Raw genomic sequence first — 72089 nt, 5'->3', positions numbered from 1 at the left:
TCCTGACCGGGTGCAGACAAAATCGCACACGATTAACATAAATTATGTTGTTATGATGATCCTGAAACTACGCTTGACATTTGGTGGGAATGCCTGTCCAATTTTGGAATAAAATATTTTTTGAATTTTATTAAGTTTGTTTTAATTTAGAAATAGGATGAGTTAGGCTTCTTTCACATTAAGTTTTTTTAGCCATATGTTTAGCGTATATGCCGGTAAAAGCTCCTGACATATACGTTAAACGTAGGCTATGACAGATGTCTAACAATGGCATCCATCCACCAAAGGCTATGGAATCCGATTGACATATACGTTAAATGGATGCCTGTGATAGATGCCATACAGTCTTATCTATCAACCATAGGCTCCCACGTAAAAAAAAACATGTACTGCATGGTATACATGTTTTTACTAGATTTCGTTGAATGGAATAATGTAGTCAACAACGCTATTCCATACCTTATTTTGTGGTGTACTGACATATACCAGATCAAAATAGGCCAAAGGGACACACTTTTTGCCTTTGTCGGGCTAATGTAACCGTTTGGACACATTTAGCATGTACGCTGGGATGTGAACAGGGCCTTAGAAAGGGTAAAAGAAAAATTATCTGACTTAAAGTGGTTATCTGATTTGTGAATTTTTTTTCTAAAAACACCCGCAAATCGGATAAAACGAAAAAAGAATCATTACCTACCTCTTCTTTCCCCAGCGACTCAGCGCTGATGCTCCGGTGGTCCTCCCGGTCTTCGTTTGCAATCGGTCAACATGTGACCGCTGCAGCCAATCAGGGAGCTCAGCAGTCACGTGTCGTACAGCTGGATTGCCGGGGGAAAGAAGAGGTGAATACCAATTATTTTTGTGTTTTTATCACAAGTCAGATAACTCCTTTAAAACCTATAGTTTACTCAACAGCTATAAATTCAGGTGTGTCTGCACATAACAACAAAATCCCTCTCCCCATATGTCAGACACATACACTATATGGACAAAAGTATTATGACACCTACACATTATACCTGCAGGAGCTTTTATGACATCCCATTCTAAATCCATAGGCATTAATATGGAGTTGGTCCACCTTTTGCAACTAAGACAGCCTCCACTCTTCTGGGTAGGCTTTCTACAAGATTTTGGAGTGTGTCTGTGGAATATTTTTGCCCATTCATCCAAAAGAGCATTTGTGAGGTCAGACACTAATGTTGGACGATTCTAGTACATCCCAAAGGTGTTGAATGAGGTTGAGGTTATGTTAGGGATCTGCCAGGTACTTCATCTAGGTATACTCCTGGGATTAATCAATCCACACCTGAGGCCAGACCTGTTCGACTGACACCATCTCCCACCAACCAGGGTGGCAGGCTCAGGAGTGGGAGAGCCTATCGCGGCCTGGTCTGTCGGAGTTAGCTCCGCCCCCTGTCCTTTATTACCTGCCCTGTTCTCTCCCTCAGTGCTTGTAATTCTTTTGGATTCCTGGCCCCACTGCTGCTTGCTCCAGCCTGCTTCTGCCGTGCTTCTGCCTTGCTGCAGTTCTGCTTAAACCTGCTTTGCTTTGCCCCTGGCTTGCTTCTGTCTCCTTGCCCGCTTGGGTGTACTCACTTCGTCCTGGTCCTGACTGTCCGTTCGCCGCTCCGTTTCCTCGTGGCGTTCCGTGGCTACTGCCCCTTCCCTTGCATGTTCCCTGTTTGTTTTCCTGTGCACTTAGACAGCGTAGGGACCGCCGCCCAGTTGTACCTCGTCGCCTAGGGCGAGTCGTTGCAAGTAGGCAGGGACAGGGCGGTGGGTAGATTAGGGCTCACTTTCCCTTCACCTCCTTCCGGCCATTACATAATTACAAGCCCTTACCTAGTCTACCATTTCTCCTACGCTGACGCTATCATGGACCCCCTTGAGACCCTGGCCCAGCAGATGCAGGGCCTCTCCCTACAGGTCCAGGCCCTGGCCCAAAGGGTCAATCAGGGTGACGCTGCTTTAGTAGTACCCCTCACCTCACCTCTAGAACCCGACCTCAAGTTACCTGACCGGTTCTCAGGGGACCGTAAGACGTTTCTCTCCTTCCGGGAGAGTTGCAGACTGTATTTCCGCCTAAAGCCCCACTCCTCAGGTTCCGAGAACCAGCGGGTGGGTATCATCATATCCCGACTCCAGGAAGGGCCCCAAGAGTGGGCCTTCTCCTTGGCTCCTGACGCCCCTGAACTTTCCTCTGTTGATCGTTTTTTCTCTGCCCTCGGACTCATTTACGACGAGACTGACAGGACTGCCTTAGCCGAGAGTCAGCTGGTGACCTTACGTCAGGGTAGGAGACCGGTTGAGGAATACTGTTCTGATTTTAGGAAGTGGTGCGTAGCTTCTCAGTGGAACGATCCGGCCCTAAGGTGCCAGTTTAGGTTAGGATTATCTGACGCCCTGAAGGATCTGCTGGTTAGCTACCCCTCATCTGACTCCCTTGACCAGGTTATGGCCCTAGCAGTACGACTTGACCGACGTCTCAGGGAACGTCAGCTAGAACGCTTCAGTGTGCTCCCCTCTGACTTTTCTGCGATCCCCCCCGAGGTCCCGTCTCCTCGCCCCTCCACGGAGGACTCGGAGGTACCTATGCAACTCGGGGCCTCCATGTCCCCTCGACAACGTAGGGAGTTTCGCAGAATGAATGGTCTCTGCTTCTACTGTGGGGACGACAAGCATCTACTGAACACCTGTCCCAGGCGCAAGAATAAGAAGCCGGAAAACTTCCGCGCCTAAGTGATCATCGGGGAGGTCACTTGGGCGCACAGGTATTTCCCGTTAATGTGAAACGCAATAAAATTTTGCTTCCCTTTCAGGTCTCGTTTGCTGGCCGGGCTGCCACGGGCAGTGCTTTCGTGGATTCAGGGTCATCTGCTAATATCATGTCTGCGGAATTTGCTATGTCTCTAAAGATGCCTTGTATTGATTTACCTTATCCTATCCCTGTAGTAGGAATCGACTCAACTCCCCTTGCTAATGGTTATTTTACTCAGCATACTCCTGTTTTTGAACTCCTTGTTGGCTCCATGCATTTGGAGCAGTGCTCTGTACTGGTGATGCAGGGATTATCGTCTGATCTGGTTTTAGGCCTTCCCTGGTTGCAGTTGCATAATCCCACGTTTGATTGGAATACTGGGGATCTCACCAAATGGGGTAATGAATGTCTTATGTCATGTCTTTCTGTTAACTCTATTTCTCCCCGGGAGGAGGTAAACATGCTTCCTGAGTTTGTTCAGGACTTCGCCGATGTGTTTTCTAAGGAGGCCTCCGAGGTGTTGCCCCCCCATAGAGATTACGATTGCGCTATCGATTTGGTGCCTGGTGCCAAGCTTCCTAAGGGGAGGATATTTAATCTTTCATGTCCTGAACGTAAAGCTATGAGGGAATATATCCAAGAATGCCTGGCCAAGGGTTTCATTCGCCCCTCGACTTCTCCTGTAGGTGCTGGCTTCTTCTTCGTGGGGAAGAAGGATGGTGGTCTTAGGCCGTGCATTGATTATCGTAACCTGAATAAGGTCACCGTAAGGAACCAGTACCCACTTCCTTTGATTCCGGATCTTTTTAATCAGGTTCAGGGAGCCCAATGGTTTTCTAAGTTCGATCTACGGGGGGCATATAACCTTATCCGCATCAAAGAGGGGGATGAGTGGAAAACTGCATTCAACACACCCGAGGGTCATTTCGAATACCTGGTCATGCCCTTTGGGTTGTGTAATGCCCCTGCTGTCTTCCAGAATTTTATTAATGAAATCCTGAGAGAGTACCTGGGTAATTTTCTTGTTGTGTACCTTGATGACATACTGGTGTTTTCCAAGGACTGGTCCTCCCACGTGGAGCATGTCAGGAAGGTGCTCCAGGTCCTTCGGGAGAATAATCTGTTTGCTAAGACTGAAAAATGTGTCTTTGGGGTACAGGAGATACCATTTTTAGGGCAAATCCTCACTCCTCATGAATTCCGCATGGACCCTGCCAAGGTTCAGGCTGTGGCGGAATGGGTCCAACCTGCCTCCCTTAAGGCGTTACAGTGTTTTTTAGGGTTCGCCAACTATTACAGGAGATTTATTGCCAACTTCTCGGTCGTCGCTAAGCCTCTTACGGACCTTACCCGCAAGGGTGCTGATGTCCTCCATTGGCCCCCTGAGGCCGTCCAGGCCTTTGAGACCCTCAAGAAGTGCTTTATCTCGGCCCCCGTGCTGATTCAGCCCAACCAAGAGGAGCCATTTATTGTGGAGGTTGACGCTTCCGAGGTGGGAGTGGGGGCCGTCTTGTCCCAGGGTACCAGCTCCCTCACCCATCTCCGCCCCTGTGCTTACTTCTCTAGGAAGTTTTCGCCCACGGAGAGTAACTATGATATTGGCAACCGCGAACTTCTAGCCATTAAATGGGCTTTTGAGGAGTGGCGGCACTTCCTGGAGGGGGCCAGACACCAGGTAACGGTCCTTACGGATCACAAGAATCTGGTTTTCCTAGAATCGGCCCGGAGGCTTAATCCTAGACAAGCTCGGTGGGCACTATTCTTTACCAGATTTAATTTCTTGGTTACCTATAGGGCTGGGTCCAAGAATATGAAGGCTGATGCTCTGTCACGTAGTTTCATGGCCAATCCTCCTTCTGAGAAGGATCCTGCTTGTATTTTACCCCCTGGTATAATCGTCTCTGCCACGGATTCTGATTTAGCTTCTGATATCGCGGCTGATCAGGGTGCAGCTCCCGGGAACGTTCCTGGGGACAAACTGTTTGTTCCCCTGCAATACCGGCTGAGGGTACTCAGGGAAAACCATGACTCCGCTCTATCTGGTCATCCTGGCATCTTGGGCACCAAACACCTCATTACCAGAAACTATTGGTGGCCTGGGTTGCCTAAAGACGTTAGGGCTTACGTCGCCGCTTGTGAGGTTTGCGCTAGGTCCAAAACCCCTAGGTCCCGACCTGCGGGCCTACTACGTTCCTTGCCCATTCCCCAGAGACCTTGGACCCATATCTCCATGGATTTTATCACCGATTTGCCTCCATCTCAGGGCAAGTCGGTGGTGTGGGTGGTAGTCGACCGCTTCAGCAAGATGTGCCACTTTGTGCCCCTTAAGAAGCTACCTAACGCCAAGACGTTAGCTTCTCTGTTTGTGAAACACATCCTGCGTCTCCATGGGGCCCCAGTCAATATCGTTTCTGACAGAGGGGTACAATTTGTTTCCTTATTTTGGAGAGCTTTTTGTAAAAAGTTGGAGATTGATCTGTCCTTCTCCTCCGCCTTCCATCCCGAAACTAATGGCCAAACGGAAAGGACCAACCAATCCCTGGAACAATATTTAAGGTGTTTCATCTCTGACTGTCAATTCGATTGGGTCTCATTCCTTCCCCTTGCTGAATTTTCCTTGAATAACCGGGTCAGTAACTCGTCAGGGGTCTCCCCGTTTTTCTGTAATTTCGGGTTTAACCCAAGATTCTCCTCCGTCTCCCCTTGTTGTTCCAATAATCCTGAGGTAGAGGATGTTCATCGGGAACTGTGCACCGTCTGGGCCCAGGTTCAGAAGAACCTAGGAGGCGTCCCAGAGCGCACAAAAGATTCAGGCGGATAGTAGACGTTCTGCTAACCCCCGGTTTGTCGTCGGGGATTTGGTCTGGTTGTCGTCCAGGAACTTGCGCCTTAAGGTCCCGTCCAGGAAGTTTGCTCCCCGATTTATTGGACCTTATAAGATCATTGAAGTCCTCAACCCTGTATCCTTCCGTCTGGAGCTCCCCCCATCATTTCGCATACATGACGTCTTCCATGCCTCCCTCCTTAAACGCTGCTCCCCGTCCTGGTCCCCCTCGAGGATACCTCCTGTTCCCGTTCTCACCCCTGAGGGGGTGGAATTCGAGGTGGCCAAGATTATGGACAGTAGGATGGTCCAGGGCTCCCTCCAGTACCTGGTCCATTGGAGAGGATACGGGCCGGAGGAGAGGACTTGGGTACCTGCCCGTGATGTTCACGCTGGGGTATTGATCAGGAGGTTCCACCTTCTCTTCCCCACTAAACCGGGTCCCCTTAGTAAGGGTCCGGTGGCCCCTCATAAAAGGGGGAGTACTGTTAGGGATCTGCCAGGTACTTCATCTAGGTATACTCCTGGGATTAATCAATCCACACCTGAGGCCAGACCTGTTCGACTGACACCATCTCCCACCAACCAGGGTGGCAGGCTCAGGAGTGGGAGAGCCTATCGCGGCCTGGTCTGTCGGAGTTAGCTCCGCCCCCTGTCCTTTATTACCTGCCCTGTTCTCTCCCTCAGTGCTTGTAATTCTTTTGGATTCCTGGCCCCACTGCTGCTTGCTCCAGCCTGCTTCTGCCGTGCTTCTGCCTTGCTGCAGTTCTGCTTAAACCTGCTTTGCTTTGCCCCTGGCTTGCTTCTGTCTCCTTGCCCGCTTGGGTGTACTCACTTCGTCCTGGTCCTGACTGTCCGTTCGCCGCTCCGTTTCCTCGTGGCGTTCCGTGGCTACTGCCCCTTCCCTTGCATGTTCCCTGTTTGTTTTCCTGTGCACTTAGACAGCGTAGGGACCGCCGCCCAGTTGTACCTCGTCGCCTAGGGCGAGTCGTTGCAAGTAGGCAGGGACAGGGCGGTGGGTAGATTAGGGCTCACTTTCCCTTCACCTCCTTCCGGCCATTACAGGTTAGGGCTCTGTGCAGGACAGTCAAGTTCTTCCACACCACTGGGGTGCACTGGGGCACAGTCATGCTGGAGCAGAAAAGGGCCTTCCCCAAACTGTTCCCACAAAGTTGGAAGCATACAGTTGTCCAGAATGTCTTGGTCTTCTAAAGCATTCAGATTTCCTTCACTGGAACTAAGGGGCCTAGGCCAACCCCTGAAAAACAACCGCATAGCTTTATCCCTCCTCCACCAAATTTTCAGTTGGCACAATGCAATCAGGCAGGTAAAGTTCACCTGGCATTCGCCAAACCAAGACTCGTTCATCAAACTGCCAGATAGAGAAGCGAGATTCGTCACTGAACAGAATACATATCCACCATGGCGGTGTGCTTTACACCACTCTATTCGGCGCTTGGCATTGTGCTTGGTGATGTAAGGCTTGCATGCAGCTGCTCGGCCATAGAAACCCATGCCATGAAGCTCCCAGTGCACAGTTTTTGTGCTGATGTAAACGCCAGATGAGGTTTGGAACTCGACATTTATTGAGTCAGTAGAGCATTGGAGACTTTTATTCACTTTGCACCTCAGCACTTGGCGTCCCTGCTCTGTAACTTTATGTGGTCTGCCACCTCGTGACTGAGTTGCTGTGGTCCCTAAACGCTTCCACTTTGCAATATTACCACTCACAATTTGATCGTGGAATATCTAGAAGGGAGGAAATTTCACTAACTGACTTGCTGCAACGGTGGCATCCTATTACAGTACTACGCTCAAATTCAGTGAGGTCTTCAGAGTGACCCATTCTTTCACAAATGTTTGTAAACGCAGACTGCATGGCTAGTGCTTGTATTTATACACCTGTGGTAAAATGAAACACCTGAACTTAATGATTAAGAGGTGTGTCTCAATACTTTTGTCCATGTAGTGTTTGTCCAAGAACCTGAGGTATGAAAGTTGCTCGTAGAGGTTCTGACAATGTAGTTACTTTAGCTGTCCCTGTCTGTGACATGGAAAGAACTGTCTGTTCGGCATATTTACATACTTTCTGGCTATTTTGTGATTCTCCATACAAAGACGAACTCTGTTCATTTTTCATGCCCGCTATGAGTTTATTAGTAGGGTAAGTTTTTTAGCACTGAATAATTATACCCAAAACCTTCATACGGTAGCTGCTTGATATTTTGACTAGTACAGCACATACCTGGCTAAGAATGCCTCTAATGGGAATGTTCTTTCAAGATCATAAATGTTCACACTTCTCTTGACAATGTTACACTAAAATCTTGAGAAATATAGGATCCAATGCATAATTGACCCAGTTACATGTCACAACATGAATTTTGTTGTCTATTTTAACTTGCGAGTCAAGCAGGAAAAGCGCACTGCTACATATGCAAAGTTTCAAAGCCTGACTACAATGTCAAAACACTGTAAGATAAGCACATTGCAATACCTGACATGAAAACATAATATATCTGGATATTATCATCTTCATCAACCCCTAGGGTGCCAGTATTGACACAAATAGAATATTTCTCACATATATATATATACACACACACACACACACACACACACACACACACACACACACACACACACACACACACACACAGTTTTATGCAAACATTTGGGAAAAAAGTTAAAAATGGATATCTAAACCTTACTTCTTGCAATTTCCACTGCAATGTCCATAAAAAATAGAAGTTGGAGAAATATGTGAAGGCAAGACGGGTAAGACCAAGTAGAAATCTCTTAGACTATAGACTGGTTACATATATATATATATATATATATATATACAAGGCAAAAACCACCGCGTCACTACCATAAACCTCCCGTTCGCTGTGCACTGTTACTGTTGGGTGTCAGCTAGTGGCACTGGAAATATTGTGAGGAAATAGTGAAGAATGGGTTCTACTAAATATCAACAGATAACCTACAAAGGAAACGTCTGTAATTACACTGAGCATAATACAAAAAATACTTTATTTAGATATACAATACATAAATATAATAAAAATGGATCATACAGTGCAAGAATAATTTGTCATATACCCAAAGGAGGACATAGTAATAATGTGTCATGGGTGCTGATATGTAGAAAATATAGCGAATTCAATCTCAAACAGTTACTAGTTAAACCCACAGTGAAGCAGTGTACACTGAATAGGCTATCAGTAATAAAATAACCGTAAGAAAAACCACGCCTTATTCTTGCGCTGTATGATCCATTTTTAATATATTTATGTATTGTATATCTAAATAAAGTATTTTTTGTATTATGCTTGGTGTGATTACAGACGTTTCCTTTGTAGGTTATCTATTGCTAATGTCTGCATACCTCTAACGGATTTGCTATTGGTGTCTCCATCCACCAGTGAGTGATTACTCTGGGGACATTTGTCTGATGCAATTGCTTTGGTTGTTAAATATCAACAGAGACTAGTAGTCAATGTCCCACAGTCAGTGAAGAAGCTGAAACTGACAATAGGCTGGAAATTGGAACAAGACAATACTCCAAAACATACTTTAGCTGTATAATTTTTTTTTTTTAAGATTTTGGAATGGCCTTCCTTCAAGTCCAAGACTTGAATATTATTGAAAATTTGGGATTAGATCTAAAAATGACGCGTATGCAAGACAGCTACATATCTTCACTAGAAGCATTCTGCAAGAAGATTCCTAAAGCAAGAAAGCAAAGGCTTTTAGATGACTGAAATAAATTTTTGGAGGCTGTGTCAGTATGGACTGACAGGACCCCCCGTCTTCCCTTTTCAGAGAGATGTAAATGTATATGGAATTTTAATATATTACTTCTTAATGCAGATTTTGTTCAAATATATAACAAGTGCTAGGACCAAGCACTAATGTCAGGTGCCAGTGTCACTAACGTACAACTGCTGGAAAACATCTGCTGGCAAGAACAGTTTCCATGATGCGGCAGTTTATAATTCAGATGCTCCCAATATATTTTTGGAACTAAGCTGTTACAACACCCAGTTGTGTTCATATATAAATACTATGACTATCAGCTACATATTTATCTGGTCGAGCATGACTATTATAAAGAGAGGGATAGGGTAATACCAAGTTCCTATTTATAATGGAAATTAATAAATGTATTTTGCTTTATAAGGTAAATGATCACCATACATAATTACCGGAAGACAATACATAAAATAGAAAGAACATAATTGCCCCCTATTCCAGCTCTATGGGATAGTGGCCATTTACCGCTGCAAAATGAGAAGGTGGAAGTGTTGGTGGCATGTAAACAGTATGCTCCCAGCACTTCTGGAGAAAAGAATGTGACCACACTCAACTTTATCATAATTCAGCTATTCCCACAGTTTTTTGGCACTGATTTTGATGTGGAAACCGCCAAAAAAATACCCCAAATCTCCTCCCATTGATTTCAATGGGAGACAGAGATGTTTTTTTTCCTGAGCGGTTTTTGTCTATTCGCAGTAAAAAAAAAAAAGGCACATGGCCGTTCTTGAGGCGTTTTCCGCCTGAAAAATCCCATTGAAATAAATGGGAGATGGGAAAAAATGATGCAAACGGTCGTGGCCGTTTTTCGATGAGATTTTTGGCAAGAACCGCTCACAGTTTTTTCCTTGGCCTGTTGAAGGAAGAGGTAAAAACGCCTCAAAAAACGCCTAAACAAAAAAACGTGTGTGGTACAAAACCACTTAAAAAAAAACAGAGCTGAAAACTCAGTGTGAACTAACCCATACATATATCCTCAGGAGAGGAGACAGACAGGCTGGAGATCGAGCATGTGACTGCGGTACAAAATTATTAATAAAAACCTATTATAGAAATGTTTTGTTAAGCTAAACCACATACATTGCAATAATTAAAAAAATGTTTTCCTTAGTTATAAATAAACATGTGTATGCTTGACTAATGTTAAAAAATGGCAAAAGTAGCTAGAGAAATAATCTTATACAACATTTGCTGGTAGGTGCTTAGCTAATTCTCCCAGCCTTGTGGAGATCTACATCAAGCCCAACATTGCACACCAGAAAAATAAGGTAGACCAACTCATTAGAGTGGAAGAATAAGCAGCACTGAAGCGGAACACCTAGCTTAGCTTCCAAAGTACTTGTAAAACCTGGGCAAGTCTTCCATTGGTCTTTTACATACCTTACAACGTTAGCATCTGTACAACTGAATAACTCTCTATGTCTCACCCGATCTGCTGACAATCAAATTCTGGTTACCCATCTTTAGAAATTAGAGAACAAATATATAAATATATATATACACACACACGCACACACATATATGAATCATATTATTTATTTTTTAGTTGAAAAAAAAAAGTCTGAGGGAGCTCAGCAAGAGATATCACTTTCAGCAGTGGGCACATACTTCTCTTGATGCCTGTTGTAAAACCATATAGGTGTGCCCGTGTGTGCCCCTATAGGTGTGTGTCCCCTTCTAAGCTCCATATTGAACGCTAGAACAGGCTGATAGATAAATGTGCAGTAAGGATGTCCTGATTTTATCCCTCACACCTCCATAAATCTTAGGATATGATGTCACAAGTTGCAACAATTGTCTGGCCACATGCACTTGCCGCAATGCTGTGACACACCGCACCAGTAATGGGAAGCTGCTGTCCTTCAGCACCACGCCTCATCAGAGAGCACTGCCAGCTCCACAGAGCATTGCTTCACCCTCTCAGCTTGTGGGCAAGAGCCATACTAGGACCTTACCCTGGATGCCCCAACTCCTTCACACTGCCGACCTAACCACTGGCATGTTTTCTTCTGCAACACTGCCTTCAAAGCAACATGCAATTAACTCTTTCAGGACTGGAGGACTCCCACACATATAACTTACAAGTGAGCTACAGCATGCTGAGTATTGTGCAGTGCAGCTTCCTCAAGTGTCAGTAGCTCAACACGTTGTCCGATGATCCATGTAACCTCACTCATTCCTGTACTCTGTATTTATTGTTACCAATGCAACCAGAACAGATGTATTATACAGCCAGTTATCAGTATACAAACTGTACACGAATAGATCTGTAATAACTATACATTCATGGTTAAAGTTAAGTTTTCCAAACTGCTACAGCATTGTGACCTCCCAAACATTAAACCCAGAGTTTATTTTTCTTACATGAGTCTGTAATAATCTTCAAACTAAAGATGCACGTAATAAATTCAATTGCTCACAAATATTTTGTTTTTACAGAAATCTGGCTATGACATGCTTATAAAAAGAAACTAATGATAATAAGAATAATAATAATAATAACAACAATAACAAAAATCAGCAAGACAGCACCTGGCTGCAACATATGAAGCTAGAGAGTAGTTTGGTCAAATGTCCTGAGTGATCACAGTACTCCTGGTGGTGTATAGTATATTTGATAGCCACTCTATATATACTGCCGTTACCACAGTGCTATTGTTTTCTGACCTCTGTCGCCAATCAATTACCTCATTGATCCCTTGGTCATTGAGACCATATATATATATATAGATAGATAGATAGATAGATAGATAGATAGATAGATAGATAGATGTATAATTATATATATATATATATATATATATATATATATATATATATATAGATATAGATATATATATATAGCTGTATATATGTATATATATCTATATATAGACATATATAGATATATATCTATATAGATATATATATCTATACAGATATATATCTATATATATATATATATATATATATATATACACACACACACATATATATATATATTTATAAATGCAGTGTTTGATATAATATTTATCATTCAACCCATTATTTGAACTGACTTAAGGAAAACATTCAGACTACTCACAAAGAATTGACTAAATCGAATCTTCATAGGTACCCTTTGTCCAAATGCGTCAGAGACTGGTCCCTGTGTGGGGGAGGGGGAGGCATTCCACTCACTTATCCTATACATAGTATAATTTTTGTTCCCCTATTGATCGTTTTCATCCAGGGAGTTACTTTTTCCTCCTCTTCTATTCCAGCTTCACCAATAGGGAGGTGATGCTGCTTCCACAGCTGCTGTCCATAGGCTGAGCACACAGTATCTAGAAGGGGATTCACTGGGTTCAGTTAGTGCACAGTGTCTCAGGCAAGCGCTAAGACATAAGGGGATTCCCCTCTGTGTGCAGAAACTCTTCTTGGTGCTCAGTTTCTGCCTGGTACTCAGGATGCAGCTCTGCAAGGGACGTTTCCTGGGGATCTCTGTGGCTATAGCACATGGGGTGTTCTCTGGCTCCCTCAACATCCTGCTCAAGTTCCTAATAAGCAAGTACCACTTCTCCTTCCTAACCCTAGTGCAGTGCATGACCAGCTCCACTGCAGCTCTCACACTGGAGGTGCTCAGGCGCTGTGGGAAGATATCTGTTCCTCCATATGGGTTCCAGCTCGCACGGATCTTTGCAGGGGTAACAGTTCTCTCCACTCTGCAGTCCACCCTTACATTGTGGTCTCTTCGAGGACTTAGTCTTCCTATGTACGTTGTGTTCAAGCGATGTCTGCCCCTGGTGACCCTATTAATTGGAGTGCTGGTGCTTAGGAACGGGCTGCCCTCTGTAGGGGTGCTCACTGCTGTTATCATTACCACCTGTGGGGCTGCTCTGGCAGGTAAGTACATCATCAATTATCATACAATGCCTTCCAGTGCATGTACAGATGTGGAGCAGGGTCCCAAATTGCAGGAAACTTAAAGTCTGCTTTATCTACATTTATTATGCCTTTTAATGCAACCTACTGCTCCTGAAGCAGCCAGTTCAGGCTCTGGAGATGGTAACTGTAGTGTTCTGGCAGGAAAAAGTGTCCCCATGATCACTACCTTATCCCAGGACCTGTATATACATATAAATATGCATGTCACTTTTATAAGCTGCACACAGAAGCCTTAAATTCCTTGCTCCCTAGTTTTGCAGCACTTGTCCTGCTTGCTTTACCTTTACTTTATCTTTTCAATTATTAGATCTTTTTATCATTTCAGAATGACTGTGATGGGTTCATAAGCAGACACTGAGGACAGGGTGACAAAGTTATACATTAGCTTGCTCCAGATACTTGCAATGGCAACATTAAATCAATCACAGAAATCATGAAATCAACATGAATTATTAGTAAACACCCAACAATAGTATCTTTGCAATGTGCAAGAATATTTTACCATGTTATAAGATGGAATGATTGTCATTAGGTTGCTTTATGTGTGCAGTACACAATATCCTTGTCCCAAAAGTCCCATTGGGTACAAGTAAATGATTTACCTGTATAATCATGCCTTTGTCTCATAGACATATACTGTAAGCATACGCAGTATGCAGTATAAATGAATGAATGGGTCGGTGAGACCTGTTGACATCAGGTTTTTCACCTAATGCTATCATATAAAATATAATATTTCTTAAACAATATTGTCATATTTTGTAAGATAAATATAGTGGTACTAGACACAATACATCTTTCGTTAACCTTTAAATACAATTAAAAAGAAGAAAAAAATCTGGCATAATGAATTTGTGTCAAGTCTGATGTTTTTGTAGTCACCCCCGCAACTCTCGTGAAATCACCCATTAACCTGTCTTCTTATGAACTTATTCAGTTTAACATTGTATTTATTATGTCAGATTGTACTGTATTTAACATCCATGATTTTCTCCCATATTATCATGCTAATTTAAAAAGCATGAAGAAGAAATCTGCAGTCTTGTTTTGTGCAGATATCTAAAAATAAGTAGTATCCAAAGACACTGCTAGATACAATTACATTTCTTCAGTAGTTTCCGCTATATAAAGACAAAAAGGTGCACTCAGTAATATCAGTATTCTCCATACCAACCTTATTTGTGTGAGTTTTATTTCTCTTACACACTTGTCATTCAGTATAATTGCACTATATATGACCACAAGTTTAAAGAAACTTGATTTATCTTACATAACTCCGATCATGGCTTGAAGATTCAGTTAATAAAGTTTTCCATTGACACATATGTGGAATGGCTTGAAATGTGTAAAGCTTTCAAAATCAGCTTTAGGGCATGACCACACATGGCGGAATTCCTCCGCAACTGTCCGCATCAATGCCGCACCTAATCCGGGTTGCGGATTACGGCTGCGGATCTGCACAAAATGTGCAGAAAATTGATGCGGACTGGCCGCTGCGGACTGCAGGAAAAGTGCTTCCCTTCTCCCTATCAGTGCAGGATAGAGAGAAGGGACAGCACTTTCCCTAGTGAAAGTAAAAGAAATTCATACTTACCGCCCGTTGTCTTGATGACGCGTCCCTCCTTCGGCATCCAGCCCGACCTCCCTGGATGACGCGCCAGTCCATGTGACCGCTGCAGCCTGTGCTTGGCCTGTGATTGGCTGCAGCCGTCACTTCCACTGAAACGTCATCCTGGGAGGCCGGACTGGAGACAGAAACAGGGAGTTCTCGGTAAGTATGAACTTATATGTTTTTTTACAGATACATGTATACTGGGATCGGTAGTCACTGTCCCGGGTGCAGAAACAGTTACTGCCGATCGCTTAACTCTTTCAGCACCCTGGACAGTGACTATTTACTGACGTCTCCTAGCAACGCTCCCGTCATTACGGGAGCCCCATTGACTTCCTCAGTCTGGCTGTAGACCTAGAAATACATAGGTCCAGCCAGAATGAAGAAATGTCATGTTAAAAAACCAATACGCTCCGCACCACACATAACATGTGCATGACAGCTGCGGACTTCATTGCGGAACTTAGAATCTCCATTGAAGTCAATGGAGAAATTCCGCCATGAGTCCGCAACCAGTCCGCCACTGCTCCGCAACAGACAGAGCATGCTGCGGACACCACATTCCGCTCCGCAGCCTATGCTCCGCAGCGGAATTGTACGCATCGTGTAAACGAACACTGCGAAATTAAAGTGAAAGTCAATGGAGAAACGGCTCCGCTGCGGATTAACGCTGCGGAGTGTCCGCAGCGGAATTTAAGTGAAAATCCGCCATGTGTGAACCCGCCCTTAGGGTATGTTCACACCCTTACTAAAAAACGTCTGAAAATACGGAGCGGTTTTCAAGGGAAAACAGCTTCTGATTTTCAGCCGTTTTTTTTTTAACAACTCGCGTTTTTTGCAGTGTTTTTTACGGCCATTTTTGGAGATGTTTTTCTATAGAGTCAATGAAAAACAGCTGCAAAAACGTCTCGAGAAGTGACATGCACTCCTTTATACGGGGCGTTTTTTTACGCGCCGTTTTCTCAAAACGGCTGCGTAAAAAACGCCACGTCGGAATAGAACAACGTTTTTTCCATTGAAATCAATGGGCAGATGTTTGGAGGCATTCTTCTTCCAATTTTTCCGCCATTTTTCGACAATTTACAGCCCAAAAAATGGCAGAAAATAAGCCATGTGAACATACCCTTATATGGATTTTTTTAAGGCCTCATTCACACTTTGCAGAATTGGTTAGTATTTTGTATCAGTATTTTTAAGCCAAAACCAGGACTGGATCCTAAACACCGGGGTAATAAAATAAAAAGTTGTATAGTTCCTCTCTTTGAATCTACTTCTGATTTTGGCTTTAAAATGTTGATGCAAAACACTGACCAAATCTGCAATGTGTGTGAATGAGGCCTAAGAGCACCCCAGGCTTCCTTGTAAGAGAATATTTGTAACAAGACAAAAGGATCTAATAGATGCTTTAAACTTTTTGGTTTTCTCCATAGACAAAGTCTCCTAATCAAGTATTAATTAAGACTGAATGTTTAGCCTAAACCCCCTTAGAAAAAAGCAACCTAGCATGCATGTTAAAGTGTTGTACAGGATTAGAAAAATATATCTGCTTTCTTCCAAATACAGTGCCACTCCTGTCCACAGGTTCTGTGAGGTATCAGCTCCATTGAAGTAAATGCAATTCCTCACTCAACCTGTGGACAGGTGTGGCACTATTTTTGGAAGAAAGCAGCCATGTTTTTCTAATCCTGTACAACCCCTTTTAGGGTATATTCAAACATGGCAGACTTGTTGCAGACATTTTTTCAACTATCCGAATCATCTGAATGGGGTTTGCAGAGATCCATACACATGCTGCAGAAACAACCACATTCACATATTTAGAAACCATTTTGAGTGTTGAAATTTCTGCAACAAATCTGCCATGTCTGAATATACCCGCTGCAAATGTTGGTGCAGAATCGGGGCAATTACGCAACGAATCTGCACCAACATTTGCATATCTGACAGGTAATTCAAACGTTGCAGATATCACAGTGGACCTGCTACAGATTCCAGTTTTTGCATTGCAAAGGCTGAAATCTGCAGTGAAATTATGCTGCTCCTCTGCAACATAATGAGCATGCTGCGGAGGGGAAATTCTGCACCGCAGCCTAATTTCCGCACTGTTAATTTCCGCAACGTCTGAACTAAGTTTTCTAAAAATCTATAGAAACAAATGTAAAAAACGGCTGCTGCAGAATTCCACTGCGGACTGTCCACAGCAGAGTTCAACAGAAATTCCGCCACGTCTGAATGTGGCCTAATGGAGCTTGGACTTGGTCTACTTTCCTGATACTAATCTAAGTGCAGTTAAGCTACAATGAGTACATCAGCCAGATTTTGCTGCTAGGTAGGACATGAAAGTTTAATTAAAGAGGCTCTGTCACCACATTATAAGTGCCCTATCTCCTACATAAGGAGATGGACGCTATAATGTAGGTGACAGTAATGCTTTTTATTTAGAAAAACGATCTGTTTTCACCACTTATTAGTGATTTTAGATTTATGCTAATGAGTTGCTGAATGCCCAAGTGGGCGTATTTTTACTTTAGACCAAGTGGGCGTTGTACAGAGGATTGTATGACGCTGACCAATCAGCGTCATGCACTCCTCTCCATTCATTTTTTCAGTGCATAGGGATCCTGCTAGATCCTTATGTTCTGTCTTATACTAACACATTAACAATACTGAAGTGTTTAGACAGTGAATAGACATTCCACGGGATGTCTATTCGCAATCTCTGCACTTCGTTACTCTGTCTGTGGTAGTTACAGCAGAGGACGCGTAGTCTCGCGAGATTACGCGGTAGATGACAGGTTACAACGAGACTACGCTTCCTCTGCTGTAACTACCACAGACAGAGTAATGAAGTGCAGAGATTGTGAATAGACATCCCGTGGAATGTCTATTCACTGTCTAAACACTTCAGTATCGTTAATGTGTTAGTATAAGACAGCACATAAGGATCTAGCAGGATCCCTTTGCGCTAAGTAAATGAATGGAGAGGAGTGCATGACGCCGATTGGTCAGCGTCATACACTCCTCTGTACAACGCCCACTTGGTCTAAAGTAAAATACGCCCACTTGGGCATTCAGCAATGATTAGCATAAATCTAAAATCGCTAATAAAGTGGTGAAAACAGATCGTTTTACTAAATAAAAAGCATTACTGTCACCTACATTATGGCGCCGATCTCCTTATGTAGGAGATAGGGCACTTATAATGTGGTGACAGAGCTTCTTTAAGTTCAGCTCTTTTTCTATGCTCCTTCCTTGACATCATGCACTGTTATCTACACAATCTATGGGAAGATTTTCAGATTATATTCAATCCAATATGTGAATTTGGGGATGGTGGGACAGATCATTCATTCACGGGCAAAGCCAATTGCTATCCCTTCCACTGCCACAGTTCTGTTATCAGTGATTAAATGTGATCAAAATCAATAAGTTGTGCTTCTTGTTTATGCCTCCAATAGTTATTGTTTTAAGGTTCAGGAGGAAAGTGCTTTTCATAAGATACTAATCAAAAAAGCAAGTAGACAGCATCTGAAATTAGTTGGAGGAAGGAAGATCAGAAGCAATGTCAGAAAATATTATTTTATTGAAAGAGCAGTAGATACTTGGAACAAACTTCCAGTGGATGAGGTTGTAAAATCATCAGTAAGTGAATCTAAACATGCCTGGGATTGCAGGTGATTATACACCTTATGAGAGTCACGAGGTCTCCATCCCATGTGTGTTCATTTACTTATGATTACTTTACAGTTTAACCTTAAACAATGTTACCCCATCATAGCACATGTCCAAGGGCGTAACTAGGAAAGACTGGGCCCCATAGCAAACTTTTGACTGGGGCCCCCCTCCCCTGGGTGTCACACAACCCCCCTTGTAGATAGTGCCTTTTTTACAAACCCCCCCTTTTGATAACGCCATACAGCCCCCCTGTAGATAACGCCATACAGCCCCCTTTGTAGATATCTACAGAGGGGGCTGTATGGCGCTATCTACAGAGGGGGACTGTATGGCGTTATCTACAGGGGGTCTGTATGGCGTTCCCTACAGGGGGGGTGTATGGCGTTCCCTACAGGGGGGGACTGTATGGCGTTCCCTACAGGGGGGGGGGGGCTGTATGGCGCTATCTACAGGGGGGGCTGTATGGCGCTATCTACAGGGGGGCTGTATGGCGCTATCTACAGGGGGGCTGTATGGCGCTATCTACAGAAGGGGCTGTATGGAGTTATCTACAGGGGGGCTGTATAGCGTTACCTACAGGGAGTCTGTATGGCATTCCCTACAGGGGGGGTCTGTAGGGAACGCCATACAGCCCCCCTGTAGGGAACGCCATACAGCGTCCCCCCCTGTAGGGAACGCCATACAGCATCCGTCCCCCTGTAGGGAACGCCATACAGCATCCCCCCCCTGTAGGGAACGCCATACAGCGTCGTCGTCCCTGTAGGGAACACCATACAGCGTGTCTCCCCCTGTAGGGAATGCCATACAGCGTGTCCCTCCCTGTAGGGAACGCCATACAGCCCCCCCCTGTAGGGAACGCCATGCAGCGTCCCCCCTCCCAAAAAAATGCGACCTACAGTGTGTCCTAATAAAAGACATGTATCCCCTATCCACAGGATAGGGGATACATGTGTGATCGCTGGCAGCGATAGGGAGAACGGGAAACTTAAAGTCCCCTGAAGTTCTCCATGACTAACCTCGGACTTCCGGCGTCTGCGCAGCTCACTAAAAATGAAAGGAGCGCTGGTCACGCATGCGCACAAGAGGGACCGGCGCTCCATTCATTTCTCCGGAGCTGCCGACACAGACCCCGGAAGTCCGAGGTTTGTGATGGAGAACTTCAGGGGACTTTCAGTCACCCGTTCTCCTTATCGCTGCCAGCGATCACACATGTATCCCCTATCCTTTGGATAGGGGATACATGTCTTTTGTTTAATGGCAGAGCGGGGAGATGCCTCCCTGCTCTGCCGTAGTGTTCAGTGGCGTCGCGCTGTAGCAGCCATAGAGGCTGCTAGCGGAGCCTCCGGCCATGGTGGGGGCCCGTGCCGGCGGGCGACACGGGCCCCCTCATGCCGCGGGCCCCGTAGCAGCTGCTACGGCGATAGTTACGCCACTGCACATGTCCTATTACTACTGCATCTGCTCTTTGTCGTTCATTCATGAGTGGTCCTTTTTCCTAGACCAACATGTGATGAACGTTTACTAGACCACTGCCACTGTATGATCTTTGATGTTGTTCTACACTGTTGGAGGAGTCGGATGGCCACGATATTAGGTCACATTCACCCTCTTAAACATTGTGTTTTAGAGAGTTTTTGACTCTCGTTTAAGGTTTTCTTCGTTTTTATTTTATTAGAATTGTGATGTCCACGAGCCTTTTCTTTTTTTCAATGACAGTACTGGTCCTTTTGTTTACCCACCCTTCACATGAGCATTAGCATATTCCTCTTTCTTACCATGTGTAAAATTCTAAGCCTTAAAGTCCGGGGTTTTAATTCTCGGCATAAGAGACAGAAAGCATATTTTGATTATGCAAAACAAAATCCAGATATTCTTTGCATTCAGGAATTTAATTTCATCCTCCCTCCCACCCTACATTTTTCAACCTGCGTTATCACACTCACTATCACTCCATGTTTTGCACTAAAAGTCGGGTAGTCTCCACATTTATCTGTAACTCTCTGCCTTTGCAAGTAACCAAGAGATTCACTAATTCACAGGGGCATTATTTAATCTTGATGGGAGATCTCTATAGTAATAAAAGATGTATTTTAAATACCTACGATCTCAATGACTCGCTTATAGAATTTTTTCTATCTTTATGTGAATTGCTAACCCAACTTGAGTATACTAGACTGTTTTTATGTGGAGACTTCAACTTCACTTTACACCCTTTTATAGATTCTACAGCGACATCCTCTCCAGTTAGATCCCAGGTGCAAAAGATTGCCATATTAAATGCCTTTCTGATACTTGGAGAGAATTTAACACTAGGACCAGAGGCTATACTTACTTCTCCCCAGCACATCACCACTATTCCAGACTTGACTGGATCCTCAGTAATTCTGTCTCACTACCATGTCCTTTTCTCATCATGCCATATGTGCCTGATCTGACCACGATATGGTCCTCACAGACTTCAACCATGGTCCCCATACAAAAATGCCATATACCTGGAGGATTAATGAAGCCCTACCGACTAATCCCAATATAGCCACTAAGGCTCGAGAGAAAATTGATTAATACTTTCGCATTAATGCTGACCCCTCAGTGTCAATAGATGTATACTGGCTGGCACGGTTATTAGAGACTTCTTAATTTCTTAGGCTTCTCGGCTAAAAAAAAGAAAGAACTAGAGTACAGGAGGATTTGGAGCATAATATTGCTAGGCTAGAAATCTACCACCTCTGAAAACCCTCCAAATATCTCCAGAAACTCATAAGGGACACAAGGTTGGAGCTTAATACACTACTTACACATAAAACTGAAATGGCATTGGCATGGACTCAAGCCATCTATTTTCATCAGGCTAACAAACCTGATAAGCTTCTAGCTCGTAAACTTTGTGAAAAGAAAACATTAAATACTAGACATAAAATCCAGGTCCAACCAAGTCATATGTTACCCAGTCCGGATAAGACATAGTCTACGTTATTTGAATATTACCAGAAACTATATGAGGCACCCTCCATCCCCTTTGCGTCCCCTACCCATACCTTTTTGGAGAACATTAATTTGGCACAATTATCTACTGCTGTCCTAACATACCTCAATTCTCCTATTATGAAGGAGGAGGTGGAAGAGGCGGTTAAACGACCTAAACTGGGTAAAGCTACAGGCCTGGATGACCTGACAGAGAAATATAACAAATAAATATGTCTCCCTCTCTTTCTCCCCCATTTAGTGAATCTGTTTAGCTATATTTTCCATGGTACTGGGATCTATTCAGATTTCCTTATGGCCCTAATTACCATGATTTCCAAGCCTGGTTGATAATTGTTCAAATACCCCTTTATCAATCCTGGCATTGGATATAGAAAAGGCTTTTTATACTCTGTCCTGGTTCTATCTACAAATAACTCTCGCCATGATGGGGTTTAAGGGTCCTTTTATGACAGCACTAAACGCGTTCTATTCTATCTCCGCTGCTTGCCTAAAAATCCCCTCAATTAATATGACACCTATTATATAAATGGAACTATTTTGCCCTTTGAAAAAAACTAAAGTCAGATTTACTGAAATGGAACCGCCTGTATTTGTCATGGATAGGTAGAATACACTCAGTAAAAATGGTGCTATTGCCGAGGTTTCTCTATCTGTTTCGCAACCTCCCAATACTAGGTCACACATCCAAGCATTACAAAAATAAGTCTTCTCCTTTGTATGGTCTCAAAAAAAGACCTTGCATAGCCAGGAACATTATGTATCTCCACAAGGGTGTGGATGCCATGTCCGTATCTAATCTAGTCAAGTAACACATTGCTGCCTGGATTGTGCAGTTAGCCCGATACAGGCTGGAGAAATTGCCTCCTTTGGGTTACTAGTGAAGCAAATCTATTTGCACCCACACCTTGGTCAACACTCTTGTGGACTACGTTACCATTGCCTTCTACTCTTAAACAACATGCCCCTTTTGCTTATTTCTCCAACCTCTTGTGGCGCCAGTTCTGATTAAAATATACGTTGCAATCTAGCCTATCTATCCTGACTTCTTTGTTTAGTTAACCAGCTTTTCCTCCAGGGAAAGTTTAGTTGGTGGCGCTGTGGGTACATTAGGTGACTTTCTACAGCGAGGTAAACTGATGTTGGTTAACACAACCCTTGGTCAATGGTGGTGAAAGCAACAGATATTTTACTTCCTATCCTCCTTCAATAGCCTCTTTACTAAATTAGAATTTAGTTCTATGGAGTACATCTGAATATCATCCTGTAGCCCCTGGGAGCTTGTCTCGTCTCTATAGTGTGTTGAATTGGACACAGCATCAGAACAAACTTCCATTTATGTTACAGTGGGAATCTGACTTTGATTTCACTTTGTCTCTTAAGTGCTGGCACCAAAGCTAAACGTCACTAAGCAAAAACAGCTGGCAGGTCTCACTCACTGACACATCGCTTAAAGTACTCCACCGAGCTTACATGTTACTGACTAGGTTACATGCCATTTATCCAGATGTATCAGATTTATGCTTTAGGGTGTGTGATGGGATAGGCTCTCGCCTCCACATTTTATGGACGTGCCCAATTGTCCACAGATTTTGGAGATAGATAGGTCATCTAATTGCTTCTGTTACTAATGCTCCCTCTAGTCTCCACTCTCAGTCCTGCTCAAAGGGCAAAAATCACCTAGGGTTGCAAATGTGTCCTTTAAGCTGTAACAGAATATTACCATGGCTGCCATGATACATATAGCACAACAGCGGAAAAAGCCAAACCCCGTGATTGACGTAGTGAAGGCTAGGATAATCAAAATCATGGTTTGTGAAAAGCTTACAGCTATGCGCCTAGACAAGATGAATTTGAACTACTATGTCAGACAGTGACTTCATTTTCACTCTCATTTTCCATTTGCTTCAGATTTTGCTGAACAGTGCCCATGTGTATTTTGTTTGAACATTTGTTAAATTTCTATAGTTTCTGTATTACATCGTTAATTGAAAGATGTGTTCATGATGCAACATTATCTTTGCCTATTTATATTGCCCCCCTGCGAGAGGTATCTTTTGGCAATTTGTTGCCAACAATTAAGTTTCAAATACAATAAATACTTTTAAAACATAAACATACCAGGGATAATCATATACCTATCCTAAGGTACAACAAAAAGGATATAGTATTATGGCAGACTAGATGGACCATGTGTTTTTTTTCCTGCTGCCAATCTATGTTTTTATGTTACTTAATCTTGGACAAAATATTCATGCTCTAGGACAGTAGTACAATCTCTAAGTAGTAGTACAATCTCTGGGACATCATTTTTATTAAGTCATTCTCCGAAAAGGGAGATGTCTATTGGGTTGAGGCTGTGTTATATAATTGAAAGAAAAACTGAAGCTAAAGACGTTGTAGCTTTATTCTAGGGCTTATAAATATTAACCTCTTGAAACTTCTTTAAACTTTTTAACCTACGTAAATACCTTCATTGTTTTAATCATATATGTGCTTATATTACTTTGTCCATGACTTCTGGAATTGTGTAACTAGCTTATAATATCTACAGAAATGTTACAGTTCATGACCAAGCATATAATATCCTGTGCTTTCCCTGCTCTAAACATAGTTGAAACTAACATGCTCAGATCAAGTCAGCATCCTCAAGAGAACATATGAGCCACTTGTTGGGGAACACAAGACTACCCTACTTTTAGTGGTAATGATTCTGTCCTTGCACCCAACGCCTTTGTCAAAAGGAAACTTCTGCAAAAAACTGTGTATATATATATATATATATATATATATATATATATATATATATATATATATATATATTTTAAAAGGGGCGGGGTACAGTCCTAGAAGACCTCATAGTGTCTGTCATGGGCACAGGGTATGTGGACACACTAGGCCGCTCCGCCGTAGCGGGGAGGCAGCTGACCAGGTCACAGTCTATGCGAAAGTCAATGGCAGACAGTAATGCTTAGGTACCTGGAATAGTCCAGATGGTGGCTGTGGCTTCAGCACGGATGGAGGCTGGTGCGGCAGGTGGCGCCAGACGTGGTGGGCAGTATCCGATGTAGCAGAAGACACTGGACGTGGCAGAAGACACTGGACGTGGCAGAAGACACTGGATGTGGCAGACCACACTGGACGTGGCAGACGACACTGGACGTGACAGAAGACACTGGACGTGGCAGAAGACACTGGACGTGGCAAACGACAGCAGGTGCAGTAGAAACGACTCCAACGCTGGTAGGCACAGGAACTAGAACAATACGGAATACAGGAACGGGTAACAGGGCACGGGTAACAACTGGAACGGGGAAACACTAAGGGACCATTTGCGAGACAGACTGGGATAGACTAACAATGCTCAGGCAAGGATCAGAAGGCCTGGGGCCTTCTTATAGACCAGGAAATCATGGCAGTTGATGATGATGACGATCCTTTTGTGCGCGCGCTGGCCCTTTAAGGCCGTGCGCGAGCAAGCGCATGCACCCTACGGGACACAGCAGGACGGAGTGGAAGTGAGGGCTGGCGTCTCCTAGGAAGGAGACAGGGGCCAGCGCTCACGGATCCATGGCTGCGGGCGTCGGGAGGTGAGTAAACCCGACGGCCCGCGGCCATGGACGCTACAGTATCCCCCCTTCTTGAGACCACAGCGAGAGAGGAACTTTTTAATGAGAGCAGGAGCACTGAGGTTCTCTTCTGGCTCCCAGGACCTCTCCTCAGGACCAAACCCTCTCCAGTGCACCAAATAGAAACTCCTTCCTCCTACCCTTTTGCAGTCCAGGTTCTCCTTAACCTCGAATACATCAGAAGGACCGCTGGGAGCAACTGTGGAACTAGAAGTCTTGCTGTAGCGGTTCAGGACCACTGGCTTCAGGAGGGACACATGGAAGGAGTTAGGGATTCTGAGGGTAGGAGGCAGCCGCAGTCCATAGGAGACAGGGTTGATCCGTGGCAGAATCTCGAAAGGACCAAGGAACCTGGGAGCAAACTTGCATGTCCCATGAAACTTGCGAATGTTCCAAGAGGACAGCCAGACTTTAGTCCCCAGAAGATACTGAGGCGGCTCTCTTCTCTTAGTATCTGCCTTTCGCTTCATGCGATCTACTGCCAGCAAAATAGAGGACCGGGTCTGTTTCCAGATCTGCAGGAAGTCCCCATAAGCAGAGTCAGCAGCGGGTACCTGAGATGAAGTCGACACAGGAAGAGGGACTCTAGGATGTTGACTGTACACAATGTGGAATGGAGTGGAAGTGGTGGACTCACTTGTGTGGTTGTTGTATGAGAACTCGGCCCATGGAAGAAGCTGTACCCAGTTATCGTGCTGTGAAGAGATGAAGTGGCGGAGATAATTCTCCATGATCTGGTTGATCCTCTCAACTTGCCCATTGGATTGAGGCTGATAGGCAGAGGAAAAGTCCAAACTCACATCCAGGAGTTTACAGAGGGCTCTCCAGAACTTAGAGGTAAACTGAACCCCCTGGTCGGACACAATGTGAAGAGGCAAGCCATGCAAGCGAAAGATGTGCTGAATGAAGAGACTCGCCAGTCGGGGAGCAGAGGGTAGCCCGGTCAGCGGGATAAAATGAGCCATCTTAGAGAACCGGTCCACCACCACCCAGATGGTGTTGCATCCTGCTGAGGGAGGAAGGTCTGTGACGAAGTCCATCGCAATGTGCTGCCAAGGGGCACTGGGTACAGGCAGAGGTTGAAGCAGGCCGGCAGGCTTGGAGTGAGTCACTTTGTTAGAGGCACACACCGTGCAAGAAGAGACAAAGTCCAGAACATCTTTAGGTAGCGTGGGCCACCAAAAGTGACGAGCAATCAGGTCTTGGGTTTTACGGACACCAGCGTGTCCAGCCAGTTTAGAACTGTTTCCCCAGCGGAGAATTCTTTTTCTGTCTGCAAAACGAACAAAAATTCTCCCCGGAGGGATGTCTCTAAGCTGCAGAGCATTAGCGGTGACAACGCAGGATGGGTCTATGATAGTCTGAAGGGACTCCACCGTGTCTTCCGTCTTAAACGATCTGGACAGGGCATCGGCCCTCACATTCTTGTCAGCGGGACGGTAGTGGAGCAGAAACTGGAAACGGGTGAAGAACAGCGACCACCTGGCTTGACGAGGATTCAGTCTTTGAGCGGACTGAAGGTAGGTGAGGTTCTTTTGGTCGGTGAAGATCAGGATGGGGTAAGCTGTGCCTTCTAGAAGATGTCTCCACTCCTCCAGGGCCAATTTGATAGCCAGTAGCTCCCGATCTCCAATGGAGTAATTGCGCTCAGCAGAAGCAAAAAGTCTTGAGTAGTAGCCACATACCACTGCCTTTCCTTTGGAGCTCCTCTGGAACAGAAGTGCACCAGAACCAACAGAGGAGGCGTCCACTTCCAGTGAGAACTGCCGAGATACGTCAGTGTGATGGAGGATTGAAGCTGAAGTGAAGGCTTTCTTGAGGCTAATGAATGCGGACTCTGCCTTTGGAGTCCATACCTTGGCGTACACACCCTTCTTGGTAAGGGTAGAGATGGGAGCCTTCAGAGAAGAAAAGTTCGGAATAAACTGCCGGTAGAAATTGGCGAATCCCAGGAACCGTTGTGTGGCCCTTAGGCCTTGAGGACGTGGCCATTCCAGGACAGACTTTAGTTTCTCAGGGTCCATCTTAAGGCCTTGATCCGAGATCACATAGCCCAGGAAGGGCAAAGACCTCTTTTCAAAGGTGCACTTCTCCAACTTGGCATATAAGCGATTCTCTCTTAGTCGCAGGAGAACTTGACGCACATGCCTCCGATGGGTCATCAGATCTGGGGAGAAAATTAAAATATCATCGAGATAAACTACAACACACATATAGAGGAGATCTCGGAAGATATCATTAACGAACTCCTGAAATACTGCGGGAGCGTTACACAGTCCGAAGGGCATCACTAGGTATTCGTAGTGCCCATCGCGGGTGTTAAATGCCATCTTCCATTCGTCACCCCGGCGAATCCGAATTGGATTATAAGCCCCCCGCATATCTAGCTTAGAAAAAATTCTGGCTCCTCGTATGCGATCAAAGAGCTCAGAAATAAGTGGCAACGGGTATTTGTTCTTGACCGTGATCTGATTGAGACCACGGTAGTCAATGCAGGATCGAAGAGATCCATCTCTCTTCTTAACGAAGAAGAAGCCTGCTTCAGCCGGGGAGGAAGATTTTCAAATAAAACCCCTCTCCAAGTTCTCCTTGATATAGGCTGACATAGATAAAGTCTCTGGCAAGGAGAGAGGATATACTCGTCCACGGGGAAGAGAAGCATTAGGAACCAGTTCAATGGAACAGTCATAATTCCAATGTGGAGGCAACGTCTCAGCCTCTCGTTTGCAAAAGACATCCGCAAAACTAGCATACTGAGAAGGTAGACCGAAAAGTGACTGAGGCAGAGGGGGCACAACAGGACGGACTCGTGACAGGCAATGGCTATGGCATCTGGAACCCCATTGAAGAACCTCTCCAGAATTCCAGTCAAGGGTCGGGGCGTGTAGACGGAGCCATGGCAGACCCAGCAGGATAGGATTGATAGCCTTAGGTAGTACCAGGAAGGTGATCTGTTCTGAATGAAGAGCTCCGACCCGTAGTGTTAACGGCTCTGTGATGAGCATGATCGGATCAGGCAATGGTAGACCATTCACAGAGGCAACTGCCAGGGGTCTCTCCAGACGGACTGTGGGTAGACGAAAACGATCCACTAGATCCTGCTGGATGAAATTAGCAGCCACACCAGAGTCAAGATAGGCGGAGGAAGGATGTGATGTCTCTCCGGTGACGATGGCCACGGGAATCGATAATCTGGAAGAGGTTTTAACGTTTGGAGACGTTCCACCTAGAGTTGCCTCTCCAATCAACCCTAGGTACTGGAGTTTCCTGGTTTCTGTGGGCATTGGCGCACAAAATGACCATTGAGGCCACAATACATACATAGTCCAGAGCAGCGTCTGCGCTGCTTCTTGTTCAGATAACCGGACTCTGTCTACCTGCATGGGTTCTTCTGGTAGCGCACTAGGAGAGAACAATAGTGGTCTCTGGACCAAGGGTGCTGGTCTGTGGACCCGGCTCTCCAGTCGAACCTCTTGAGAGTGCTCCCGGATTCTCATATCGACCCGGGTGGCTAACAGGATGAGGGCATCCAAGGTAGAAGGAAGGTCGCGGGCCGCCAGTTCGTCCTTAAAGTGAGAGGACAGTCCCTGCCAGAAGGTCGCCACCAGTGCCTCATTGTTCCATGCCAGCTCGGCTGCTAGGGTACGGAAGGAGATAGCATACTCCCCTACTGTGGAGCCTTCTTGCTTGAGGGTCAACAGAGTGGCTGCGGCAGAGGATGTTCGACCCGGCTCCTCGAACACGGCACGAAAGGACTGCAGGAACAAGGCTAGGTCTGCGGATACAGGTCCTTGTTGCTCCAAGATTGGGTTCGCCCATGCCAGGGCCTTACCAGAGAGGAGGGAGATAATAAATGCCACTTTGGCCTCCTCGGAGGGGAAGAGATGAGGCCGTAGCCTAAAATGAACTGTGCATTGATTAAGAAATCCTCTACATGCTCTGGGATCACCATCGTAGCGAGGAGGAAGAGGCAGAGGAACTGTGGATCCGGAACAAACAGGAGGAGCAACGGGCAGTGACACAGCAACCGCTTCAGGAGGAAGAACCGGAGGTGGAACAGGGAGTAGATCCAGGCGGACCAGGATAGAATTCACCGCCTCAAGGAGTTGATCCTGACGTGTGCGTAGGTCATGCATCTCTGTCTGAATCTTCTGGACTGCGCACGGGTAACAACTGGAACAGGGAATCACTAAGGGACCATTTGCGAGACAGACTGGGCTAGACTAACAACGCTCAGGCAAGGATCAGAAGGCCTGGGGCCTTCTTATAGACCAGGAAATCATGGCAGTTGATGATGATGACGATCCTTTTGTGCGCGCGCTGGCCCTTTAAGGCCGTGTGCGAGTGAGAGCGTGCGCACCCTACGGGACACAGCAAGACGGAGCGGAAGTGAGCGCTGACGTCTCCTAGGAAGGAGACAGGGGCCAGCGCTCACGGATCCATGGCTGCGGGCGTCGGGAGGTGAGTAAACACGACGGCCCGCGGCCATGGACGCTACAGTGTCATACATGACTTTTCAGGGCACTTTCAATTTGCGACCAAATCGAATCCGATGGCCAGTTTGATAGAATCGGACTTGAAATTAATTTTGGGAAATTTTCTTAATCATCAACATTAAAAGCAAAAAATGCTGGATATAGATCACTCTGTGTAATGAATCTATATAATATATGAGTTTGACTATTTGAATTGAATTACTGAAATAAATTAATGTTTTGATGATATTCTAATTAATTGATAACGGCAAGTAAAAAAAAAATAATAATAAAAAAAAAAATATATATATATATATATATATATATATATATATATATATATATAAAATCCATTATTTCCACCGCAATGACTACATGTGCCAGTGACAATGTGCCTGATCGTCTTGGAGTCATTCTTTTTATCTTTCTTTTCCATCCTCTAGACCTCCATAATGATGCCTCCTGGCCACGATACATTTCTGTAAAATTTGCCTCTCAGATACTTTTCCAACATTTCCGCATCTGATAAACGAAGATAAAATTCTAATGGTGCCACACTCTCTGCATAAGAATATAATGGTATCATATATGTGCCCCTAAATATAATAACACCATACACTGTGCCCCTGAATATAATAGTACCATGCACAATGCCCATGAACAAAAATGTGTCAAACACTGTTAAGTAAAGCACCACACACACACAGTGCTTCCTGTAGATAGTGCCACTCCCAATGCCCACTGTAGATCGTGCCCCTCACAGAGCCCCCTGTAGATCGTGCGCCTCATAGAGCCCTTCATAGATAGTGCCCCCATAGAGCCACCTGTAGATAGTGCCCCCATAGAGCCCCCTGTAGATAGTGCCCCATAGAGTCCCCTGTACATAGTGCCCCCTTAAAGTACCCTGTAGATAGTACCCCCTGTAGAGTCCCCTGTAGATAGTGCCCCCTGTAGATAGTGTTCCTGTAGATAGTGCTCCCTGTAGAGCCCACTATAGATCAAGTCCCCTGTAGATAGTGCCCCTTGTAGATAGTGCCCCCTGTACATAGGACTCCCATAGAGTCCCCTGTAGATAGTTCCCCCTGTAAAGTCCCCTGTAGATAGTGCCCCATGTAGATAGTGCCTCCTGTAGTCTACAGGCTGTAAATAGTGCCCCCTGTAGGGTCCGCTGTACATAGGGTCCCCATAGAGTCCCCTGTAGATAGTGCCCCCTGCAAAGTCCCCTGTAGATAATGCCCCCTGTAGATTCCCCTGTAGATAGAGCCCCATATAGTCCCCTGTAGTTAGTGTTCCTTGTAGATAGTGCCCCCTGTACATAGTGTTCCTGTAGATAGTGCCCCAATGCCGCAGCACGATGATGTAATTGCGCCGACAAATAAATTGCAGCGCTAGATAAATCAATTGTATCCATGTCCTAAGGACGCGGATACAATTGAGTTCAGGGGAGCAGTTTCAGGTTCCCGCTTCACCCCCCGGACATCCAAACCGGTTGTAACTTTAACAACTGGTTCAGGAGAACCGGGGGAAAACCGTCCGGATCCCACTCCTGTGTGCAGCTGTGTAGGTCTAATAGTAGCAGCAGCAGTACAGTATGAAATATGATGGATAGGCAGACCACTGTCTGTATTGGCAGATTTATTCATTGGCATCAGGTGGAGTTGTGTGAAAATCTTCATGGATCTATGCCTGAATAATTTTCAGAAATGTAATGCTTTCCACACTTTTGGAGGACAATTTTTTCCGCTCTGGTGAGTTGACGCCACCTGCCGTGCTGAATACCCTCCGTGGCAGAACACTGAAGGGTACACGGATTGCATACTTGGTCAGTTCCTGCCATTGGTCCAATCTGCTGACCTAGTATCATTACCAGTACCATTGGATCAGGGCTCAGGGTATCTCCCGGATAAAGAGCACAGTCCAGGTATGACTGAAGCTGGTTGTTTAGGCAGTGTGTATTCATTTGCTGATGTGCGTAAGATTGGCTCGTCAGATATAAGAACTGTTCCATCATGTTCAGCAAACTGTATTGGCTGCTGTAGCAGTAACGCTGGCACAGGCGATGGAGCGTCGACTCGGGGAGTGGAGAGAGGCCTAATGGCCAGACAAGCGGCTGGTAGGCGTCTGCTAGGTGAAAGCTGCAGAAAACTGGCTACAGAGCGTATCCTGATAAAATGCCAATTTTGCCTCCCTTTCGGAAGCAGAAAAAAATCCCCCATTTTGCTGGCCAGTACGAATTATCCACGTGAGTAGGTGATGCCATTTCATGTGCTGAAGGAGAGCTGTAGTTCCTACATTTCTGCCTGAACAGCCACAACTTATTCTCTGCCTGCAGAACTTGCAGACTGCAATGGTTTTATCGGCTGGTGGTGTAGAGAAAAATTCCCATATAGAAGATGCCAGCACAAAGCCACCACCAGCAATGCTTGCAACATTTCTTGCCACCCGTGGTGCTGTCTCTTAGGAGATATGAAGGCGCCCGCTAGAGGTCAGTGAAGACAGAAATGATGCTTGTCACGAAGGGTCTGTGGACCCACTGGGCTGTACCGCCTTGGCGGTAAGGCAGCTGGCCAACAGGGAGCAGGTGAATGTCTATAGTTCTATAGGTACCTGTGGCAGCTCAGACAGCAGCGGGGCAGGCTTGGTTGGGACATAGGTAGCAGGTGGACGTCAGGCGAGATGAAGCAGGTCAGACGTGGATGTAGCGCAGCACGACTTTGGCACAGCTCAGTACTAGACCAGGAATGTATGGATTGCTAGGAACAGAAACTGGAAACAGGTATAGGTACAGGGACAGGGACTGGAACAGGAAACACACTAGGAGGCCATTACATAGACAAACTATAGGGAACATAACAACGCTCAGGCATAGAACTAGGGGCTGGACCCCTCTTATAGTCCAGGGTACTCACGGGTCAAAGTTCATCCACGAGGTCTGGTACGCGCTATCCCTTTAAGAGTGGGTACGAGCAAGCGCGCGCACCCTACGGGATCTGGCTGATGTGAGTGGACGCGAGCGCTGGTGTCTCCTGTGGAGGAGGCTGGGGCCAGCGCTTGCCGACTTGTGGCTGCGGCTGTCAGGGGGATGTTGGAGCTGACAGCCCGCAGCCACGGACATTACAGTATCTCCCCTCTTACGCCCCCTCTTCTTGGGACCAGAGCGAGAGAGAAACTTCTTCAGAAGAGTAGGGGCATTGAGGTTCTCCTCTGGCTCCCAAGACCTTCAGGGCCAAACCCCCTCCAATCCACCAAATAAAAAGTCTTTCCTCTCACTCTCTTGGTGTCCAAGATCTCCTTGACCTCAAAGATGTCCGAAGGGCCGTTGGAGGCAACCACAGGGCTGGGAGTCTTGGAATAGCGGTTCAGGGTCACTGGTTTCAGGAGGGAGACATGGAAGGAGCTGGGAATCCTAAGGGTAGGCGGCAGCCGAAGTTTGTAGGCGACAGGGTTGATCTGCTGCAGGACCTCGAATGGTCCGAGGAACCTGGGGCAAATTTACATGACGGCACCCGCAGTCGGATATTCCTGGACAACAGCCAGACCTTAGACCTTAGTGCCAGGAAGAAACCGAGGAGATTCTCTTCTCCTTGTGTCAGTCTTCTGTTTCATGTGGTCCACTGCCATGCGGGGGTCTGCTGCCAGATCTGCAAAAAGTCTCTAAACATGGAGTCAGCTGCAGGTACCTCGGAAGTATCAGGCACCGGGAGAGGAATTCGTGGGTGCTGGCCGTAGACAATTCCGAACGGTGTATTCCTAGTAGACTCGCTGGTGTGATTATTGTCGGAGAACTCCTCCCATGGGAGCAGCTGCACCCAGTCATCATGCTTCTTGGAGATGAAGTGGTGTAGGTAGTTCTCCAAAATCTGGTTACTCCTCTCAACTTGACCATTAGACTAAAGATGGTAGGCAGAGGAAAAGTCCAACTTCACGCCAAGAAGTCCGCAGAGGGCTCTCCAGAACTTCGAGGTAAACTGAACACCTCGATCAGACACAACATGCCGCGGCAAGCCGTGCAGGTGGAAGATGTGTTGGATAAATAACTTGGCCAACTGAGGAGCAGAAGGAAGACCGGTCAGAGGAACGACGTGGGCCATCTTCGAAAATCGGTCCACCACCACCTAGACAGCACTGCAACCAGCCTGAGAGAGGCAGGTCCATGATAAAGTCCATCGTTATATGCTGCCAGGGAGCATTGGGCAAAGGCAATGGCTGGAGCAGACTAGCAGGTCTGGAGTGGGTGGCCTTGTTGGCTGCACATACAGCACAGGAAGAAACGAAGTCCACAATATCCTTGGGCAGTGTGGGCCACCAGAAATGACGAGCATTCAAATCTCGGGTCTTACACAACCCCTCGTGACCTGCCAGTATAGAGGAGTGTCCCCAGCGGTGGATTCTTCCACGATCAGCCAGGCGCACAAAAATCCTCTCTGGAGGAATGTCCCCAATTTGCAGAGGATTGACCGAGACAATGCAAGATGGATCGATAATGTTCTGTGGACTTTCTATGGTGTCTTCTGTCTCGAAAGACCTGGACAAGGCATCGGTTCTCACATTCTTGTCGGCCGGGCGATAATGAAGCTCAAACTGAAACCTTGCAAAGAACAGTGACCACCTGGCCTGACGAGGGTTCAGCCGTTGGGCCGTCTGGAGGTAGGTCAGATTCTTGTGGTCCATAAAAATCAAGATCGGATGAGCTGCGCCCTCTAGTAGATGTCTCCACTCCTCCAGAGCCAATTTGATGTCCAGTAACTCCCGATCCCCAATCGAGTAGTTACGTTCTTCGGAAGAGAAGAGCTTGGAAAAGTATCCACATACCCTTGACTTGCCCTTGGGACCTCTCTGGAACAGGAGTGCACCAGCACCGACAGAGGACGTGTCCACCTCCAACGAGAACTGCAGAGAGACATCCGGATGATGGAGGATAGAGGCTGACGTGAAGGCATTCTTCAGGCTATTGAATGCGGACTCTGCCTCAGGAGTCCACACCTTGGCATTCATACCCTTCTTAGTAAGGTTAGAGATGAGAGAAGTCAGTGAGGAGAAGTTCGGAATAAACTGCCTGTAAAAATTAGCAAATCCCAAAAAGTGCTATATGGCCCTCAAGGCTTGAGGGCGTGGCCACTCCAGGACAGACTTTACCTTTTCAGGATCCATCTCGATACTACGATTTGAGACGATGTAGCCCAGGAAGGGTAGAACATCCTTGTCAAATACACACTTCTCCAACTTGGCGTACAGACGATTCTCCCTTAACCGTAGCAGAACCTGGTGGACATGTCTCTGGTGCGTAATAGGATCTGGGGAGAAAATCAAGATGTCATCAAGGTAGACTACAACACAAACATAGAGGAGGTCACGGAAAATGTCATTCACAAACTCCTGGAAGACCGCGGGAGCATTACACAGGCCGAATGGCATTACTAGATACTCATAGTGTCCATCACGGGTGTTAAATGCCGTCTTCCATTCATCACCCTGGCGAATCCGGACTAGGTTGTAAGCCCCACGCAGGTCTAGTTTAGAAGACTTCTGTATGAAGCCCCTTTCTAAGTTCTATTTCACATAGGAGGACATGGACAGAGTCTCTGGCAAGGAGAGAGGATATACCCTACCACGGGGAAGGGATGCACCAGGAATCAGTTCAATAGGGCAGTCATACGCCCGATGTGGGGGCAATGTCTCCGCCTCTTTCTTGCTGAAGACGTCCGAAAAGGCAGCATAATGACCCGGGCAATCCTGCCAATGACCGAGGCAACAACCTTGACACTCAGGGCCCCACTGGAGAACCTCTCCAGAATTCCAGTCCAGGACTGAGGCATGCAGTTTGAACCACGGTTGGCCCAGCAACATAGGGTTAACATCTTTGGGCAGGACATAGAACGACAGAAGTTCGGAGTGAAAGGCTCCTACTTGGAGCCTCAGCGGCTTGGTCACAGCTATAACTGGGTCTGGCAGTGGTAGTCCATTCACTGAGGCAACTGTCAACGGGCTCTCCAGAGGGGTGGTGGGTAATTGCAGAAGGTCCACCAGATCTCTGCGGATGAAATTAGCAGCGAGTCCAGATACGCAGATACCTGATGTGTTTTCCCGCCGGACACTATGGTCACAGGTATGGACAATTTAAACGGAAGTCCATCTTTACCCAAGGTTGTCACTCCAAGCAACCCTAGGTTTTGGGATCTTTGGGGGCACAGGTGAACAAGATGACCATCGAGACCGCAATAAAGACAGAGTCCAGATGTGCGTCTGCGTTGTCTCTCTTGGGTAGATGACCTAAACTGGTCCGTTATTACCGACTTCTTAGGAGGATCAACATCTGAGGACAGCAGGGGTTGCTGCAAAGTAGGGACCAGATTAGGAAGGGCTTCCTCCCGTTGAACCTCTTGGAGGCGTTCACGGATCCGTATATCAATCCGGGCAGACAGAAGGATGAGGTCATCCAGTGTAGACGGCAGATCCCGGGCGGCAAGTTCGTCTTTAACTCTGGAAGATAGTCCATGCCAGAATTCTGCCACCGGAGCCTCAGTGTTACACAACAGCTTTCCCGCCAGGGTGCGGAAGTGGATGGCGTACTCATTCACGGAGGTGTCTCCTTGGCGCAGGTTAATCAAAGAAGCTGCTGCAGATGAGACCCGTCCAGGCTCCTCAAACACCATGCAAAAAGTCCGGAGGAAGGCAGGGAAGTCACGGGTCTCTGGTCCTTCTCTCTCCCAGATAGGGTTTGCCCATGCAAGAGCCTTGCCAGTGAGGAGAGAAATGATGAAAGTGACCCTGGCACCATCAGACGAAAAAGTCCTAGCATACAGTCTGAAATGGATCTGGCATTGATTAAGAAAACCACGATAGGTACTTGTCTCTCCATCATAGCGGTCAGGAAGTGGCAAAGAAACACGTGGGTCAATACTGCCAAGAGGTGTAGACTGAGGATCCACATTGCCAGGAGGTGTAGTAGGAGGAACCGCAGCTTGTGCCTCCTGCCGACGTGCAAGAATTTTCAACGCCTGGAGGAGTCCTGTCGAGACCGGAGGTCCAGCATATCCGCTCGCATCTCCTGTGACGTCGTCATAGTCTTGAATCGACCAGCGGGGTCCATGGCCTGAGCGTACTGTCACGAAGGGTCTGGGGACCCACTAGGCCATACCGCCTTGGCGGTAAGGCAGCTGGCCAACAGGGAGCATGTGAATGTCTATAGTTCTATAGGTACCTGTGGCAGCTCAGACAGCAGCTGGGCAGGATCGGCTCGAACTTAGGTAGCAGGCGGACGTCAGGCGAGATGAAGCAGGTCAGACGTGAATATAGCACAGCATGACTTTGGCACAGCTCAGTACTAGACCAGGAATGTATGGATTGCTAGGAACAGGAACTGGAAACAGGTATAGGTACAGGGACTGGAACAAGAAACACACTAGGAGGTCATCACATAGACAAACTATAGGGAACACAACAACGCTCAGGCATAGAACTAGGGGGCTGGACCCCTCTTATAGTCCAGGGTACTCACAGGACCATAGGTTTCAGAAGGGAGACATGGAAGGAGTTAGGGATCTTAAGGGTAGGAGGCAGCCGAAGCTTGTAGGAGACAGTGTTGATTTGTTTCAAAATCTCATAGGGTCCGAGGAACCTGGGAGTAAACTTGTACAATGGCACCCTTAGCTGGATATTCTTAGTGGACAGCCAGACCTTAGTGCCTGGAAGAAACTGGGGAGGCTCTCGTCTTTTTGTGTCTGCCTTTCTGGGACGTAGTGGAAAAAGGGAGAGTTATTCGTGGGTGTTGGCCGCAGACAATGAAGAATGGGCTGGAGGCGGTGGACTCACTAGTGCGGTTGTTGTAGGAGAACTCAGCCCAAGGAAGCAGCGGCACCCAGTCATCATGCTGCCTGGAGATAAAGTGTCGTAGATAGTTCTCCATAATCTGATTTATTCTCTCGACTTGACCATTGGACTGGGGTTGGTAGGCTGAGGAAAAGTCCAACTTCACACCGAGGGGTCCGCATAGGGCTCTCCAGAACTTTTTGCTGAACTGAACCCCCCGATCCAACACAATTTGCAGAGGCAAGCCGTGCAGATGGAAGATGTGTTGGATGAAGAGATTGACCAGTCGGGAAGTGGAAGGTAGGCCGGTCAGTGGAACAAAATGAGACATCTTGGAGAATCGGTCCACCACCACCCACACCGTACTGCAACCAGCAGAGGGAGGCAGGTCCGTGACAAAGTCCATAGCAATATGTTGCCAGGGTGCATCAAGCACAGGCAGTGGCTGGAGCAGGCCAACCTGTTTGGAGTGGGCAACTTTATTTGCTGCGCACACAGTGCAGGAGGAGACAAAGTCCGTTATGTCTTTGGGCAGCATGGGCGACCAGAACTGACGAGCAATCAGGTCTCGGGTCTTATGAGCTCCCACGTGATCTGCCAGTTTTGAACTGTGTCCCCAGCGGAGGATTGTTCTGTCTGCCGGATGCACAAAAGTCCTCCCTGGGGGAATGTCTCTAACTTGCAGAGGGTTGACTGGGATGAAGCAGGATGGATCAATGATATTCTGTGGAGACTCCATAGTATCCTCTGTCTTGAACAACCTGGACAAGGCATCGGCCCTCGGCCGGACGGTAGTGGATCTCAAACTGGAACCAGACAAAGAGCAGCTACCACCTGGCCTGATGGGGATTCAGTCGTTGGGCCGTTTGGAGATAGGTGAGGTTCTTGTGGTCTGTGAATATTAAGATGGGATGAACTGTGCCCTCTAGTAGATATGTGCACTCCTCCAGAGCCAATTTGATGGCCAGTAACTCCCGATCCCCAATCGAGCAGTTGCGTTCTGCTGAAGAGAAGAGTTTAGAGTAATACTTACATACCATAGTCTTGCCCTTAGAACCTCTCTGGAACAGGAGTGCACCAGCACCGACACAGGAGACATCCACCTCCAACGAGAACTGTCGAGATACATCTGGATGATGGAGGATAGAGGCTGACGTGAAGGCACTCTTCAGGCTATTAAATTCGGATTTCGCCTCAGGAGTCCACACCTTGGCATTCATGCCTTTCTTGGTAAGGGTAGAGATAGGAGACGTCAGTGAGGAAAAGTTTGGAATGAACTGTCTGTAGAAATTAGTGAATCCCAGGAAGCGCTGTATGGACCTCAAACCTTGAGGGCGTGGCTATTCCAGGACGGCCTTTACCTTCTCAGGATCCATCTTGAGGCCTTGATCTGAGATAATGTAGCCCAGGAAGGGTAAAGCATCTTTCTCAAACACACACGTCTCCAACTTCGCGTACAGGCGATTCTCCCTTAACTGCAGCAAAACTTGACGGACATGTCTCTGATGAGTCATTGGATCTGGAGAAAAAATCAAGATGTCAGCAAGATAGACCTCAACACAAACATAGAGGAGGTCATGGAAGATGTCATTAACGAACTCTTGGAAGATCGCAGGAGCATTTCACAGGCCGAAGGGCATTACTAGATATTCATAGTGTCCGTCACGGGTGTTAAATGCCGTCTTCCATTCGTCACCCCGACGAATCTGGATTAGGTTGTAAGCCCCACGCAGGTCTAGCTTGGAAAAAATGTTGGCTCCTCGTATACGATCAAACAGTTCAGAAATCAATTGCAACGGATATCTATTTTTTACCATGATCTGGTTGAGACCCCGGTAGTCAATGCAGGGACGGAGAGAACCATCCTTTTTCTTGACAAAGAAGAACCCGGCTCCTGCCGGGGAGGAAGACTTCCATATGAAGCCCATCTCCAAGTTCTCCTTAACTTAGGTGGACATGGACTAAGTCTCTGGCAAGGAGAGAGTATATACCCTACCATGGTGAAGGGATGCATCAGGAATCAGCCTGATAGGACAGTCATACGGCCGATGTGGGGGCAGCGTCTCTGCCTCTTTCTTGCTGAAGACATCCGAGAATGCAGAATAATGACTAGGCAATCCTGCCAAGGACTGAAGAACATACACCAGGTCTCTCCGAATGAAGTTAGCTGTGGATCCAGAGTCCAGATAAGCAGTGACCCGGTGCGTTCTCTCACCGGACATTATGGTCACGGGAAGTGACAATTTAGAAAAAACCCTCTTCACCCAGGGTTGACTATCCAACCAATCTTAGGCTCTGGGGCTTTTGGGGGCACAGACGCACAAGATGGCCTCCGAGGCCGCAATATAGACAGAGTCCCGAAGTGCGTCTGCGATGTCTCTCCAGGGTAGATAGCTTGAGATGGTCCATCTTCAAAGACTGCACAGCAGATGAGGACAGCAGGGGTTGCTGCAAAGTAGGAACCAGGCTAGGGAGTCCTCCCGACGAGCCTCTTGGAACCGTTTTTGGATCCTTATATCAATCCAGGCGGCCATAAGTATGAGGTCATCCAGGGTAAATGGCAGATCTCGGGCGGCAAGCTCGTCCTTAATTTCAGGAGACAGTCCCTGCCAGAATGTAGCCAGCAAGGCCTCATTGTTCCACAACAATTCTCCCGCCAGGGTGCGGAAGTGGATGGCGTACTCGCCTACGGAAGTGTCTCCCTGGTGTAGGTTCAGCAAGAAGGCAGCTGCAGACGAGACTCCTCCAGGCATCTCAAACACTGTGCGAATTGTGCGTAGGAACCCCTGGAAGTCACAGGTCTCTGTTCCTTGTCTTTCCCAGATAGGGTTCGCCCATGCAAGGGCCCTGCCAGTGAGGAAAGAGACAATGAAAATGACCCTTGCGCCTTTATTCGAAAATGCCCTTGTATACAGGCTAAAGTGGATCTGGCACTGTTATTTAAAATCCACGGCAGGTCTTCACATCTCCATCATAGCGGTGAGGTAGCAGCATTGAAAATCTGGGATCAGCAGTGCCAGGAGGTATAGTCGGAGGATCTGTACTGCCAGGAGGTGTAGTAGGAGGAACGGCAGCTTGCAGCTCCAGCCGACGTGCAATAATGTTCAATGCCTGGAGGAGTTGGTCTTGTTGAGAATGGAGGTCTAGCATATCTGCCCGCATCTCCTGTGACGTCGTCATGGTCGTGGATTGCCCAGCAGGGTCCATGGCCTGAGATTACTGTCATGTTGGGTACGTGGACCCACTGGGCCGTACCGCCTTAACGGTATGGCAGCTGGCCAACAGGACACAGGTCACAGTCTATAGTTCGTATAGGTGTACCTGTGGTAGCTGAGACAGTAGCAAGACAGGCTCGGCTGGGAGTAGGCAGCAGGCAGGCACCTGGCGTGGTGTAGCAGGACAGGCATGGTACTGAGCGCAGCACGACTCCAACTCAATACGGCACTTGGACCAGGATAGCACGGGATACAGGTTACAGGTAGCAGGAACGGGAAACACTGGGAACTGGAAAAGACTTAGGAGACCATTTGCAAAGACAGACTAAGGTAACGACAACAAAGCTCAGGCAATGCAGGGAGGGGCAGAGCCCTTCTTATAGTCCAGAGTGATCTGGGAGCAATCAGCTCAATCTCACGCATGTGTGCGCTCTGGCTCCTTAGGGCTGGACTGAGCTCGCAAGCGCACCCTAGTGGTGGCTGCGGAACAGGACGGCCACATGTGCAGACATCTCTGGAGAAAAGGGCGGCGATAGGATGGGAGGAGTTCGTGGTTAGCGACCACGGACGTTATACTTAAACTATACCACCATCACTAAATCCAGTGTAGAAGAGGGAGAAAAACTACTAGGCAAATGGATCATCTAATCTCAACCAGAGGATCCAAAACCTCCCACTTCAATACCCAACTATGTGCAGGAGGATTGTAAAGTAGTTGGGAAAAATGGAAATCATTCATGATCTGAAATTATTCACCAGTTAATTAGCCTTCAACACAAAGGGCTATACGCTTATGGGCTTACTAGATGCCCCACCAAACACACATGTTGTTTGCACTAGATGAACTTAAAGAGGCTCTGTCATCAGATTTTGCAACCCCTATCTGCTATTGCAGCAGATAGGCGCTGCAATGTAGATTACAGTAACGTTTTTATTTTTAAAAAACGAGCATTTTTGGCCAAGTTATGACCATTTTTGTATTTATGTAAATGAGGCTTTCAAAAGTCCAACTGGGTGTGTTTAAAGTAAAAGTCCAACTGGGCGTGTATTATGTGCGTACATCGGGGCGTTTTTACTTCTTTTACTAGCTGGGCGTTCTGACGAGAAGTATCATCCACTTCTCTTCAGAACGCCCAGCTTCTGGCAGTGCAGACACAGCCGTGTTCTCGAGAGATCACGCTGTGACGTCACTCACAGGTCCTGCATCGTGTCAGACGAGCGAGGACACATCGGCACCAGAGGCTACAGTTGATTCTGCAGCAGCATCGGCTTTTGCAGGTAAGTCGATGTAGCTACTTACCTGCAAACGCTGATGCTGCTGCAGAATCAACTGTAGCCTCTGGTGCCGATGTGTCCTCGCTCGTCTGACACGATGCAGGACCTGTGAGTGACGACACAGCGTGATCTCTCGAGAACACACTGTGTCTGCACTGCCAGAAGCTGGGCGTTCTGAAGAGAAGTGGATGATACTTCTCGTAAGAACGCACAGCTAGTAAAAGAAGTAAAAACGCCCCGATGTACGCACATAATACACGCCCACTTGGACTTTTACTTTTCAACACGCCCAGTTGTACTTTTGCAAGCCTCATTTGCATAAATACAAAAATGGTCATAACTTGGCCAAAAATGCTCGTTTTTTTAAAATAAAAACGTTACTGTAATCTACATTGCAGCGCCTATCTGCTGCAATAGCAGATAGGGGTTGCAAAGTCTGGTGACAGAGCCTCTTTAAAGAGGCTCTGTCACCAGATTTTCCAACCCCTATCTCCTATTGCAGTAGATCGGCGCTGCAATGTAGATAAGAGTAACGTTTTTTTTTATTTTTAAAACGAGCATTTTTGGCCACGTTATGACTATTTTTATATTTATGCAAATGAGGCTTTCTTAAGTACAACTGGGCATGTTTAAAGTTAAAGTACAAGTGGGCGTGTATTGTGTATGTACATCTGGGCGTTTTTACTTCTTTTACTAGCTGGGCGTTGTGAATAGAAGTGTATGATGCTGACGAATCAGCATCATCCACTTCTCTTCGTTAACACCCAGCTTCTGGCAGTGCACAGACACACAGCGTGTTCTCGAGAGATCACACTGTGACGTCACTTCCTGACCCAGGTCCTGCATCGTGTCGGACGAGCGAGAACACGTCGGCACCAGGCAACAGAGGCTACATCGACTTACCTGCAAACGCCGATGCTGCTGCAGAATCAACTGTAGCCTCTGTCGCCTGGTGCCGATGTGTCCTCGCTCGTCCGACACGATGCAGGACCTGGGGCAGGAAGTGACGTCACAGCGTGATCTCTCGAGAACACGCTGTGTGTCTGTGCACTGCCAGAAGCTGGGTGGTAACGAAGAGAAGTGGATGATGCTGATTCGTCAGCATCATACACTTCTATTCACAACGCCCAGCTAGTAAAAGAAGTAAAAACGCCCAGATGTACATACACAATACACGCCCACTTGTACTTTAACTTTAAACACGCCCAGTTGTGCTTAAGAAAGCCTAATTTGCATAAATATAAAAATGGTCATAACTTGGCCAAAAATGCTCGTTTTTGAAAAAAACAAAAAGTTACTCTGATCTACATTGCAGCGCCGATCTGCTGCAATAGGAGATAGGGGTTGGAAAATCTGGTGACAGAGCCTCTTTAACAATAGTATAATATATGTTCTTACATTCCTTATGTGTTTTATGCTTTGCATATGTTTAATTGTTTTTACTTTTGTAGATCCCTATACCCCCCCCACTAGACATGCCTACCTACTACACCCCAACCAACCTGGACTTCTATATTTAACCTCTAATATGACACCTGCACACATCTGAAAGCCCCTACCTGATAAAGCATGACTATTAGTGTATGTTCACACGCAAACTCAAAAACGTCAGAAAATACGGAGCTGTTTTCAAGGGAAAACCGCTCCTGATTTTCAGAAGTTTTTTAAGCCACTCGCGATTTTCGCTGCATTTTTCGTGGCATTTTTTTGCGGCCCTTTTTTTAGCTGTTTTCAATAGAGTCTATGAAAAACGGCTCCAAAAAGTCCCAAGAATTGACCTGCACTTCTTTTTCGCAGCCGCATATTATAGACCCCTTAGTGTTAAAGCCACTTAAATGGCCTGGAAGAAATATATAGACATGACTCCAGATAACAGTAAAATCTCTATGTCATTACTACCAATAACCTTCATACAATTGCTGGGCCCGTATATCAGTCTCTCCAATTGGTCTAACAATGGACTAAAACAATAGGAGACTTAATAGATAATCATCACATGCTTGCTTTCTCACAATTATCCTCCAAATACCACTTACCTAAATCAGACTTTTTTAAATTTCTAAATTTCTAAAAATCTGTCACTTCCTCTCTTACATCTCACTAGACAAACCAGTTTTCCACATAACAGCCTTTGTATTTTTACCACTTGGAAACCACTCGCCAAAGGAATATCAACCTTCTACAATGAGTTGACAAGCAATAATGGCGACATCAAATCTCAATACATACAACATTGGGAAACTGACTTAGGACGTTCATATAGCCCAGAAAATTGGCAATCAGCTCTTAAATCGCTTAAATTTCAAATCCTCCATTTTCAAAACTCTAAATAACCTGCTGTCAACTAGCATACCTCCCATACTGGACTTGGCACTATGTTTTCACATTTACTTTCTCCTCATACAAGAACATTGGCATCCCATATCATCTTAGCAACAAGAATCCTAATCGCCAAATCTTCCATTACTCTTAGAAGTATGAACATCAGTCTCACATGCCCATAAAATTGAACTAAAGTTTGCCGCACAATCCCTAACCTTAGAAAGAATCAGAAACAATTGGGCTTCCTGGAAACCTGAGCTAATATCAATCTCAAATTCATAGCCCACTTCCTCTTCTTCAAAGAACATAGTTTGAACAACTCAGTTGCAAGAATACAGAACTTTCAATTACTTATGTAGGATTACTATTCAAGCCTTTAATATTTATGATATATTATATATCATGCCTTAACTACTTATTTTCTCCTAGGTTTCTGAAGTCTAGCTACCAAACTAGACTTAACTGTAGGTATACATAGTACAGGATAACTTCCTTAACGGAACTTAACCAATACTACACCTTACTATAGCTTTATATCCTTAGGTATACCCTTAGGTCCTCATGTCTAACCCCTTTTCCCTCCCCACATCGACATTGTTATTTATTTTTATTGTCTTTTCTTTTTCTATTATGTGCTCAGTGGCCACATACACCTCTCACAACATCCTGCATAAATATACCAGAACACCTATCTACTTAAACATTTATACTAGTATGCGATATTTCACTAAAATGAATCTAATATTTTCAAGAGATAATACTCTAAATATGCATATGCCCGCTGACAATGACCAAACTTTAACTTTTGCCAGCTGATGCACATCTCCAAGTTGTTTTTAACCCGTTAACCCCTTGACAACTACTCCTACGAGAGTAGGAGCCAATGTTGGCTATTATCTACTTTGTACAATGATACTGATAACTTATGTATACATAATATATTGCCACTACTGTTATATTTTGTATTGAAAAAAAACAATAAAAACAATCTTTTTACAAAAAAAAAAGATATATGAAAAACAAGACATGTCACGTTCGTGACGTCTGTATCAACTGGCAGCGGCACACTATCAGCACCAGAATTGAAATTGAAATTGAAATCTATTTATTTGAAAAAAATTGTCGCTTGGACACAGACTAAAGTATAATGGTGCTGTACAAATGCTTGATGCAGAACAATATGCCAATTTTATATTTAAAACCATGAGTGACGACACGTCCGTGACGTCTGTTTCAGAAGGCAGCGGCACCCTATCAGCACCAGGATTCATACGATTGAAGAAAATTTGTGAATGATGTAATGGAGATTGGTTATTCACAAACGAATTCACTCACAGCAATGAAACACACTCTTCTCCACACCATGAAACACACTTACTGACATAATTGATGCAACATGAACCTGTAACACAGCATTCACCTGTGCAAGCTGTGGTTAAAACAGTAAGGCTGGGTTCACACGACCTATTTTCAGACGTAAACGAGGCGTATTATGCCTCGTTTTACGTCTGAAAATAGGGCTACAATACGTCGGCAAACATCTGCCCATTAATTTGAATGGGTTTGCCGACGTACTGTGCAGACAACCTGTCATTTACGCGTCGTCGTTTGACAGCTGTCAAACGACGACGCGTAAAAATACAGCCTTGTCAAAAGAAGTGCAGGACACTTTCAGATGTAATTTGAGCCGTTCTTCATTGAACTCAATGAAGCACAGCTCAAAATTTACGGCTGTCAGAGAAGCCTCGCAAAATGCGAGGAGGAGCAATTACGGCTGAAACGAGGCAGCTGTTTTCTCCTTGAAAACAGTCTGTCATTTCAGACGTAAAAGCATGCTACCGTGTGCACATATCCTAAAATGTAACAAGGCAGGATGGATTAAAAATTACCAAGAGAAAAGAGATGGGTTGAAGAATGTAAAAAATGACTGCTGGTAAAAAAATAAAATATGAAAGAATGTGCAGGCTTCTCAGCTTAAGGGCAGGTAGCAGGATGGACAGAGGACAGTCTTACTGGTACAAGACATAAGGAAATTGCTACCAGGAAATGGACAGTTCAATTTTATTTTTAAAAGGGATTCCCAGAATCGACAATTCCCGCCTAACAAAGGATAGGTGATGATTGTCTGATCGCTGGGGTCCCCACCACAGGGGCTCCCAAAGACCACGGGAACAGAGTCCAGAAAATCCTGTTCCTCCTCACTGCAACCCCTACAGCGAGGAGGAGTTTGAGTGGAGCAGCGGTCGAGAATGTGCCCGCCACTCCATTCAATGTTTTTGATTCTGGTACAACCCCTCTAAAGTAAGAGGCATGAACATTACAATTAATAATAGATGTAGCTTGGGACCAAGAAGAGAGCTTAACATTTTAAAGAGACATTTGAGATCTCTCATCAGGGAAAAATAAAATAGGACTTAAAATGTAATTCAGAGGAGCAAATCTTCAAAAGATAGGAATGTAGGGCAACATTGGAAAAATTAAGTAATTTTTGATGCTTTGATGTTTTTTTAATGGTTTTAGTGTTTTATTGGGATGCAATTTAACATAAACATATTTTTTGCTAGCATCTCCATGCAGGGGGCGAATATCAAGCATGTCAAAATTGATAGCAGAGAGACTACACAATATTAGGCAAAGAACATGTTATAAAAAGGTCAACTAGGATGGGGGTTTCTGAGAAAGAAGGATGGTAACCCTAAAAAATGTGTGTAAGTGAATAAAAGAAAGAATGAGAAACTAATGGTCCCTAGAATATAGTGTAAAAGAAGGTCAACAAGGATAGGGGGTTTGGAAGAAAGAATAGTGATAACCATAAAAAAGTCCCTGGGTGTCTAAATGGGTAAGCCAATTTTGCCATGTGACTGTAACAAATATACATGTAGTCTGTTCTGATGGTATGTATTTTTTTTTCAGATAACTACTGTTTAAGGATTGTCCAGTTTTGAAAACACATTTTCAGAATTCTGAGTTAATGAAAGGTCACTATGTAATGCTTCATTTCCCTTGTGGAGGTGCTGCAGAGAATCTGTACACCAACTGCCAGGTTTCCCCACAGACTAAAACTGAACACTGGAGGTGCCAGCAGGGGTACACTTTGTGATCAGCTTATTGTTAAGGGACCCTTTTAACATGTAGGAATTATCCAAAGCGAAGGACCCCTTTAACTCCTGCAGACAATGATAAGGTGGGAGCTTTCCATTGGAAAGTAATGTGGATGTGGGCCATCATACATATATATTGAGACAGAGGGGATGGTAGAGTGGCATAAGAGCAAAGGGTTTGGACCAGTTGTTTGTGATCAAAAGTCATCTGTGCTCTAATACGGGGTCTATTTTGCTTCCAAATATTTGTCACATGGAAGTGATGTCAGAGACAACTATAGGAATTGGAAGATTGCAGAAAAGAGCCAGAAGTGAAAAAATAGGATAAGCGGAAAGTATTGACTCTCTCTAAAAAACATTACCTAAACCATGGGTGGTGAGCCCTGGCACATGTGCTAGAAGTGGCAAGCCTGGGAATGTTCCTGGTATGACGGTGCAGGATGCTGTTAACGAGCATCCAACTCCATCTTTCTTAGCAGTGGCAATCACTGACCACTCTAGTTATGTTGAACCAACCCTACAGTAGCTGTCCCACAAGTAGCTCCTCCAGCATTGATCTCTGTTAGCAGAGATCAGTGAATAAAAAGGGAGCCACATGCAGCAGCCAGGAATAGGCTGCTGCATGGACATGACAGCCAGCACAGGGAGAATTGTAAAAGTGTGTGGGAGGTATAATCCTGTATAATCCTACGCTGTTTCCGTAACTACTATTCAGTTCTATGGGAGTTACAGAAACAGCGTAGCTAAGCGAGTTACACAGTTTCCATAACTCCTTGTAATCAGTAAGGGGACAAGAGGCAGTGTGAGCACAAAAAGCTAGAACAGGGTTAAGGGGTCCCCGTTCTAGAGATAGGTGCGGGTCCCAGTGTTGGGACCCGCATCTATCTGACATTTATGACATATCCTATGTATATGTCATAAATGTCTCTCATGGAAAAACCCCTTTAACTAGTTAAACGGCAAGGAACAGCGGGATCACTGTTCATGGCCATTAGAGCGGCGTGTCAGCTGTAAAACATAGCTGACACCTACAGTGTTTCGAGCAGGCACCATGCGTGAGCACGCTCCAAACATCAACCCCCCTTGCTCCATGACGTGCCAGCACGTCATGGGTCGGGATGGGGTTAAGGAAAAGGTCAGGGTGGTCTGATGCAGCCGGGCCCCTTGACTGCCGACTATAAGATACAGGGACTTTTTTAGTAAGATTTATTCTTGCTAAAAAGTGTGTCTTATAGTCCGTAAAATACGGTAATTGTTCCTATTAACCCCTTGCGTACCTTCGCCGCAATAGTACGTCGCTGGCTGCTTATTGCAGCGTACCTTCGCCGTACTATTGCGGAGCAGGAATAAACTGTCACTATGTGAAATCACATTGTGACATAACAGCGGCGGCAGCTGTCATTGACAGCTAACCGTCTCTGCTACCGGCCTGGGAACCAATTAGCAGTCCCCAATGCCGGCGATTGCTGTGATTGGTCAGTCTCTGAAGACTGACCAATCACAGCCGTCTGTGACGTCGTCTGCAGGAGAAAGCTCCTGTCACTTTCTCTGATCTCCTCATTTCTGTGAGATCCGTGAGGAGATCAGAGAAAGCGGTGTAAAAAAAAAACTACTATTTTTATTAACCCCTTCCCGAAAATGGGCGTATAGTAACGCCCTGAGGATGAAGCGGGCACAGGAGCTGTGCTCGCTCCATCTTCATCGGATGTCGGCTGTAATATACAGCCGACATCCCACTGCAACTACAGCGATCACTGTCCTCTCCGATCGCTGTAGTTTAACCCCTTAAATGCCGCTGTCAATAGGGACAGCAGCATTTAAGTGATTGATACAGAGGGAGGGGGCTCCCTCTGCACCCCATTGCCCCCCCCCGCGAAAAATTGCGGGGTTCTGATGGTTGCAATGGCAACCAGGAAGCCTAGCAACGGCTTCCTGGTTGCCAGGTACGGGAGCCTATTAGGTCCTGCCCAAGGCAGGACGTAATATGCTCAACTGTCAGTTGTAAAGTGACAGTTACAATACACTGCACTACACAAGTACATACAGAAGTAGTGCAGTGCATTGTACAGGGGATCAGAAGATCAGATCTTCCAGTCCCCTAGTATGTGTAAAATAAAAAGTGAAATTAAGTAAAAAAAACGTTTTCGATAAATAAATAAATAAAAGTTTTACGTAATAAAAACAATAATCGCCTTGTTTCCCTGATCAAGCCCTTTATAATTAGAAAAAAAATGAAAAAAAAGACAAAAACTAGACATAATAGGTATCGCCGCGTTCGTATTGGCCTGACCTAAAAAAATATCATATTATTTATCCCGCACAGTGAACACCGTAAAAACAATACCATAAAAAACAATGGCAGAATTTCCTTTTTTGGTCACGTTGTTTCCAAAAAAATGGAATAAAAAGTGATCAAACACGGTACCAATAAAAACTACAGTGTGTCACGCAAAAAGCAAGCCCTCACAAAGCTCCGTCGACAAAAAAATAAGAAAGTTATGGCTCTCAGGACATGGTGACACTAAAACATTTTATTTAGAAAAAAGTGTTTTTATTTTGTAAAAGTAGTAAAACATATAAAAACTATATAAATTTGGTATTGCCATAATCTTATCAATCCGCAGAATAAAGTAAACATGTTGTTTATACTGCACAGAGAACGCCGGTAAAAAGTTATAAAAAAAAATAGTGAAAGAATTTCTGGTTTTTGGTCTCCTCACCTCAGAAAAAATGGACTAAAAACTGATCAAATTATCGCATGTACCCCAAAATGATACTAATAAAAACTACAGCTCGTCCCATGAAAATCAAGCACTCACATAGCTCGTCAACGGAAAAATAAAAAGTTATAACTCTTGGAACGCAATAATGCAAAACGACGGCCCAGACTAATTTATATGTGCAGTTCTTCACCTAAAACCCCACGTCATCATTTGCAGCCCCCACTGGTAGACCCTGTAAATGCAGCGGAAACTATGACATTTTGGGGTCTGTGCTACATATGGGGCTAGTGAAGAAGTCAAAGATTAGGCAATACTGGAGTGCGGATGTTTTGTACAACACCACAGACACCCTTTAGAAGTGCGACTACTGCACCCAATAATCCAGCCTGTGCATGAAGGATTGGTTCAAAGCTTACGTCACTATCCAGGGATAATTAATTTTATTATTCATTCTCCCCATTATTACATCATCCTATTATGACCTGTTGCACTCCGCCCAGCTTACATATACCCTGATGTACTCCACATAGCTTACATATACCCTGATGTACTCCGCACAGTTTACATATACCCTGATACACTCCGCTCAGCAAACATATACACTGATGAACTCCGCCCAGCTTACATATACCCTGATGTACTCCACATAGCTTACATATACCCTGATGTACTCCGCACAGTTTACATATACCCTGATACACTCCGCCCAGCAAACATATACCCTGATGAACTTCGCCCAGCTTACATATACCCTGATGTTCTCCGCCCAGTTTACATAAACCCTGATGTACTCCGCCCAGTTTACATATACCCTGATGTACTCCACATAGTTTACATATACCCTGATGTACTCCGCACAGTTTACATATACCCTGATACACTCCGCCCAGCAAACATATACCCTGATGAACTCCGCCCAGCTTACATATACCCTGATGTACTCCGCCCAGTTTACATATACCCTGATGTACTCCGCCCAGTTTACATATACCCTGATGTACTCCACATAGCTTACATATACCCTGATGTACTCCTCACAGTTTACATATACCCTGATACACTCCGCCCAGCAAACATATACCCTGATGAACTCCACCCAGCTTACATATACCCTGATGTTCTCCGCCCAGTTTACATATACCCTGATGTACTCCGCCCAGTTTACATATATCCTGATGTACTCTGCACAGCTTACATATACCCTGATGTACTCCGCACAGTTTACATATACCCTGATACACTCCGCCCAGCAAACATATACCCTGCTGAACTCCGCCCAGCTTACATATACCTTGATGTACTCTGCCCAGCTTACATATACCCTGATGTACTCCGCCCAGTTTACATATGCCCTGATGTACTCCGCCCAGCTTACATATATCCTGATGTACTCCGCCCAGCTTACATATACCCTGATGTACTCTGCACAGCTTACATTTACCCTGATGTACTCCGCACAGCTTACATATACCCTGATGTACTCCACATAGCTTACATATACCCTGATGTACTCCGCACAGTTTACATATACCCTGATACACTCCGCTCAGCAAACATATACACTGATGAACTCCGCCCAGCTTACATATACCCTGATGTACTCCACATAGCTTACATATACCCTGATGTACTCCGCACAGTTTACATATACCCTGATACACTCCGCCCAGCAAACATATACCCAGATGAACTTCACCCAGCTTACATATACCCTGATGTTCTCCTCCCAGTTTACATAAACCCTGATGTACTCCGCCCAGTTTACATATACCCTGATGTACTCCACATAGTTTACATATACCCTGATGTACTCCGCACAGTTTACATATACCCTGATACACTCCGCCCAGCAAACATATACCCTGATGAACTCCGCCCAGCTTACATATACCCTGATGTACTCCGCCCAGTTTACATATACCCTGATGTACTCCGCCCAGTTTACATATACCCTGATGTACTCCACATAGCTTACATATACCCTGATGTACTCCTCACAGTTTACATATACCCTGATACACTCCGCCCAGCAAACATATACCCTGATGAACTCCACCCAGCTTACATATACCCTGATGTTCTCCGCCCAGCTTACATATACCCTGATGTACTCCGCCCAGTTTACATATACCCTGATGTACTCCGCCCAGTTTACATATACCCTGATGTACTCCACATAGCTTACATATACCCTGATGTACTCCTCACAGTTTACATATACCCTGATACACTCCGCCCAGCAAACATATACCCTGATGAACTCCACCCAGCTTACATATACCCTGATGTTCTCCGCCCAGTTTACATATACCCTGATGTACTCCGCCCAGTTTACATATATCCTGATGTACTCTGCACAGCTTACATATACCCTGATGTACTCCGCACTGTTTACATATACCCTGATACACTCCGCCCAGCAAACATATACCCTGCTGAACTCCGCCCAGCTTACATATACCTTGATGTACTCCGCCCAGCTTACATATACCCTGATGTACTCCGCCCAGTTTACATATGCCCTGATGTACTCCGCCCAGCTTACATATATCCTGATGTACTCCGCACAGCTTACATATACCCTGATACACTCCGCCCAGCTTACATATACCCCCACATTATAAACTGAAACACCAGTAAAACACTAAACAAAAACGACTACCAAGCAAAATCTGCGCTCCAAAAGCCAAATGGCGCTCCTTCTGGGCTTGGCAGTGTGCCCAAACAGCAGTTTATGACCACATATGGGGTATTACCGCACTCTGGAGAACCGCTTAACAATTTATGGGGCGTATGTCTCCAGTGGTACAAGCTGGGCCCAACGCATTGGGCACTGAAATAGCATATCTGTGGAAAATGGCAATTTCAATCTGCAACATCCACTGTGCACTAATTTCTGCAAAACCTTTGGGGGTCAAATGCTCACTACACTTTTAGATGAATTCCTTGAGGGGTGCAGTTTCCTAAATGGGGTCACTTCTCGGGAGTTTTCACTGTACTGGTACCTCAGCGCAATGCAACATGGCGTCAAAAACAAATTTTGTAAAATCTCCACTCCAAAAACGAAATTGCACTTTTTCCGTTTAGACCCTTGCTGTATGTCCAAATAGCCGTTTACAACCACATATGGGGTATTTCCGTAATCAGGAGAAATTATGTAACACATTTTGGGGTGTCTTTTCTCCTGTATTTCATGTGGAAATGAAAAATTCTGAGCTAAATCTACAGGTTATTGGAAAAAAAAATTTTTTTCATTTTCACGGACCAATTCTAATAAAATCTATAAAACACCTGAGGGCTCAAAATGCTCACTACACCTCTAATTTAATTCTTTCAGGGGTATAGTCTCCAAATTGGGATCACATCTGGGTAATTTCTACTGTACTGGTACTTCAGGGACTCTGCAAATGCGACATGGCCCCCTGAAACCAATTCAGCAAAATCTGAGCTGCAAAATCCAAATGGTGCTCCGTCCCTTCTGAGCCCTGCCGTGGGTTGAAACAGCAGTTTATTACCACATATGGGGTATTACCGTAATCAGGAGAAATTGCTTTACAAATGTTGAGGTGCTTTTTCTCCTTTATTCCTTATAAAAATTAGAAAATTCTGTGTTTTTTCAAAAAAAAAGTCTCTTTTCATCTTCACAGACTAATTCCAATAAATTCAGCAAAAAAACAGTGGGGTCAAAATTCTAACTATACCACTAGAAAAATTCCTTGAGGGGTATAGTTTCCAAAATGGGGTCACTTTTGGGGGGATTCCACTGTTTAGGTCCCTCCAGGGCGTTGCAAACGTGACACGGCACTGAAAACCATTCCAGTAAAATCAGAGCTCCAAAATCCAATTGGGGGTCCTTCCCTTCTGAGCCCTGCTGTGGGTCCAAACAGCAGTTTATTACCACATATGGGGTATTTCCGTAATCGCGAGAAATTGCTGTACAAATGTTGGGGTGCTTTCTCTCCTTTATTTCTTGCAAAAATTAGAAATTTTTACGTTTTTCCAGACTAACTCCAGAAAATATAGCAAAATACCTGTGGGGTCAAAATGCTAACTATACCCCTAGATAAATTCCCTGAGGGGTGTAGATTAAAAAATGGGGGTCACTTTTGGGGGTTTCCACTGTTTTGGCACCACAAGACCTCTTCAAACCTGACATGGTGCCTAAAATATATTCTGAAAAAAGGAGGCCCCAAAATCCAAGAGGTGCTCCTATGCTTCTGAAGCCTGTGTTTCAGTCCATTATTGCACTAGGGCCACATGTGGGATATTTCTAAAAACTGCAGAATCTGGGCAATAAATATTGAGTTGCGTTTCTCAGGTAAAACCTTCTGTGGTACAGAAGAAAATGTATTACATATGAATTTTGTAAAACAAAATGAAATTTGAAAATGTCAGCTCTACTTTCCTTCAATTCCTGTAAAACGCCTAAAGGGTTGAAACACTTTCTGAATGCTGTTTTGGATACTTTGAGGGGTGCAGTTTTCAAAATGGGGTGTTTTATGGGGGTTTCTAATATATAGGGCACTCAAAACCACTTCAGAACTGAACTCGTCCCTGAAAAAATAGCTTTTTGAAATTTTCTTAAAAATATGAGAAATTGCTGCTAAAGTTCTAAGCCTTGTAACGTCCTAGAAAAATAAAAGGATGTTCAAAAAACGATGCAAACATAAAGTAGACATATATGGAAATGTTATACTATCTGTTTTACAAGCAGATACATTTAAAATTGGAAAAATCATAATTTCTTCATATTTTCTCTAAATTTTGGTGTTTTTCACAAATAAGCAATGAATTTATAGACCAAATTTTTGCACTAACCTAAAGTACAATATGTCACGAGAAAACAATCTCAGAATCAATTGGATAGGTAAAAGCATTCCAGAGTTATTACCACATAAAGTGATACATGTCAGATTTGAAAAAATGGGTCTGGTCCTCAAGGCCAAAATGAGCTGGGTACTCAAGGGGTTAAGTAAAGAATGGACATTGTTTTTAGTACACAGACAATGGCCCAATGAATTCACCATTAGTATGGCCAGAGCTCTCAAGTAACACAGAGCTGACCAAGTGCTAAACATCTGTTTTTCTGTGGAAGTGATTTGTTCTTTGTGAAAAAAGTTGTATAACCACAAAGACTGTCTCCCACTAACAAAAAGTTTGTTTCTGCAGGTGATTCGAACTTTGAAGTGTGTTTCCACTTCACAGTGCTCTCAGAGGCTCATGTACATTACCTATGTGAGGCCTTTCTATTCAGAGCTCAGGTGTTGTGCTGCAGAGGTCTTATTGTTTCTAATTCACAAACAGGAAGTTATTATCATTGTTTGCAATGTTACAGATATAGTCGAGTTGCAACCCAGTTGTAAAGTGTGGGTAGACGGTCGTCAACTCACCAGGCAAATGTTGTGATTAACTCGTTCTGTACTAAAGTGAATGCAGCCAGTAAACTTTAACAGTGCAGCAGCAACAGATTGAAAAAATAAATAAATATATATGTATTATAATAAATATCTATCTATCTAAATATAGTGGTATATACATCTGGCTTTTATGCCCCTCCCACATGCCACAGTTTGGAGCTAGGTGATTGAAAATTTGATCATTTGCAGATCTTAATGACACCTGTTACTTCCTCAATTTGCATAGCCTTACACCTTGCCCTTCTTGGTGTTGCAACAATTTTAATGTTTAGGATTGTGTGTGTGTGTGTGTGTGTGTGTGTGTGTGTGTATGTGTGTATATATATATATATATATATATATATATATATATACGCACACAAATATACTGTATATATATATATATATACACATATACACATATACTAAATATATATATATAAAAATATATATATACTGTATATATATATATATATATATATAGTCCATTGTTCTTAGCAACAGGATAGTGCAATACTTTAGGGTCTCTCTTTGTATTAGCACAGTCTATTTCAATTAAACTGAAGATAATATCAGAAAATTCCAACGGGACAACTCAAGCTGCTCTCTTTTCCTCATTTTGTATTATTCTCTACGGACGCCAACGCCCGCTCAGATCTCTGGTCTTTGGTAGCCTTGTTTCCTCAGCCCTTGCTCTTGTTCCACTGAGGATACTTCGTCTGCAAACAGCTTCTCTGCACACAGCTTCTCTGCAGACAGATCACCCAGGCCACCTTTGGAACAGTTCTCCTCACACATGCCCTGACTGGAAACACTTCACACACCCACTTCCTGTAATAGATTAATCTTCTTCCAGGGGAAAGAAGAAAAATAATTTGTAGGTTACAGATGAACAGTTTTTTTTAATCTCCCCATGTGGGGACTGTGGGTTACAACTTCTCCCTTCAAGATTTCGGTTGCCGTCCTACCGTGTTTCCCCGAAAGTAAGACAGTGTCTTACTTTCTTTTTATCCCCAAAAGCCCCACTATGTCTTACTTTCGGGGTATGTCTTATATTGGAAAAAAATTGTCGAATTTTTTGCACTTTACTTTATTATTTATTATTTTTTTATTACTATGGTCTGTCCCTCAAAGGTCAAAAAAGACCTTTGGGGAACTTTATATATATTTTTTTCTTTCTTTTACACCATCTTTTCCCCTGTAACTGGAGCTGCACAGCAGCCCCAGTTACAGGGGAAATCAGCCCTCTCATAGTGACGATTGTCACTAATAGGGTTGTGCTGGGTCTTGTTAGACCCAGCAGCAGTCTGTCACTAACGGGACCCGGCGATCATGTGACCTGTCACATGATCACCGGGAGGAATAGAGACAGCGCCGCTGCTGCTGTCTCTATTCCTATACACAGCGTTCATTGAACGCTGTGTAAAAACACATCGGAGAAGACAGAAGCAGCTAAAGCTGCTCCTATCCTCTCCTCAGGGTCCCCGGCAGTCACTGACAGCCGGAGACCCGACATTCAGCTGCCCGATCGCGCGGGCAGCAAGTTAAAACCCGAGCCGTAGAAAGTCTATGGCTCGGGTTTTAAGGAGGAGGCGGCATTGACAAGTGCTGGGGACGGCGCGGTGACGTATGGAGAGGGGGGCGGCGCGGAAGTGGGCAGGAGGCGGCAATACCCCCGTGTTTCCCCGAAAGTAAGACATATGTCTTACTTTCGGGGTACGGCTTATATTAGCCGACCCCCCTGAAACCCCCGATACGTCTTACAATCGGTGGTGTCTTACTATCGGGGAAACACGGTAGCAACCTGGGTATACCTCACATAGTCCTCAAATCTGGAAGGCAACTTGCCAAAATTATAATGGTGAGTACTGTACCTGAAAAAAAGTCATCTTCTTCAGTGTCTTGGTCTTCCCCATTTACTGGTGGCACAGAAGACTGTACTCTCCTCTACAATGGCCCTGGCCCTTTTAGAGGTCTTGCCCACCCGTCCACATCCATGGGTATTACCTCTGCTGCTGGAGGACTGTGTAGTGGATTCTGATGCCTGACTCACGAATTTGCAAGGTCTCAACATATTTTCATGTACTATCTGTACAGATCTGTACAAATCTTCAGGTGCCTTCAGGTTTGACATCATATAATGGTTTATGAGGATTGGGTGACCGTACAACTTTATAAGGGGTGGGTTCCCAAATCCACTGCAGCTTTCAGGCCTCTCTTGAGCACAATAACTCGGTCCCCCGCCTGTAGGGGTAACCCTTTTCGGTTTACTATAAGAGTGTGAGGGCCTAGTCACTGGGCCACTAAATGGGATATCTCCTGTACCTTCCTTCAGTGCCACCCATCCAGGTCTACAGTGTCCACTCTTCACTCTGACTGTAGGCTGGTATCATCATGTTGGCAGGGCACAGTCCATTTATCCTGAACATCAACAGGAAGGGGGAGTTACCAGTGTCAGAATGCACTTTGTTTTTGTACACCTGTATCAGTTCAACAATGTAGTCAGGCCACCACTTCTTTTTTTCTTGTGTTCTAGGGTTCTCAAACACTGTATTATTGCACCTTTTCTTTCTTAATAAAGCTTTCATTTAATTTCACCGTGAGACGAGAGTTTGTTTAAGATTTCCTTATCAGCTTGTGGAGAATGCTGGCGTGTCCAGCAGCCTTGGCCTCCCTTGCAAGTGACCCAGACGGGAGGATTTTTAGGCCAGACTTAAAGAGACTATGTCACATTATAAGTGCCCTATCTCCTACATAAGGAGATCGGCGCTATAATGTAGGTGACAGCAGTGCTTTTTATTAAAAAAAAAAAACGATCTATTTTCACCACTTTATTAGCGATTTTAGATTTATGCTAATGAGTTGCTTAATGCCCAAGTGGGTGTGTTTTTACTTTAAACCAAGTGGGCGTTGTACAGCGGAGTGTATGATGCTGACCAATCAGCGTCATGCACTCCTCTCCATTCATTTACTCAGCACATAGGGATTGTAACGTCCATGGCCGCGGGCCGTCGGGTTCACTCACCTCCCGACGCGCGCAGCCATGGATCCGTGAGCGCTGGTCCCTGCCTCCTTCCTAGGAGACGCCAGCGCTCACTTCGGCTCCGTCCTGCTGTGTCCCATAGGGTGCGCGCGCTCGCGCACGGCCTTAAAGGGCCAGCGCGCACAAATTATCAGTCATCATCATCATCAACTGCCCTAATTTCCTGGTCTATAAGAAGGCCCCAGGCCTTCTCATCCTTGCCTGAGCATTGTTAGTCTATCCCAGTCTGTCTCGAAAATGGTCCCTTAGTGTTTCCCGTTCCAGCTGTTGCCCGTGCCCTGTTACCCGTTCCTGTATTCCGTATTGTTCTAGTTCCTGTGCCTACCTGCGTTGGAGTAGTGTTGTTTGCCACGTCCAGTGTCTTCTGCCACGTCCAGTGCCTTCTGCCACGTCCAGTGTCGTCTGCCACGTCCAGTGTCGTCTGCCACGTCCAGTGTCTTCTGCCACGTCCAGTGTCTTCTGCCACGTCCAGTGCCTTCTGCCACGTCCAGAGTACGCTCAGGCCACTGTCACGGACACGGGGTATGTGGACACACTAGGCCGCTCCGCCGTAGCGGGGAGGCAGCTGACCAGGTCACAGTCTATGCGAAAGTCAATGGCAGACAGTAACGCTTGGGTACCTGAAATAGTCCGGACGGTGGCTGTGGCTTCAGTACAGATGGAGGCTGGTGCGGCAGGCAGCGCCAGACGTGGCGGGCCGTATCCAATGGAGCAGAAGACACTGGACGTGGCAGACGACACTGGACGTGGCAGAAGGCACTGGACGTGGCAGAAGACACTGGACGTGGCAAACGACACTACTCCAACACAGGTAGGCACAGGAACTAGAACAATACGGAATACAGGAACGGGTAACAGGGCACGGGCAACAGCTGGAACGGGAAACACTAAGGGACCATTTGCGAGACAGACTGGGATAGACTAACAACGCTCAGGCAAGGATCAGAAGGCCCGGGGCCTTCTTATAGACCAGGAAATTAGGGCAGTTGATGATGATGACTAATAATTTGTGCGTGCGCTGGCCCTTTAAGGCCGTGCACGAGCGCGTGCACCCTACAGGACACAGCAGGACGGAGCGGAAGTGAGCGCTGGCGTCTCCTAGGAAGGAGGCAGGGACCAGCACTCATGGATCCATGGCTGCGGGTGTCGGGAGGTGAGTGAACCCGACGGCCCGCGGCCATGGACGTTACAGGGATCTTTTTAGATCGCTATGTGCTGTTTTATACTAACACATTAACGATACTGAAGTGTTTAGACAGTGAATAGACATTCCACGGGATGTCTATTCACAATGTCTGCACTTCGTTACTCTGTCTGGGGTAGTTACAGCAGAGGAAGCGTAATCTCGCGAGATTACGCGGTAAATGACAAGTTACAACGAGATTACGCTTCCTCTGCTGTAACTACCACAGACAGAGTAATGAAGTGCATCCCGTGGAATGTCTATTCACTGTCTAAACACTTCAGTATCGTTAATGTGTTAGTATAAGACAGCACACAGCGATCTAAAAAGATCCCTATGTGCTGAGTAAATGAATGGAGAGGAGTGCATGACGCTGATTGGTCAGCGTCATACACTGCCCTGTACAACGCCCACTTGGTCTGAAGTAAAAACACGCCCACTTGGGCATTAAGCAACTCATTAGCATAAATCTAAAATCACTAATAAAGTGGTGAAAACAGATCGTTTTTTTTAAATAAAAAGCATTACTGTCACCTACATTATAGCGCCCATCTCCTTATGTAGGAGATAGGGCACTTATAATGTGGTGACAGAGCCTCTTTAAGCGCCCACATGTGAGATTTCTTACCAGTCTCTCCTCCTACTTCTGGGTCTGGCTTACAAGCGACAATGCCGATCTTTCTCTCACAGGTGATCTTTTTTTACTTTCCCTTTTAATTATTTGTCTTTGTGTCTCACTAACTTGGTTGCAAAGTCTGTGGTTGGGATGTCCCTCACACACTGTGGCTGTCTAGGACAGGCAGTAACGTCTCTCCAGGCTGTGTTTTGGCAAGCGGTCTCGGGCGTTCTTGAGATGTCAGTGAGTACTACAGTCCCATAATGTACTAACATTGCCTCCATATGTTAAATTAGTAACTCTCCTTTTGGTTAGTATTTCAGTGCAACTGTCTACTTTACTCTCTAAATGAAAGTTGGCATAGATCTCTGAGAGATCATTACTCCACAAGCAGGTGGAGGTCCCTGCCTGAATTGCACGCAGAAAAGGAGGCTTGGGAGATATATCTGGCACAAATAGGAGTTGGTGAAAGTCTAGGATTATGGCCACTGATGCCAACAAGGTTGTGAGTGACAATCAGGGCCAGCGTCAGCACCTGGCGAACTCGAGCAAGTGCCGGTACTCACTGCCCCTCGGGGGGGGGGGGGCCCACTCGCCTGTCAGGTGCTGCCGTTGCCGTCATGGGTCGTCCAGAAGTGGAATCCCTGGCCAGAGCGCTGCCGACACTCTTGCCGGAGATTCTACTTCTAGAGGAAGCCCCTGTCTAGGAGGCGGCGTAACTACCTCTGTAGCAGCCGCTATGGGTCCCGCGTCATGAGGAGGCCCGTGCCGGCCGCTGTTACGGCCCCCCTGCCCAGTGGCCACTATGTAGCGATGCCACATTCAATAGAATCGGTGTCCTTAGGACGCAGAAACTATTGAATGTTATGAAATTTACTAGGCTGCAGACTCCCAGGCAGAGTGCTAGTAGCTGTCTGACACTACCTGGAAGGTGGGGCTGTGTGGCACTACCTGGGAGGGGGCTGTGTGGCACTTTACTGCCAACGTGAGTTCTCCTGCAATGGGGCCCGCTAAGTCTGTATCTCCCAAGGGCACGCTTAAACCTGGAGCCGTCCTTGCTGACAATGCTTATTCACCACATTACGGGTGGCACTGGTTACAGCGGCTGTAACACACCATATGAAGGAGGTGTTTGTAGACTGTAGTCAGTCATACAAAGGAAAATGCAGACAGTAACAATGAAGATGAAGGGATTGAACCAGATAATGGTGTCCTTTATTGCCAATACCGGAGAGCCCGTGGTGGAACCAAGAGGGAGGGACAGAAGTACAGAGAGGCTCATCTCAGAATATATTAGAAACACTGAGACTGCAGTATTAGTGAGCCAACCACGGAGCACATTGTTTATAGTTACATAAAACAGAGTTTTTCTAAGCTTGGTTAAAGTTAATATGTTTTTCTTTTTCATCCTTACTAACTATGTACTTATGTAACCATCATACTAAGTTACACTGTATATCATAAAGTCTTGCTGGGATGCTTAGTGCCTCAGCAGCAGTGTGATAAGAGACAGGAGAGTGGGGGGGGGGGGGGGGGGGGGGGAGACGTTTGCATGCTCTAGTCTCCAGCAGCCAAGAACACTCTGTGCACATAAAAATCTACATTATACAGAGTACATTTTACTACAGAAAATAGCCAAACCAAAACTAAGATTTCCTTATCAATACTTAGCAAATATTTGTGGCCTTGTAAGAACTCTTCTAGTGTCAGTTAGTCAACTAACACCAGCAACGGAGGATAGAAAGTTTGGATATGTCCTATCGGGCCTGCTGTTCCCCTTCTTGGCCCAGATTACAACTTCAACAACTTCGGCAGACCTCTTGTACTGTTTTCTGCAGTTAATAATGGTAATAAAATCGCAGTACCCAAGCAAGTGTTTTCAAAGGCCTGTAGTGCCCCATTTTCTCATGCATTCATTTTATCACCCTACTCACCTCCTACTCTGGGAGAACAATCTGCAAAGTAAGGCCCACTTCGGTCAGTAATTTCACCCATTGGTACAGCATTTCTACCAGGAGGGCCAACTGGTTTCACTGTTGGAGCAATCACCTTCCTGTGAGCATGAGCTTCTCTCTTTCTCTGTGGCTGGGTTTTCACCCATCAATGAGCCATTTCTTCGTCCTATTGACCTGTTCATCTTGCTGCTGTTTACTTCTATACTCTTCGGTGGTCCACTCCCCCGCTGGGAATGCTGTTGGCTCTGCATTCTGGAGGAGCATTTCCCAAACTATTTTAGGCCTACACCACCATTTTAGCAATCAGCATGAAGTAGGGGACTTCTGCTAACCTCTCACTCTTCATCAGTGGAACCACTGGCTAATACTACTGGGTTTCAAGATAAGGCGTCAGGATTCCCATTGCTATGGGCCGGGCGGTACCAAACCTCGTACTCTAACTTACTGAGCCTGGCCATCCACTACTGCTCAAAGGCACCCAGTCTGGTCTGGGGATTGTACTAGGGGATTGTTGTTGATCTACAGTATGAACTCTGCCCACAATAAGATGTCAGCAAACTTCTCAGAATTGCCCCAAGCTCCGTGAAACTTCGAACTGTATAGCGGGCAAATGGCTTGATGTAATCAGCAAAAGTTAGGATGGAGGCACAAGCCAACACTGTTTTTAGTTGTCGTAAGGCTTGATATGCCACAACTCCCCACATAATGGGCTTAATTTTTGTTGCTCCTGGGGTGGCATGATTTAAGAGAGTGTATGGGGTACAGTTGCCTTGGCAAAGTCCTTTATGTACTGCCTGTAGTATCTGACCACGTTCAGGAAGGCCCAGAGTTTGGTTAGATTTTTGGGTTCAGGTCACTGCTATATAGCTTTCCTCTTCGAATCCATGGACTTGACTCCTTCCTTAGTCACCCCAAGTCACAGGTACTCAATGTTTTCCCTGACAGATGGTATTTACTGGGCTAAGACTTAGTACGTGCTCTTCCAACTGGGTCTAAACCAAGTCTAGTCTCTTCAGATGCTCATGGAAGATGTCCAAAAATATGATGATGTTGTCTACGTAGATAGGTAGACATTAAAATTTCAGCCTCCCCTGGCAAAGTTCCATCAGTCTCTGAAAGGTTGCTGGGGCATAGATGAGACCAAAGGGCATATGCAAGAACTCTTAGGGTATGTGCACAAGATATCGACAATTACGGCTGAAATTACGGAGCTGTTTTCAGGAGAAAACAGCTCCTGCACTTCAGACGTAATTGCTCGTACTCGCGTTTTGCGAGGCGTCAATTACGGCCGTAATTTGGAGCTGTTCTTCATTGAAGTCAATGAAAACGGCTCAAATTACGTCCCAAGAAGTGTCCTGCACTTCTTTGACGATGCTGTTATTTTACGTGCCGTCTTTTGACAGCGAGAGAGAGAGAACTTTCCTGTTTAGTTATTTTAGCTTTAACTTTCTATCTCTCTCACTTACTCTTACGCTATATCTCTCGTTTAGGCAGGAGGACGTGAAAGGCTACAGTAATTGAAGTCTTCTAGTTGTTCGCATATGGAAATTAATGATGTGAACGAAGCTAATGTACAGCGCTTTTTTAATTCTAGATTAAAAACCTGAAATTGTTTTTAAACTGCAATTCTAAATGAAAAGATTTCTCAAAAATAACAATAAATAAAAAAAGTCAAGACAAAATATTTCGCATTTGTCTAATAGCAAGTAGCACAATAGATGTAAGCAGTGTACCATCATATAAGTGACCAAAACTGTGCAAGATAAATAGTGGCAATGAAATGGTGAATATCAAAGCAACATGAGTGTAAATCGGTGCTTCATTAGAGTACTACTTAAGTTATATAAATAAAGTATTCTGTATAATAACCAAATATGAGACAAGACCATGACAGGACGCAGAAACAAAAGGAGGAAGGAGGGAAAGGAAAGCAGAGTAAGGTAGGGTTGAGTGATCCAGTTTTAGATAGGCGGTGGTCAGGCCCATAATGGCTAAGGGTTCCACTGTATCCAAAAGTAGTCCCAGGGTTCCCAAACAGCTTACAATGAGTCAAGATGGTTATTGAGTGTGGCAGTAAGAAATTATAGTCAGTGAATGTCACATATTCTAGAGAGGTGCACTTTAATACAACTTTTTGTAGTGACATGCTATGAGGCATCAAGTATATGAAGAAGCCTGGAGGACCACCTGCCCTCTTTTTAGGTGGCAAGTTGAGCAAATATACTAGATTATGTAATGGTAAATCCAGGTAGAAGATAGGGTAGCTTGCTGATTTGGGAGGGAAATATTCATCTTGGAGAGGGTGAGGAGAACGTCTAGAAAATGGAATTTACACACTGAGATGCATACCCTAAAAGGTTTTTAAGTGGATCACTGAAGGTACTTTTTAATGGAGAGCAGTTAAATGTACTGTGTATATGTGTTTAATATCCCTTTTTATTATATAAACTTTATTAAACCTGCTAGAAACCAAAATAATTTTTACTTTGTCTTACTTGCATTATTCATTGTTAAAGGGTTTTTTCGAGTTATTTAAAAAAGTGGCCAATGTAGAAGGGATGCAAAAAAAAATAAAAAAAGAGCCATTACTTACCTCACAGATTCACGTCGTTCCCGCGCCGCCACTCCGTTCCTCCTCGCTACTGTGTACTGACATACCTGTATACCCACATCAACGCTGCAGCCAAGCACTGGCCTCAGCGATCCTGTTTCGTATACCCACTGTCTCAGTGATTGGCTGCAGTGATCACGTGGGTATACACATGATACACAGCGGGGGGGGGGGGGGACAGAAACAAGACGGAACGACACGTATCTGTCGAGCTGAGTTGAGCAATGGCTCTTTTTTTTTTTTTGCATCCCTCCTACCATTGCCAATTTTTAAAATAACTTTGAAAATCCCTTTAAGTATGTATTGTTCCTAAATACATATATGCTCAGTTTCTGTTTGAACTAAATGTTTTTATCTTATATTCCAAACAGGAGCTGGTGACCTGAATGGAGAACCTATAGGATACATAACTGGAGTGCTGGCTGTGTTAGTTCATTCTGCGTATCTTGTAATTATACAAAAGACTAGTATAGATAGTGACCATGGACCTCTTACTGCACAGTATATCATTGCCATTACTGCAACTCCTCTGCTCATAATATGCTCCTTTGCCAGTATGGACATGATCAACGCATGGTCCTTCCCAGGGTGGCAAGACCCAGTCATGGTTTTCACTTTCATTGCATGTACACTGATTGGTTGTGCCATGAATTTCACCACACTACATTGTACATATATAAATTCAGCTGTCACAACAAGTTTTGTCGGAGTTGTGAAGAGCATTGCCACCATTACAGTAGGCATGCTTGCCTTTAATGATGTGGCTCCCACGTCCCTTTTCATTGCTGGTGTGGTTGTCAACACATTTGGGTCCATTATCTACTGTGTGGCCAAATATTTTGAGACTAGGAGACAGATCAACTATGAAGATTTGGAAAAGGAAGCAATGAAGGATGAAAAGGAGGCTCAGGATGGGCAGCCCCCACCTTTTGTAATGGAAGAAATTTTACAGGACAATAGTTCTGAAGGGCAGGCGCCAGAAAAGTCAGTGGGTGAGACTGAGAATCCCACTGAAGAAAAGAAAGGAAGCACATTGGCTGCAGTTTTACAATCACATGGCCCTACTAAGACTTCTGATGAAGATAATAGGAGTCCATTAAAAGATGCATATCTTGGAGTATGGAGGATGGTCAGGGGTACTCGATTTTTAAAGAAGGATTATCTTATAGAAAATGAGGAACTTCCTAGTCCTTAGCAAAAAAATTTAGATACATTATGGTAATGAAGGAACTTAGATTTTATATTCAATCACAAGAGAGATATTCTGCCGAAAAGTTGGCAGACTTTCAGTAAAACACAAATATATATATATATATATATATATATATATATATATATATATATATATATATATATATATGCATATATTGTTTGTTTAAACACAGATAACTTCCATCTCTCTTCCAGAGGGTGTTATATTTGCATTTTTATCAGCCCTACATATCATCGATACATTATTACTGTCTTCCTGCTAAGACTGAATTAGAAACGATGTGTATGTGTCTTCTAAGTAATATGTGGAACAGGAAATTTAACCAGAGAATACTTATTTACATTCACGGCTAAATGCCATGCAAGTAAGAAACATTTATTATACCAATTCTGTGTTTACACAACAAATGGGGCATTCCATGAGCTATCCGCTAAATGAAATGCAATCAATTATGATTAGCCTCACGAGAAAGAGCATAGAGCAGACATTTGAGAATTCACCTATTATTTTCCTAATTTAAACGTTTAATTTATTTACTGAGTATGAAGTTTTGATTGTGCTTCAGTTCCATAGGCCTGCGTTAAACATATATATATATATATATATATATATATATATATATATATATATATATATAAATGGACAGAGAGAGAGGGAGATGTAATGTTTTTAGCAGTAAGAAGTATTATTTTCTCAGTTTATAGATACCTTGCATCATGTGCATATCAAAATTAACAATTAACAATCATGTTTTTTATACATGGAAATAGTGTTAATAAATAGAAATGAGAGCATAATGTCCTATTAGTGATATAGTCTATTCATTTCTTAGAATGGGTAAAACATTTGGTAGAAAAAGATAAAAAATTTGCTGCTTACATAAAAAATAAATGATAATAATAAAATAAAAATAATAAATATATATACATGTTTTTATATATATATATATATATATATATATATATATATATATATATATATTGCATATTATCTATAGCATTGCCGTTTTCTTATGTCACAGAGAGGCAATTAGGCCGCTTGGGGAACCAGGGACCAAGTGCAACTATAACATTTGCACCCGCTATGGTCATACCCCTTCTATATACTATAGCCAAAATCTCAGAATGCAGATTTTTTTGCCATTCAACACCTATTTACTTGAATTCTTGGCATTCTTCTATTCACTGCCTCTGCTAAATGTCTACTAGGTAGCATTGTCATAAGCCAATGGATCAGTATAAGGCCCCATGCACACGACCGTGCCCGCAATCACGGCCCGCGATTGCGGGCACGGCCGGCCGCTGACTGACAGCTGCATTTTCGGGCCGTGCTCCCATACAAAGTATGGGAGCACGGCCCGCAAAATGCGAAAGAACGGACATGTTCCATAATTCCCGGAACAGTTCCATGGCACTGACACCCTTCCTTAGTGCTACGGAAAGGTGTCAGTGTTCAATGAAAGTGAATGGCTCCGTTTCTGCGGAGGTTTTTTGCTGTCGTGTGCATGGGGCCTTAGAGAACAAGTTTTCTAAGAAGGTCCTAGGATGGCTCATAATACTGGTACATTGTGGTCATGATCCACAGCTTGGCAGGAGAACATTAGAGCAATCCACAGTCCCAGATGCCAGGCAATTAAGACTTGACTAGACTGGAACGGCGGGAAGAGCTAGCTCCAGGCAAAAACTGAATTTCTGCCCAGAGTTAAGAGAATCCACTGATTAATAATCATACTTTCTGGAGTTTTCGGTTTTGTGCAAAGTGCAGGATGTCAGCAGCATTACAAAGCTGTTGTGACAGGTAGATAGAAAGGACTATTCGACAATGTTGACCTACTGTAATAGAAGATAATCCCCCATCAATGACCCCTCTATATTAGCTTGAAAAAAAACAGCCAAGAGCTAAACAGCTCATGTTCTCAAGGAATGCAGAATATCCATTGAAAAGAATGGAGGTTACGAAAGCCTATTGATTAGAAACAGTACCAGTGTTATACATATTAGAGAGACAGTCCATGCAACAAAGAGGGAGGGGGCCAATTCCAGTTTGGTCTTAAACACATTTTCATGAGTGGTGAGTACATGGGGTGCAGTCTACAGCGTTAGCATGTAAGGAAGTTGAAAATGTGATGAAAATTAGATTGGGGCACAGCACCTCCTGCAAGCGGTTAGAAGTGTGGTGGGTGTCAAGCAGTACTTACAGCGGTGCCACTAAAGGGTGCTCTATAATTCTTAGTTTTCTTGCAGAACGCAATCACCAAGGTTTCATTGTATACTACAACTGGATGCAGGGGCTCCTAGCTGCAAGACCTCCCCTCGTTTTTAATACTGCAGGCAAACAAGCACTCACACAATACATAACCTGCACATAATGAGTAAGCAAGTTGCTCCCTGCAAGACCCCTTCATTGATGAGGAATGAACTAACTAACCCTTTAATTTCATTCTTTTACTAAATGGGTAATATCAACGACATTCATAATTGAATTTACACTAAACACAACACTACACACGTACGGTAAAGGAAATGAGGAATGAATTAGTAATCTGCTAAAGTACCTATTTATGGGATTATCTGTTCTGGGCTGTAAATCTAGACAAAAAAAAAAGTAACATTTGTGCTGCATTAGCCTACCACGGGTCCAAAGCATGCTGCATGTAACATGTATGTGATCCAGTTGCTGTTCCCCCATACAGAATACGTGATTTATGTGCATCAAAATGTAATTGAGAGAATCCATTACTTGACCATCAGAAAACTCTTGACAAATGTATTCTTGCTCTGGGTCATTAATCCCTAGATAAACTGCTCATGACCAATCAGATATGAAATATTGGGAATTTAAATTGATGACAGTCCTTTGATCTTATGTTCTAAAATGTGCATAGCCAACAATAGATGTTAACCATTTAAGCCTGAGGTAGTTTTGGCCTTTTTGGCATTTTTAATACACGTATATTTAATGGCTGTTGCTTTTTTATTTGTTGAACTAGCAACATGATTATTGCAGTGCTTTTATCTGTGACCAAAAGGGATTTATTTTTTGAATCTTTTTATACATGGTTTTTGCTTTATTAAATTCTTGTATAAGGGAGGTCAGAGGCAGAAACTGACATGCCGCTTTTTTTCCCTGCAAGTGGCCAACAATCAATGGGGGCGATTTTGGCCTTTTTTGGCACTGATTCAGACGCAGCCCAAAAACTCTGTGTAAAGAGGGCCTTAGGCTTTTAGTTTCTAAAATATTAAATAAATATACTTTATTATTAAAGCATATGTCGCACGGAGGAATAAAAGTATTTTTTTACCTGAATGTAAGCACTATGATCCACCTCACTGATATGTACATCTTAGTTTACCCTATCGCTAGCTAGCGGTGCCAGCCGTTTGTTAGCCTAAAACCTGCGGACAGACTCCCTTTAAGCTGTAGCTTAATTACATAATGCCACCCTAAATTAGATTTTATATTTGTATTCACCATCATCTGCCGTATTTAATGCATAGCATGTCCTGTCTAATGTAACTAAATCAGGGGCTAACACTACAGCATTGAGCGATGGTGGCGATGTTTACTATTTTTTATTTCTCAATTATTATTTTGTTCTTAACAATTTTTATTTGAACAATGTACTGTTACACTATATCTGTAGTTACAGGGGAAATAAACCCAGCTACAGCGACAATTTTACTATTAGGACTGTGCTGGGTCTAGCTCCCTTCTGTCACTGGTAAGACAGTGATCATGCAATCAGTCATTTTTCCACCAGGAACAATAGATGCAGTGCTAATGCAGCTTGTTTAAACCTGCACCATAGGCCTCATGCACACGACTGTAGCCATGTGCACGGCCGTGATTTTCGGGTCAGACGACCGCGGAGTGTCACCCGTGTGCCACCCACAAATCATGGGCCGTGCACATTTCAATGAGCCTGCGGCAATGCACGGACCGTGGAAACCACGGTCGTGTGCATGGGCCCATAGAAATGAATGGGACCTCAGTTCACCTGTGGATTTTCGGGGGAATTGCGGCTGCAAAAGCACGTTCGTGTGCATTTGGCCTTAGGCCGGATTCCCACTAGTCGGATACGCTGCGTAAAAACTAGAACCCGGAACCCGCACATTCCGTCCATTTTTCAGGCAGAATTTCCGCTGCGGAAAGCAGCGCTGAAAAAATAAAAGTTTTGAACCCCACTCTCTCTTCTGTGCATAGTCGGCCTACTAAGATGACGTTGCTGGCCATGTGACCACTGCAGCCAATCATGAAACGTCATCCCAAGAGGCTGGACTGGAGAAGAAGCAGGGAATTCTGGGCAGGGAATTCTGGCGATTCCGCCGCAAAAGTCGCAACACTTGACTCTCTGTTGCGGGTGTTGCATCCCCATTGAATTCAATGGGGAAAACCTGCGACAGAAAAGCTACGAAAACGCAGCATAAATTGACATGCTGCAGATTCAATTTCTGCACCGCAGTACAATTTATCAACGTTTACGCTGCATTTTTTTTCCACAGCATGGGCATGAGATTTTCTAAATATAATTTACTTTGCTGCTACTGTAAATGCTGTGAAATTTCCACACAGAATTCCGTTGCGGAAATTCTGCAGAGTTTACGCTACGTCGGAACCCAGCCTTATAATGTCAGGCAGTTAAGTATATGAGTTCTCTCTAGCAAAGGTTTTGTTCTTTTTCTTTTTAAGTTAAGTTCAGTTTAGATAAGATTCAAAGCAGACAATATTCTTGTTAACTATCTGACGCAAATAATGAACATACTAGATGAATCTACGTGATGATCATGACCTATGTTTCTAGAAAGATATTTTCTTTAAAAGTCATGCAGATTTTCTTCTACAAACATAATTATAGAAAATTGCACTTATTCCTTACACATAAAAAATAGAGGTCTTTGTCTATGCACAAGACTATACTGCAGTGAAGACACGTTTGAATACTCATTTTCTCTTATTTGGAAGGAATGACCATAGTGTCATGAAATCATTGACATGCATTTTACGAAGTGTGCAAAATAATATATTGTTAAAAACCACCCAAGTGACTATTGTGCGCTGAACTATGATGCATTGCTGCACTACAAATGATTGAAGCCTTGTAAAATGTGTACTTTCTTAAATTGTAAAAAATGATAAATACTATTTATTGTTTGTACCATGGAGTTCCAGTAAATGTATTGAATTATGTGAAGATAAATCAAATGTGTAAACCTATATTTATTGGTAAAAACTGAAGTATAGATGTTCTTAAACACGGTCTGAGACCAGAAAGATGACAAATATGAATGTTGATTTCCAAACCTTATGTACAAATCTAATAAAATTGCATACAAGGACATAAATGTAATATATATTTTAGATCAACAGACAGTAAAAGACTAAAGTACATTTTAGCATATAAGGATATATGCATTCTTTCACATTAAATATTTGCAAAACATGACTGTATGGTGTCCATAGTTCTTTAATTTAAGGCTATGTGCGACTTGTGCAATGCTAAAAAAAATAAAAGTAAAAAGTGTTTGAACCCCAAAATAAAAGTATTATACCTACTAAGCCTAGTTAAATGGTTTAGTGTCCCATCCTGTATATACCAATGGTTAAGCGCCTTATTCTTTAATGAATGTTTAGTGATTTAGTATCATGGTCCCTTAGGCCTACTAGTTCCATTGTCCAACATCTGGCGTCCTGTGGTTTATCCCCGATTATTATATTTCACTGCCAATTCCCTTTGTCCAGTAGTTTAGTGCTCAGTCTCTGATATCCAATGATCACTGGAGTGCTCCACCTAGGGGTGTGGTTTTGAAAGTACTATTGTCTTGCAGGATCATTCCCTATTTTATTGTAAGGAAGACTAATATAATTGGCATTTTCCAGGAAGATCACATTATGATTCCTATTCCTGCATCAAAGTCTGTATTAGAAATTGATGCAGAAAAAGACAACT

General features: G+C 44.6%; 1 protein-coding gene across 1 annotated transcript; it reads left to right on the top strand.

Annotated features, from left to right (window-relative positions):
* The first annotated feature begins 12660 nt into the window (after nt 1-12660).
* On the top strand, nt 12661-66220 carry SLC35D3 (solute carrier family 35 member D3). The gene is made up of 2 exons (XM_075864301.1): nt 12661-13265; nt 65301-66220. The coding sequence occupies exons 1-2, from the start codon at nt 12830-12832 to the stop codon at nt 66122-66124; spliced, it is 1260 nt and encodes a 419-aa protein (XP_075720416.1). The 5' UTR covers nt 12661-12829; the 3' UTR covers nt 66125-66220.
* The last annotated feature ends 5869 nt before the right edge of the window (nt 66221-72089 follow it).

The sequence above is a fragment of the Rhinoderma darwinii genome, chromosome 4 (genome assembly GCF_050947455.1).
Source record: "Rhinoderma darwinii isolate aRhiDar2 chromosome 4, aRhiDar2.hap1, whole genome shotgun sequence".
NCBI lineage: Eukaryota > Metazoa > Chordata > Amphibia > Anura > Rhinodermatidae > Rhinoderma > Rhinoderma darwinii.
Note: the sequence above shows the minus strand (reverse complement) of the source record. Positions and strands in the feature narration are given on the sequence as shown.

What these genes read in the sequence shown, in the direction of transcription:
- SLC35D3 (XM_075864301.1), top strand. Translation starts at nt 12,830, where the DNA reads ATGCAGCTCTGCAAGGGACGTTTCCTGGGGATCTCTGTGGCTATAGCA. An exon ending in CTGTGGGGCTGCTCTGGCAG is followed by an intron (nt 13,266 to 65,300) that starts GTAAGTACATCA and finishes TATTCCAAACAG; the next exon opens with GAGCTGGTGACCTGAATGGA.